The sequence below is a fragment of the Haliotis cracherodii genome, unplaced genomic scaffold (genome assembly GCF_022045235.1).
Source record: "Haliotis cracherodii isolate W230 unplaced genomic scaffold, xgHalCrac1.p SCAF_4, whole genome shotgun sequence".
Lineage (NCBI taxonomy): Eukaryota > Metazoa > Mollusca > Gastropoda > Lepetellida > Haliotidae > Haliotis > Haliotis cracherodii.
Genome location: NW_027266297.1, coordinates 63,358,992 through 63,431,080, shown reverse-complemented (window position 1 = coordinate 63,431,080; position 72,089 = coordinate 63,358,992). Strand labels below are relative to the sequence as shown.

General features: G+C 40.6%; 4 protein-coding genes, 1 non-coding gene and 1 pseudogene across 5 annotated transcripts; 3 read left to right on the top strand and 3 right to left on the bottom strand.

Moving 5' to 3' along the window:
* The first annotated feature begins 4,844 nt into the window (after positions 1-4,844).
* On the top strand, positions 4,845-6,389 carry LOC139479591 (tripartite motif-containing protein 59-like). Its single transcript, XM_071262430.1, has one exon. It carries the CDS (start codon positions 4,845-4,847, stop codon positions 6,387-6,389), a length of 1,545 nt encoding a protein of 514 aa, XP_071118531.1.
* A 9,401-nt stretch (positions 6,390-15,790) lies between these two features.
* On the top strand, positions 15,791-30,324 carry LOC139479590 (sushi, nidogen and EGF-like domain-containing protein 1). Its single transcript, XM_071262429.1, has 5 exons — positions 15,791-15,805; positions 16,353-16,567; positions 28,551-28,829; positions 29,782-29,922; positions 30,277-30,324. Exons 2-5 carry the CDS (start codon positions 16,379-16,381, stop codon positions 30,322-30,324), a joined length of 657 nt encoding a protein of 218 aa, XP_071118530.1. The 5' UTR covers positions 15,791-15,805; positions 16,353-16,378.
* Positions 30,325-31,314: 990 nt separating this feature from the next.
* Positions 31,315-51,609, top strand: LOC139479589 (pneumococcal serine-rich repeat protein-like). The gene is made up of 3 exons (XM_071262428.1): positions 31,315-31,442; positions 33,189-33,320; positions 33,935-51,609. Exons 1-3 carry the CDS (start codon positions 31,331-31,333, stop codon positions 48,739-48,741), a joined length of 15,051 nt encoding a protein of 5,016 aa, XP_071118529.1. The 5' UTR covers positions 31,315-31,330; the 3' UTR covers positions 48,742-51,609.
* A 2,613-nt stretch (positions 51,610-54,222) lies between these two features.
* On the bottom strand, positions 54,223-56,217 carry LOC139480026 (uncharacterized; annotated as a pseudogene).
* A 62-nt stretch (positions 56,218-56,279) lies between these two features.
* Positions 56,280-57,491, bottom strand: LOC139480021 (uncharacterized). Its single transcript, XM_071262997.1, has one exon. It carries the CDS (start codon positions 57,459-57,461, stop codon positions 56,280-56,282), a length of 1,182 nt encoding a protein of 393 aa, XP_071119098.1. The 5' UTR covers positions 57,462-57,491.
* A 1,079-nt stretch (positions 57,492-58,570) lies between these two features.
* LOC139480633 (U6 spliceosomal RNA) lies at positions 58,571-58,675 on the bottom strand. The gene has a single exon (XR_011654466.1). It is a non-coding gene; the product is annotated as a U6 spliceosomal RNA (small nuclear RNA).
* Positions 58,676-72,089: the final 13,414 nt, after the last annotated feature.

Sequence of the window (72,089 nt, the reverse complement as noted above, 5' to 3'; positions counted from 1 at the left end):
GTAATGTGTTAGTTGATACAGGAGGTATCTGTGAAACATGTCTGCATCAAGTGGAGGTAATGTGTAAGTTGATACAGAAGGTATCTGGGAAACATGACTGTATCAAGTGGAGGTAATGTGTTAGTTGATACAGGAGGTACCGGGTTAACATGTCTGTATCAAGTGGAGGTAATGTGTTAGTTGATACAGGAGGTACCGGGGTAACATGACTGTATCAAGTGGAGGTAATGTGTGAGTTGATAAAGGAGGTACCGGGTTAACATGTCTATATCAAGTGGAGGTAATGTGTTAGTGGATACAGGAGGTATCTGGGAAACATGACTGTATCAAGAGGAGGTAATGTGTTAGTTGATACAGGGTGTATAATGGGTAACATGTCAATATCAAAGGAAGGTAATGTGTTAGTTGATACAGAGAGGTACTGGGGTAACATGTCTATATCAAAGGAAGGTAATGTGTTAGTTGTTACAGGAAATATCAGGGTAACATGTCTACATCAAAGGAAGGTAAAGTGTTAGTTGATATAGAAGGTTCCGGGGTAACATGTCTATATTAAAAGAAGGTAATGTGTTAGTTGATACAGCATGTATCGGGGTAACATGTCTATATTAAAGGAAGGTAATGTGTTAGTTGATACAGGAGGTATCGGGGTAACATGTCTGTATTAAAGAAAGGTAATGTGTTAGTTGATACAGGAGGTATCGGGGGAACATGTCTATATTAAAGGAAGGTAATGTGTTAGTTGATACAGAATGTATCGGGGTAACACGTCTATATTAAAGGAAGGTAATGTGTTAGTTGATACAGGAGGTACCGGGGTTACATGTCTATATCAAAGGAAGGTAATGTTTTAGTTGATACAGGAGGTACCGGGGGAACATGTCTATATTAAAGGAAGGTAATGTGTTAGTTGATACAGGATGTATCGTGGTAACATATATATATATGAAAGGAAGGTAATGTGTTAGTTGATATAGGATGTATCGGGGTAACATGTCTATATTAAAGGAAGGTAATGTGTTAGTTGATACAGGATGTATCGGGGTAACATGTCTATATTAAAGGAAGGTAATGTGTTAGTTGATACAGGAGGTACCGGGGTAACATGTCTATATCAAAGGAAGGTAATGTTTTAGTTGATACAGGAGGTATCGGGGTAACATGTCTGTATCAAAGGAAGGTAATGTGTTAGTTGATACAGGGTGTATAATGGGTAACATGTCTGTATTAAAGGAAGGTAATGTGTTAGTTGATACAGGAGGTATCGGGGTAACATGTCTATATTAAAGGAAGGTAATGTGTTAGTTGATACAGAAGGTATCGGGGTAATATGTCTGTATCAAAGGAAGGTAATGTGTTAGTTGATACAGGAGGTATCGGGGTAACATGTCTATATTAAAGGAAGGTAATGTGTTAGTTGATACAGGATGTATCGTGGTGACATATATATATATGAAAGGAAGGTAATGTGTTAGTTGATATAGGATGTATCGGGGTAACATGTCTATATTAAAGGAAGGTAATGTGTTAGTTGATACAGGAGGTACCGGGGTAACATGTCTATATCAAAGGAAGGTAATGTTTTAGTTGATACAGGAGGTACAGAGGTAACATGTCTGTATCAAAGGAAGGTAATGTGTTAGTTGATACAGGGTGTATAATGGGTAACATGTCAATATCAAAGGGAGGTAATGTGTTAGTTGATACAGGATGTATCGGGGTAACATGTCTATATCAAAGGAAGTTAATGTGTTAGTTGATACAGGAGGTACCGGGGTAACATGTCTATATCAAAGGAAGGTAATGTGTTAGTTGATACAGGAGGTATCGGGATAACATATCTATATCAAAGGAAGGTAATGTGTTGATTTCTCCAAAATTTGTGACAAAAATAATTATACCTCAGACTGCTAAAAAGCAAATAGCCTGCCACAAAGGAATACATTGTTGCAAGGTGTTATTCTTTTTACAAAATGCAAAATAAATTTATACTTAAAGGAAGAACACTTCATACCCTTTTTTGTAATATATTGTAAAATTGCGTAAGATGCCGTGTCCACGAAATACGAGAACACTTCTTTTCTCCTTTTGTATTTGCAACAAGATACTTTAGAAATAAATTATAATTAGAAGGTTGTCTCCAAATGTGATTGCAAATATATGCTAATAATTTAAATTATCAGTGAATAATACTACATATGAACAGCATGTAACTTGCACAAATCAATTACGTGTGGAGTCAAAATGTCCCATTTACTCTAAAAATTCCACACGCTTTTTGTGCAAATTTCACGAATAGATGAATGCATATCTAAGCTTGGCCAAACCAGCTATTGTCAGACTTTCTGTACACTTTTATTTGGGGATGCCTTCGCCACACGTAGTTTTAAAATAGTGCCAAGTTGAAATTGGCCGAATTATGTCAGACCTGTTACCACATTTCATTTTTGTCATAGACTAGAGTAGCTTACCTTTCATAAAGGGCAATTACTCTGGCGGGCGGGCCGTTGGATTGCCACGAAAGGTGATATTGTGACGTATTGTATTAATGAGCATATTCCAGGAAAACATAGAACTATAGAAGGACATTATCTGGATGCTAAATTTATGAGGGGTTTATGATTGATAATTGATAATTGAGCGGTTGTCACGCCACGCGGTGTTAAATATCCTACGAGGGGTGTCTAAAAAGTTCTGATCCTAACTACGAAACGATATTACACCCTCAACTGTTGCATGTTGCAATCGTCCTTTCCATGCGTAGAGGCTGCATATAAACCGAATACACAACTAGACAGTATAATTCTGTACGTATCAAAGTCAATTGGTATCATCATTTGACACAATGGACAAAATTGGCTTCAGGCAACTGAAAGGGCTAAGTCAAACAGCTACCCGTACTGGCATGAAGCTATGGGGGATGATGCTCCTTCCTTCGCCACTGGCAAGAGGTGGGCAGCTGAGTTCAAGAGGGGACCATGTTGTCAATACAGCAGGCATCTCTCAGGAGAGAGTTGAGAACCTTCTGGGGAATGTACTGGGAAGAACAAAGGGTTACGCGTGCTCGGTTAAAAAACCCCGTCTGTCTTCTGATCAGAAACGTTCCCGGTTCTTCATATCTCGTGTTAATGTGATTTTTGAAGCAGATCCAGATGATTTTGTTAAATGATTTATAATCATGGAAGAGTCTGGGGTTCATCACTACCAGCCAGAGATTTAACGTCAAAGCAGTGAAAACATTTAACGTTTCAATATGGACAATATTATGGGAACCTGTTTTGGCAGGCTAAGCGTCGTGGAAAACTTACTAAAGGTTAATTGATCAGCACAATGAACCTGTGCACAGGTCTGTTGTCGTCGACATTGCTGCAATACATGACTGTGGCTTTGTCATTATTGAATATCTTTCGTATTCACCAGTTTTGACGCCTTTTGATTTCCACTTCTTCCCACATTTGAAGGTAAACCTGTCCGTTAAGCATCATGAAATTGATGATGACGCCATTCCGACCGTGGAGGACGTTGTATAGCGCCTACGCCAGTGGGTTCACGTACTCCAGCATCCTTAGTAGAAGTGTCGTGGATGACGTTGTATAGCGCCTTTACCAGTGGGTTCATGTTCTCCAGCATCCTAAGTAGAAGTGTCGTGGATGACGTTGTATAGCGCCTTCACCAGTGGGTTCACGTACTCCAGCATCCTAAGAGGAAGTGTCGTGGATGACGTTGTATAGCGCCTACACCAGTGGGTTCATGTACTCCTGCATCCTTGGTAGAATTGTCGTGGATGACGTTGTATACCGCCTACACCAGTGGGTTCATGTTCTCCAGCATCCTTAGTAGAAGTGTCGTGGATGACGTTGTATACCGCCTACGCCAGTGGGTTCATGTACTCCAGCATCGTAAGTAGAAATGTTGTGGATGACGTTGTATAGCGCCTTCACCAGTGGGTTCATGTACTCCTGCATCCTAACTAGAAGTGTCGTGGATGGCGTTGTATATCGCCTACGCAAGTGGGTTCATGTTCTCCAGCATCCTTGGTAGAAGTGTCGTGGACCTCGGATGAGATAATTTAGCAAATATGAAACGTCAGCGCAACAGAATAAGCAATCTTGACTATCCCCCGAAATAATTTCCATTTGACGTATATGGCAAATAAGTGGTGAAAATGATGTGAATGGACCACTGAAATTCATCCCCATCAGCGCCCTTATACATAGGATAAGGTTTTCAGCTAACCTTTCGTATATTAGGATAGATATTCAAAAGCATCACCATGCAGGCGCATTGTATATTAAATTGACAATTAGGCGTTTCTTTTATAGTCAATCTGCATGAAAGAAATAACATTATTTATTGAATAATATTCACTAAAATATTTTACACTGAACGTGTTCGTAAAGTCAGTGTAGAAATAACATACGTACATGTCAATAGCAAAACGAACTCTTCAAGCTTGCATTACATACAACATCTTTCATTATATATGATAGTTTCATATGTGCCCGTCTCAGCAGCAAGCTTGATTGCACCATTTAAATCATGATTAGGATGTTATCAAATGAGGAGGAAAGGTTCTCCAAATGCAATCTATATTCCTAATACAGGAAATGTATAATCCTATCACTTAATAGTATACATGTACTTTACAGTGAAGGGTGTGCCTCATTAATTCAATATAACATTACACAGTAATGTCATTGTCGTTATATTCTGCTTTCAGGCTGCGCACCATCCCATGTCGCCCGTCGAGACCACCAACACACGCGGCCCGCGCATGAGCCTTGTTGTTGAGTATTTTTGCAACATCTCCGTGATCTGACGTAGCCATGGCGACGGCGTCTCAGATGCTGGATAAGTTAGAGTGTTGTATTTGTTACGAGAAGTATAAAGTTACCAAGACTCTTCCTTGTCTTCATTCCTTCTGCAGCCAATGTCTTAGTCATTATATCATCAGTAACGGCGACCACAGAACCCTAAGAGGTTTCCTATGCCCCTACTGCCGGGAGCACACACCTGTCTCTGATCCCACCAAACCGCTCCACGTATGGGTAAAGGATTTCCGAACAAACTTCCACCTGAGCGACCTGGTCGAGACCCATGCCAGGGCCGTGGCTGGCCACGTCTTCTGTGAACTGCATCCGGGAAAAGCTCTGGAACTTTACTGTACATTATGTGCATGCGCAGTGTGTAGCGTCTTTGCTGTGAAGAACCATAGGGAGTGTGGGAAGCTAGAGTCTATTGATGACGTCCTCCATGGGAAAAGGTCAAAACTGGTGGTCCTTGCAAGTCGCCTGCAGAGAGAGTCGGATAGTTCAAACACTATCCTTGCAAACACTGATGTATATGTGAAACTCCTTGACCAGAATAAACTAAAAGTGATCACAGAAATTAAAAAATGGGAAAGAAGTGTAATATGTTCAGTTCAGAGAGAAACCAAAAATGTATTGGGTGAAGTTGACAAAAAATATGAAGAAGAGGCGAACAGAATGACCGAGTTAAGATCTCGTGAGGATGAGAAGATTAAGGAGAAAGCTATACTAGTTGACAATATAAAGTCAGCGCTGCGTCCCTCAGATGTTCCAGTTCATGAAATTTTGGCAAAAATGCAGACACTGCAAACAAAGTCACACGAGTTGATAGAAAATAGTACTTCAACTCCAGCATTCCAAGACGAACTGAGAATAATGTTTGTGAAATCTGAGTGGAGTGAAGAAAAATGTAGGATTGGCGACATTCTGGAGTCGAGAGCGAGTGTTCATGCAAATGACTCTCTACAGGCCGATGATATGGTAAGGCCAAGGTCTATGACGGGAGACGCAATTAATTTCATCAAAACGATACAATGTCGGTTTGAACAAGACAAATATGAGCCTTGTCTTATCGATGTGGCCGTGGCGACTTCCGGACAGACCCTCGTCTTCACAGACGGCGGTAACAACTGTCTTAAGAGTTTCTGCTTTGTGGAGGCGGGTGCAGTCACATGTCGGCTTCCGATGCTCAAGCCCTGCTGTCTGGCGTGTGTGAAGGATGACACCGTGGCTCTCACCACAGAGACCAGGAATGTATACTTCATCAAAATCAAGAACAGAGTCATGACAATGGAATCCCGGATTCAGATCGGATCGTGGTACGACAATAAGGCCAGCTTCGGTATCGCCGCTCTTCCTAATAACTGTTTAGCTCTCAGTTACACCAACTGCCCAGGGATAGACATTGTAACGTTCACAGGTCATCGCTTACGATCTCTACCGCTTCCTGAAACCCATCTGTCCAGCCGTCTGGCTGCTGAAGGCGAATGCCTCCTCGTCACATGTTCCACCATGGCGACGTTAGTCATGTTAGATGAGGATGGGAAGTGGTGCATCAGCACACCAGAAACCCGTACCTAAACGGTCCGGCCGGAGCTGTGTATGATGGGAGAATGGGGATATATGCTGACCCCCACGACAACACGGTGAACGAGGTGGCCGGGGATAAGGTCAACGTTCTCCTCACGGAGAAGGATGGTCTGAGGAGGCCTACAGCCGTGCATCTGGATGGGGACAAGAAGCTGTATGTTGCAGATGGGTCTACGGTTAAGGTGTTTCATTATGTGTCTCCGTCTGCCGTCAGTGACAGATCGTAAACGTCAGAGAAGGGTGTTCATCAATATGAGTTATGTTGCAAGCAACTGAATCAGAACAAATAGTCTTGTGCGATATCTATGATAATTAGAAAGTGTTATTCTCCAAAGAAAGAACTTCAGTATTATGAAATAGTATTTAATAGAAGCACACAGGAAAAAACAAGAAGGATATGCAGTAAATGACACTTGCGAATAACCTTTTCGGAATAACATATCACAGTTACAAATTAAATCTGTATTTACATTGGTTGAGAAAGGGTCACATGAATGGTCAATAATTTATACGTATATAAAACATCAATCACACAGTGGGAGCACGGGTGGCCTGGTCGTTAATGCGCCGCGATTCGCTGTGCGGAGTTGCGTCCCTTGGGCACGCCAGAAACCCATGATTGTGGGTTCGAATCTCGATACGCCCCGATTATGTTTCTAGGTTTGTCAGCACCATACCCGTCTTCGTGGGTTTCTGTACCACTTCGGGCTTTCTCCAACATTAAGCCGACACGCCGTGATATAACTGGAATAGTGTTGAAAGCGGCGTTAAACCAAACTCACTCAATCACACAGTATTCTTACTTCTAGATAGTAGGATCAGGTTAATAGAGTTAATATTACTGGGAAAATGAGGTTTTGCTTTGCTTTCTATCTGACGATACCCCTTGTGGCTATAAGCCCATAGCTATCTCTGCTTGCCGTACGAGGTGACTTAATGGAATGGCGGTCAGATTCTGTGACGTGGTTGACTGGATGTCATTTTAAACCGATGACGTGAGACTTTGCTCATAATATTGTCTACACCAGACTTATTTACAGCACGCCGTCACACAGATGGAATATATTTATTGCTTATGGAGGCGTTAAGCAACAAACAAACAGGTTTGTTCTCAAGTACGGACCGCCTCCTTGGTCTAGTGGTAGAGCGTCCGCCCGGAGAGCGGAAGGTTCGGGGTTCGATCCCCGGCCGCGTCATACCAAAACACGTTAAAAGATGTTACTTGTTGTTACCCTGTCTGGCGCTCGGCATTAAGGTGCTAAAGCAAGGGCTGGTCGTCTCGGAGTAAGTATACTGTGTCTGAGTTTGGTATTCATGTTAAACTGCGGCATGGTATCTCAGTGAGCTAGCACTATAAATCGGCATCAGTCCGGACTAGTACAAGCAGCCACACAAACACACTTACGTACACGTCGCTATATAAGAGCAATTATCTTGGACGCGACGTTAAACCCCAATTCACCTCACCTCACCTCTCAGGTCCGGGGAAAATAAACCTTTTGGAGGATATAAGTTTGGTAGTCTACAATATATGTTTATAATGTGGCGTAAACCCATACTCACTCACCCTCTGAAACATATTAACAAAGAATGACAAAAATAGCGCAGTTGTTTATCATGTCCATGTATAGCTACGTGTGATATGAACAAAATATACCATGTCATTCTTATGTCATATAAATGTAATTATCTTACTTTGCAAACTCGTAATTTTTAAATATAGATATTTTAAAAAGGTACAGAACTTCCAGTTTCTTAAAAAAGAGATTTACAAATATTACATGCTTACAAAATACACAGCTCTCATAAGTAATAGTATCGATAAATTCTACGAATTTTGGTCATCTTGTCATCTTTTGTTTCCCACACAATAATTCTGTTCTCAACTTTTGTTTACTGCCTATGTATTACATTGTATAGCCCATGTGTAAAAATGCAACAGAAATAAAGTTTTAAAAAAATTGAAAAAAAAATTAAAAAATTCTTATGTCATTACATTATTGACACAAAGACTAAAAGACATATATTTACAAAAAAAAATGGTCTCAATCTGTATCTTAATCAAACAAATGATTTTATTAAAAAATGAGGAAAATATGTTATCTCAATCGCAGGTACTATGAAATACATTAAAGGTAGGTCGGCTTTTACAAGAAAAGCTTGTGACCACATCCCCGTAGATTGTGAAATAAAACTGAAACAAAACGTAGAGAGGAAAAGTGTCAGCAACATCGGCTTGACATTCGATTGCTCTATATTTCTAACTTATGGACACAATCTGCTTAGTAGGGCATGTAATGAATAACATTACAAATAAAATATAACTATGAATTTATCAGTTTAATTAGATAGATAGTTGATCAAAGACGAGAAAAACGTTTCCCAATCTCTACTGAAATCAGGTGGACCTTCTCTTTATGTTCAACACAGAAGATGAGTATGAAAAGATACGCAAAAGTACGAACAAATCACACTATTATTAATGATGAAGATTCCCAAGCCTAAAGGTCGAGATGTCAAAACATTAAGAAACAATTGAAAAAATTGATTTCCTTATTTTCATGGACTTGTTTGATCACCAGGACATGGGGCGATTCTATATATATATACACACATATACTATATATATCGTTATAATTAAATAAGTGGAGTAAAATTGGACACAGTTTTAATTGTCTAGCGCTTTCAAACTCGTACGAGTCTCATCAGGCCATATCTGAATAACGGACATGAAGTAGTAACTAATTATAGTTACGTGACGTCATAACATTTAGGAAAACTATGATGTCACAATACCAAGGTGACAATGGACAAATAACTTAGGCCTTTACATATAACTTAGGCGCGTATTTATGAATGAAATGTTGACTCTTTTTGAAACAATGTAGGTTCATGAAAATTTTGGGGGATAGAACAGTTAACTAATGAACAATAATATATATAGTGTTTGTGTGTATGTGTGTGTGTTTGTGTGTCTACCTGGCATTAAAATAATGCCCCAACCCCATGGGCCGTAGTGTAATGGTAATATACTTGCTTGTATTGTCGATATATGTTAACACAGGCATACATGTGAATGATAGTTTAATTTCATGCCTCGCTTGCTAAGGTGTCACGCACGACTGGCTGAGTGACTCAAATAGAAGTCTATTCGTTAGCGTATGAACACAACGCTGACGCGAACCTTGCCATTCTGGCAGATTAAGCTAACGTGCTTGTGTGTAAAGCGAGAGACAGACTTCTTCTTCTTGCATGCCAGACTGTCCGTGGAGTTAGCTAGGAGAGTGAGGAATGTGTATCCTCTGTGACATTAACAGTGAAACGTATACAGAAACCAACGTGTCATCTTCTTTTGTTATGAAAATGTGATACACAATGTATGTATTTGTTTATTAAATGCATTTTGTAAAGTAAACTTTATATCCTAAATAAAAACGGCATGTATCATAATGTGGGCGATATGTCAACAGATTTTTTTTTCAAATGTAATTGAAATTTTGAAATGAAAGTAAAGAGTTTAATTTGTGCAAAAAGTGTGGATTAGTATTCTTTTGCCATCCTATTCGTCCTGGGATCCATCTGACAACCCAGCCATGAACCTTCAAAATGTCGTAATCCTTTCATTATTTGAAAGGAAAGTAGGCCCTGGGCGGTCCAATTAGTGTTATCCGGGTGATGAGTATTTTTTATATATACGTGCTTGTACATGTGTGTGCTCTTATTAGCCAGAAATATTACCAGTTTTATAGTTCTACCGTGCCTCAGTCTCAACATGGATACCCCAGTACTTATTTATCACCTTAGTGTAGGGTAACAACAAGCACCATCTTTTAGCGACTTTATGTATGACGCAGACGGGGATCGAACAACTGACCTTCCGGTTTCCCGAAAGACGTTCTATCCTGCTGGACGACGGATGTGGTCTATATCTAGGCCCAACTGTAAGATAATCTAAGGTACATGGTATTAGTTATGTCTTTCATTCACTATCAAATAGTGATGATACCAGGTCTTGGCGAAAAAGTGAGTGTATCCTGTCCCACCGTGGCACCCGTCACAAACACATGCAAAGGCAAATCAATTATTCACCTCACAAAACATTTATCATATCTTCATTGTACGTTTTGTGGTGTTTAACACGTTGTTACCCGTGGGGTGAACTGCAGGGGTTCCCGCTAATGCCACGAATAACTATTAAAAGAATCACACAACAATCTCTAAAGTTTAAAGACAGATTTGATAATTAAAACAAAGATAAGTACATAACAATTCTCAGTTACTGGGCAAGGCACTCATATACAATGTTAATCTGTTTAGGCTAAGCAATATGACAAATGTACATTATAGATAATAGTGAGTGAGTTAGTGGGGTCTTACGCCGCTTTTAGCGATATTCCAGCAATATCACGGCGGGGGACACCAGAAATGGGCTTCACACATTGTACCCATGTCAAGGATCAAACCCGGGTCTTCGGCGTGACGAGCGAACGCTTGAACCACTAGGCTACCCGACCGCCCCCTTGTAGATAATAGACACTTCAAATTCCTTGACATCACACTCACAACGTATTCAACGTATTCAATCCTTGTTCACAGGTTCCCAGCGTAAATAGCACAGTTCACGGGATAACAGGATAACATCAGTTCCCTCCTTCGAAGCGTCGACAGGACCTTCTAGTCAATATTCACGACCAAAGAGACAATATGTCCTTTGTCTAACTCTCTCTCCAGACATAACGCTGGGCTGAACTGCTCTCGTTCAGTAGGGCCATATTTCTCCCTCTCCCATTCTTTTTCCTTTCGTTTTCTATAAGATAACTTGCCCTACAAATTTCCAAGCAGGCTACATAAGCACTCAACAATAGAAGGTTGATCGGCCCACACCAATCAATTACCAAGCCAACTAAAACTCCAATCACCCCACAAGCACGTGGGACAGCTTGTCTAACTCAATCAAGCATGACACCGTCCACCCCAACTGAACCCCTTGTGAACCATACAGATATACAACGTCACTCATAGTCATCATTAGTACTTTACAATGAACTGTGATCATGGGTGTTTTTACGAATTTGTCTCTTGTATCATATGGAGATACGAATATAAATGGTTTGAACTTGATGCTGCTTGTTTAGTTCATTACACGACAGTTCTACTAACATCGTCTGTGTCGGATACTTACAGGTTATGAAAACACAACAAACGACAGCGTAAAAGACAGTCACAAGAAAACATAGGGTGTCCTTGTTTATTATATTTAAAACATATGACCTATTAGGTGCAATAATGTTATTTGAATTATTGTTTAATACTACCCAGCACCTTATAGCATGAGTTATCTATATTGTGAAATTAGCTAAATCTCAGATTCTCAAAAAGAAATTCGTCGTACGTATTCAAGAGTTGTCGACATCATGGCGTAGTATCTCTGGGATTAAAATAATTACAATAGATGTATAAACAAAGTTTAAAATTCCTTATAATTTCTTAATAAACATATTTATGGGACATACTTTATTGGTGAATTAGATTAATATCAACGATTCAGTAAAGGTAATTAGACAGTAAAGTTGTTAACCTCTGTTTAGATTGTACTCAACACCCAGGGGTCGATAGACTTGAGGTTTATATGACCAATTTTCTTTACGACATTAGATTAATATCAGTTTAACACCTTAAAAGTACCGACCTGTTCAGATAAATAGAATGTGACAGAGTGCAAGACCAAACCTGCTGGATAATAGTATGTATCCACTCATGTTTGATGGTAGCTAACATGAAACAAAAAAGAAATAGTTATTCGATGGTGATGTATTTAATATTAAGACGCAGTCACATGCATTACATCACTGAGCATCCCATACTAGTATTAAAGAGACAGTCAACGTTGTTTTGAGACAGTGTTGACTGATTGTCCGTCAACTAGGCTACAAACAATTTCATATGTCGTTTCACGAACCTTTTCTTTTTAATAAACTCTTCAAGAATGATATATTGATACTTGACAGAATAATTCTTTCAACAACCATGAATGAAACAGCTTCAAGGAATATGTCTAAAAGACGTGTTGTTAACTCAGGGAATATGTTCTACACCTGAACAGCATCTGCCCGCTCGTTGTTCACAGAAGTAGAATAGAGGTAAATACTAGTATCCGAGTTACATAACACATTATTGATATTTTACCTCATGACCATTATAATAAGACTAGAATTAATGTTTACCTTTAACACAACGCTAATTGTGTTCAAACTGTATTGTAAAGTTTCAAGATATCGTGGAAAGTGTATCTAATAACGCGTACAAGTCTAAAGATGATCTTAGAGTGGCATTCAGAAGTTTGATGTCCATCTAAATACAAGATGGTGTGAATGCTATCTTTATTGTAATTGTTGCAACGTTGTAGATTTCAATCACTTAATACCGGGGTTACATTTACATTAAGACGTCACTACAGTGGTAACACAGAGGCTGGTCATCGATACTGTCATTAGTTTCTGGCGCTGGTCATATGAACCATTGAAGGTCTAAATATACGTCTCTTGCATTGTGTAAGAATGTTGTCGATTTGTCTGGCATGCCATTGTTGTAGTCATGTTGTGAGAACTGATATCATCCAGGCTTTTTCAGGTGTCTTGTGACTGAGATGTTTGATATACACTTGGTCTCTGACATTATATGACATTAACTTAAGTCACCTTCACCATCTAATGTCATAGTTTAACTTATGTCGTTAAGAAGTTAAACTTTCACAGTCAATGCGAATCTTATTTTCTGAAAACAAGTGGAATGGGCTCAGACGCACGTGTTTCGTACTCGCATTACTACCGCTGAACATTCTCAATCTGGTGTTTATGTTACGCTACTTAAACTTGAGAAATGATCATTAAAATAGGCTATCAGGTGTTTGTTTTGTACAAGACAAACCGATAAGGTAAGCGAGTGTCTTTGTGGTGAGTTACAAGCATGTAGATTATAGGTTGAAATATAAACTATTTTCAGTGAAATGTAATAGCTGATATCACGTAATCGAGTCACGTTGTCATCCCCTTTTTGATCATCAAATACCCATATACACGTGGCAAAAACCAGGTGGCCTTTGATGTATGGTGAAATACATACTCACATCACACAGTCCAGTGTTTCCTCGGACGAATCCGTCTCATTATAGCTTTGAATATACCCACATTGCTTAATGTTGATTGAGGTCACACACATATGCCACTGTTTGTACTATTACTGGTATTTCGTGATCTGGGTGTGGTAGGGTGCGTTACTGTTCTACATCCGTGCAGATACCTCGAGGGAAGGATAGAAACACAAATATTCTATACATGTATCTGCGCCACCAGTTTAAGAATGTAGTGAAATGTTGGTTTGTGGAATGCCAAATTGAATAAGTTTTAATCTAATAAGCCATGTAGGCATGCTGCAATTGATTTTGACTTTACAGGTTACCAGAAATGGATCATTCGAGGCTGTGCGTGCCTGAAACACATACCTGGGATAATGACTTCATATGTTTCCTGAGACACACCTGGACATTGTAAATGAATTTACGTGTTGCCTGAGACATACCTCAATATTGCACATGACTTTACATTTTGCCTGAGACATTCCTGAACATAGTACATCACTTGACATGTTGCCTGAGACACATACCTGAATATTGTACATCACTTGACATGTTGCCTGAGACATACCTGAATATTGCACATGACTTTACATTTTGCCTGAGACATTCCTGAACATAGTACATCACTTGACATGTTGCCTGAGACACATACATGAATATTGTACATCACTTGACATGTTGCCTGAGACAAATGCCTGAATATTGTACATGAATTTACATGTTGCCTGAGACATACCTGAATATTGCACATCATTTGACATGTTGCCTGAGATACATGCCTGAACATAGTAACATCACTTTACATTTTGCCTGAGACACATACCTGAATATTGTACATCACTTGACATGTTGCCTGAGACACATACCTGAATATTGTACATCACTTGACATGTTGCCTGAGACATGCCTGAATATTGCACATGACTTTACATGTTGCCTTAGACATACCTGAATATTGTACATCACTTGACATGTTGCCTGAGACATACCTGAATATTGCACATCATTTGACATGTTGCCTGAGATACATGCCTGAATATTGTACATCACTTGACATGTTGCCTGAGACACAAACCTGAACATAGTAACATCACTTTACATTTTGCCTGAGACACATGCCTGAATATTGTACATCACTTGACATGTTGCCTGAGACATACCTGAATATTGCACATGACTTTACATGTTGCCTTAGACATACCTGAATATTGTACATCACTTGACATGTTGCCTGAGACACATACATGAATATTGTACATCACTTGACATTTTGCCTGAGACAAATGCCTGAATATTGTACATGAATTTACATGTTGCCTGAGACATACCTGAATATTGCACATCATTTGACATGTTGCCTGAGATACATGCCTGAATATTGTACATCACTTGACATGTTGCCTGAGACACATGCCTGAATATTGTACATCAATTGACATGTTGCCTTAGACATACCTGAACATTGTACATCACTTGACATGTTGCCTGAGACACATGCCTGAATATTGTACATCACTTGACATGTTGCCTGAAGCACATACCTGAATGTTATATATGACAACGTGTAAATAACGGTAGTGATAACAATATGGAGCTTAAAGTTCCTGCAAGTTGCTGTGACAGTAACACAATATTTCACCGGGTACATATTTTCCTGTCAATAACGTTCTCTTCAGGGGTCTAAATAATAAACATAAAATCCTATTGCTCATAAGTAAATTATAGCCACTGTTCGCTTTGTGCATTGTAAGCCAAGTTTCCCATTTAAATAGACGGCGTGTGGATCTTTATTCGCTACTTTAACCAGATTAAAAGATGCTTAAGATAAACATTTACTGAAAATGGAATGTGTCCTTTACGATAGTACTAAAAAGCAAATATATCTTTGCAAAAACATGACACATAACTCATCTTGAAAATGTATTATTTCTCAGACAAACACGTTACACGCCTGTGTGGCTCCAATGACACCTTTGTATGAAAGATGAGCTTCTCGGGTCTGTACAGTGTAATCACCGGGTACGATCTGGAGGGTTTAAGATAAGCATGTGGGTCGTGCAATAATCTCATCTCACTGGCCCATCAATCACCAAACACCCTGCTTGTGCCACCCGCTCCATGACGGGTGCGATGTTCTGGGGAGGAGACCGCCATCATTGTCAGCCATAGAGAGTATGAGTCACTGCAGTGGGTTGACCCACGAACAAGAGGTACAACCCACTCTGTCGATACCGTCACAGCAGTCATGTGGGTATATTCAGGGTATCTGCAGGTATTCTGTCTCTCTGCGTGTTAGGCTTACTTGTGATATGTTCCCGAATCACTTTGGATTTACTGAATGGAACTACCTGTAGTTTGTGAATGAGATAAAAATGACAAGTGGAACTTACATCTGTTGTATTTCTCTTGGGAATATTTCGTATCACTGTTGTCTAAAGGGATAGAGTTAAATCATATTTTGTCACGGGAATCATCACTGTAAGGGCGTCGCCAGGTTGTCATTTTTTATCCAATTGGACCATTTAGCAACTAAATATTTCAAGGTAAGATGTAACTGAAGTCCCAGTCTTAGATCAATGCGATAGTTTAAAAAAAAAATTGGATTTGCTTTCATGTGTAACTGGGTAACACGTGTATTTGGCAGATAGGTATGCACTGTTCGGGTATACACGAACGCTTGGTTTCCTAAAACGTATGGATATTATCAGAATATAACGGATCATGTTTCTGGAGTCTGGTGTGTCTGGAGTAAGGAGGATATATTTGCTGCTGATGTACGTGTAGGATGTGGAAGTGATACCAGTGATGGTATGTTGCAGAGAGTCCACACTGCACTGCCCTGGAAATGAGTCGTCAAGTCCTCTGGCCCATATGGCTGCTGGCCATTTGTGTGTTTTCGGTCCAGTGCTCGCTGCTTCCGTACGGTGATACCGAGGGTCACATTGCCACCCCCGGGGAGGACGATGGTTCTGGCCCCTCCCTCAGTCTACAACCGCCTTTCCAATTTTATGGAACAAACTACAACACTGCTTTTGTAAGTATTTAAAAACGGTTCCTTTGTTTTGGCAATGGTCATATTGTGATAAACATTAGTTTGTTCTCTTAAATATTGACAGTATATTTCAGATTTTATGGAAAAAGCTACAGCACTGCTTTTGTTTTGGCAATGGTCATATTGTGAGAAACATTAGTTTGTTCTCTTAAAGTGCTTTCAAAACCACAGTGTTCATGTTGTTTGTGTTTGTTTTCACCTGTGTCTGTTACTCGGTTACATATGATTAGCGCACAATTTCTCCAGCAAAATGAACATGGATGGAAATCAAATGTTTACATAATGGAGTTCAATGGCTTATCCCAACTCGGAATATAAGTTGGGCGATTGAGAAGTCAGTTTTGTCACTAGAGTGTAATAACTACATGCATATCTTGTTTACACAATAACTAAATACCAAAGGTCAAAACAATTAAACCTGGTTATTTAATTGTCATTAACTAACACTATTTGCTCACATATTTAACTTAAATCAGTATACAGTTCTTTTCGCTTGAGAGTTATTCACATTATACATGTACATTGTGTTGTTTTTGCCACATTGAACTGAACATTCTAAAACATACTGCGCTGTTTCATATCCAAGTGAAAATCGCAAAAATTATCTGACCCTTGTATACAACTTTATAGACAATAGGTGAAATATGTCATAGATATGAGCGACTGAGTATAATCACCTGACCCTGGCATCATACCACACAGGGCAAAATTTGGAAAATCTTGAAAGATGTATTTGTATATTCAAAACATATCATGATACAGTCAGCTAAGTTATCAATCATATTGTTTGTTGGGATAAGTGACAAAACATCCAGTAGAAAGGGTATGTCAAGTTGTAGAAAACAGCTTGGATGCACTGACGACAATTGATGTACATAACACATTAATTACGAACTAATACAAGACAATTAGCTGTCTTAATGACGTCTATCTGATTGTCATAACCTTGTAATGTACAATGTCTACTGTTATGTCCCAGTGACACCTGGCACTTACACACAGAAAGATCCATATTAAATAGTTAGGTTTTAATTTAAATAACATGGGAATTGAAGTGTGTGCGTCTAATTCAAATGCGTATATAATTATCAGTTTTGTAGGAGTACATGCAATGCACTTCATATTGTTATCAACGTTAACTGTATGGCCACACTAATCAGGACGTCCCTCCATACATGTACATTGTTTGTGTATTTTAACCAAGTACACGTACATGTACATACATCAACTGTAATGTAACAATTGTCATTGTGGTATTTATCAAACTACTATATGATAGTATATGCTAGTAGATTAATGTATACATGTAGACTTGTACAAGGCAAGAGACAGAATGCAAATTGATCATACATCAAATATTCATGTCAAACCAAAAATTTCATGACAACATTATTATAGAAGGAATATTCTACAAAATGTTCTTCACATGTAGTTATCAAACATTACATGTACCTGCACATTCAATCACAGTGTAACATCATAGAATACATTGTACATGTATGGAGTGTATTGTCATGGTCGGCCACGCGTTGACAGCGTGATAGTCCCATAAAACTCCGAATTAGTGTCATTAAACATTATTCGCAAATTATTCGAAAATTATTAGCACATTATTCGCCAATATTTGCAACTTATTCGCGAATATCCGCGGAATATTCCCAATTTTACTGCAGAACACGATAACAGGCTTTTGCGTTTCAATAAAGGTTCTGGTGTAACGAAATTGGTATTCGTTCTCACTTCAAAGTATATAGCATGCAAAAATAAATTACTGTATATGCAATAATATTATTTCCTTCTTTAGTCAGTGGTAAATTGTCACATATGTAAAACTGATTTATATATGTGATGGAACTTGGGTATATAGGCATTAGATATTTAATTAAATCTATCAGACAGCTTTTGTTCTTATTGCATAATTTGTAATGTTATTGAACATATATATAACTCCTAAAAGTTTGACTAACGATTTCAAAGTTCAAATTAACATTGTTTTATTCAGATTAGTGTCACCATAGATCTTTGCGTACCTCATCATATGTTTATAACATTCATGAAGTATTTCGTTTGGAAAATACCTGTCCCTCATCTTTGTAATGCCAGTGGGTGACCATACTTAACGTTAAGAGCCTTTAGATGCTATCACAGACACACGTAGAGAAACACATTGCAACTGTCAAGGCAACACCTTGTATACGGTCATATCAGCCTGACTGATATATGCGCGACTCAAGAACTTCCACTCCCCTATTTGTGTCACACAAGAAGACATCATTTCCATTATCGCCCATCTTTTCTACACACGAAATTCAATTAAATATTTACCAACGCCCGAACTATATGTTAGACGAACTTCTGTTACAAATAAACCAGATTCTACCACATATGAATCAGCTCCTACAACACATAAACCAGCTTCTGCCACACATAAACCAGCTTCTGTCACACATAAACAAACTTCTACCACACTTAAACAAGCTTCTGTCACACATAAACCAGCTTCAACCACACACAGAGAAGCTTCTACCACACATAAACAAGCTTCTACCGCACACACACAAGCTTCTACGAGACACAAACAAGCTTCTACCACAAATAAACCAGCTTCTACCACACATAAACAAGCTTCTACCACACATAAACCAGCTTCTACCACAAATAAACCAGCTTCTACAACAAATAAACCATCTTCTACCGCACATAAGCAAGCTTCTGTCACACATAACAAGCTTCTACCGCACATAGACAATCTTCTACCACACATAAACAAGCTTCTACCACAAATAACCAGCTTCTACCACACATAAACAAGCTTCGTTCACACCTAAACAAGCTTCTTCAACACATAAACAATCTTCTACCGCACATAGACATGCCTCTACCACACATAAACAAGCTTCTACCACACATAAACCAGCTTCTACCACAAATAAACAAGCTTCTGCAACATATAAACCAGCTTCTACCACACATAAACAAGCTTCTGTCACACATAACAAGCTTCTACCGCACATAGACAATCTTCTACCACACATAAACAAGCTTCTGCCACAAATAAACCAGCTTCTACCAAACATAAACAGGGTTCGTCCACACATAAATCAGGTTCAACCACACATAAACAAGCTTGTACCACACATAAACCAGTTTCTATCACACATAAACCACTACTTTATCAGACTGTATTACATAAATTTGTCACAGCTTCTATCATACACCAGAATGTATTACATGTACACACACTGACATATAAACGCACCAATGTGTATATAATATTTACCACCGCCTGAATTATATGTTATGCGAACTTCCATTACAAATCAACCAGCTTCTACGACATATAATCAGCTTCTATCACACATAACTAGCTTCTGTCATACATAAACAAGCTTCTGTATCACATAAACAAGCTTCTACAACACATAAAGAAGCCTCGTCCACAAATAAATCAGGCTCTACCAAACATAAACAAGCTTCTGCCACACATAAACAAGCTTCTGTCACACATAAACAAGCTTCTTACACACAGAAAATCAGATTCTACCACACATAAACAAGCTTCTTTCACACATAAAAAAAATTCTTTCACACATAAAGAAGCTTATTTTACACATAAACCAGTTTCAACCACAAATAAACAAGCTTCTGACACACATAATTCAGGTTCTACCACACATAAACAAGCTCAAACACACATAAACAAGTTTCTGTCACACACAAACAAGCTTCTATCACACTAAAACAAGCTTCTATCACACATACACCAGCTCCTATCACACTTAAACAAACTTCTATCACACATACACCAGTTTCTACTACACATAAACAAGTTTCTATCACACACAAACAAGCTTCTCTCATATATAAACCAGCTCCCACCACAAATAAACGATGCTTTACCAGACTGTTTTACATAAACTTGTAACAGCTTCTACCATACATATTAAACAAGCTTCTACCATACATAAACATAACTTTACCATAAACTTGTAACAGCTTCTACCATGCAGCAGAATGTTTTACGTTTGCACACATTGATCATATAAACGCACCAATGTGTATCACACTTTATATACATATACACACGAGCATTATCACATATCAATCTCAAAGATTGCGCCGATAAACCATTCTGTATAATATATGGACTTCCGTGAAGATCTGGTACACATGTCCCATTAATTCGAATACACCGTTTGATGTAGATGCTGTGATACCATCTCCTCCTAGGGCGCTCGTGCTGCGATACATATAGGCGGTTTGGTCTGAACAGTATCAAGCTGTGGTATACTTTATATAAGGTATTCAGATGAAAGTGCGGAACTTATTTGAGAAGGTACATCTGCATAGTTGCTTTTAATAACCCCAACGGATAATATATCCCATCAGGGCTTTAAGAAACGGAATATATAATGTAAATCGAATAATATGACAAGATATGAGGACGTTATTGCTTCTGGGTCATGACTGTAGGACGTTTTAATGTAAACTATCTCACCTTTATCAAAGTCAAGACTATATCTAAAACAAAGTCGAACTCGGGTCTTCGGCGTGACAAGCGAACGCTTTACCACTAGGCTACCCGACCGCTCCATCATAGAAATGACATCAGGAGTGCAGAAGAGTGCATATATTGATTCAGGTGTGTCAGTCCTATGTTGCGCAAAATTTGTCAAAGCTCTTTCTTGTGTCTTTTACATTTTCTTTGTCATGAGGACATGGGGTGTATAATTGGTATGCAGCCATAGATTGTTGATACTTTACATCGCATCCCTAGATTCAGCATAATACTAATTATATGTTATGTGGGCGTTCGAAAACATGTCACAAGGTGTATGCACAATGAATGAATATCTCAACCCCCCCAAAACAGGCTCTCTCAATACAATTTGCTAACAGAATCACTCCTAAAGAAACTTTAAAACCAGGTCAAGAGAAACGACTTCCATTTTTGAATACATGTTGATATGAGCTATTTCTTTCAGGGCTTAATGTGATTCAATGTCAAAACAAAGTCAGGTGGGAACCTCACGCCTTGCACAATTCTACCATGAATTTGGAATTTACTCGATTCTGATAGGTCAATCAGAGGCTATTAAATCACATTCAACCCCCTCTCGTTGAAACAGCTGGTTTGACGGCCGCATCACTGCGGAAGCTAATATTCATAGAATAGCAGTACTATGTAATATTTCCACCGTGGTGATAATATTTACACCACGGTGGAAATAGTTTTCTGTATTTTCATTTTAGTTTTTGACATTTTCGTTTTTGTTTTTGACATTTTCATTTTAGTTTTTGACCTTTTCGTTTGTGTTTTTGACTTTTCCATTTTAGTTTTTGACATTTGCGCTTCACATTTCAGCGATTCTATGGCTACTTGAAAGTACATTTAACATGTTATCGGTTGTTTTTATACATGATTTATCCCATATTTGTATGACAAATAGTGTTGATTTGCAAAAGGTTACCATAAAAGTAATTGAAATATCAAAATATTGAAAAACAGACTCCATGTCCCTTATGGGCCACCGTAACAAAGGGAATGTATTTACGTTTTGGAGACAACAAAGAGCTTGGAATTTTGGCGCTTTTCTATATACGACTGTGACGTCATATCTTTTGCGTCACAATGAGCGATATGACGTTATAATGGTGATCTGCGTTGTAGAGCGAAAGCCTTGCAAAGCTTGCTTTGTTTTCTTTAGGGATGCCCACCTCATGTTAGCTTATCACGTTGCCGTGCTCATATGCTTTCAATGCCTGTTATATGTTCGAGTGAAGTATTACGGTGTAAATAAAATGCTTGAGTATATACAGCGCTATATTTTGTTCTGTGATAACCCACTCAAAACACTTGACTCAACCCATGCCGCTTCACTCAGTATATTTGCTAACTCCAAAGAGTTCGCGTTATATATATTTAGTCATGGAGATAAATATACTGTGTTTTCAATGTAGAGCTAGGTTACCAGTAGATTTAACCGCGCTAAATTTAACATTTGAAACCTCATGCTGCACGTTCGGTTCCAAATTCAATTTAGCCGGGTTAAATCTACAGGTAACCTAGCTCTATATTGAAAACACAGTATGTTTATCTCCCAATTAACCAAGCACAACAAAACATATATGAATACACTGCATGTAAGACAAGTAATCTGTTTATCTCCTCATTTAAGCTGCTTACCCACCGCCCTGCCATAAGTACATTCTTTATGATAACATCGTCAAGGAATATTACACACTGAGAACATATGAACACACAATGCCTTTTAGAAAGTGGTCAAATGTAACAAATGTTATAATTGGGATAACACCTTTTTAGTGAAGTACAGATTCTCGTACTTTTTTGTGTTGAGTGCCGTACGGGATTCGATCCCACACTTGCCAGAGTGAGGCACCTAATCGCCAGCACACAAAGTCAGCGATCTAATCCACTCAGCCACCGAGGTTTCCACAAACTGGCAAGTCCGACATCTGGTAGTCTACATCACGTACATTTCCCAACATGCTTCACTATAAGGGTAACGCTATTATATTAGTCAGAGCATTATCATTTGCAGAAGCCCGAGGTCTTCCATTAACTGCCCGTCGAAGAATAATTCTATCCATTTTATCTACAATGCCAGATAACCAGAATTAATTTCGCTTCGCTGAAATGCAGGAACAAATATCGGATATTATCGATAGATATTGGCCTTAATTTCATCCTTTGTGTACTCATAAGGCTTTGATTATAACGTTTTCTTGTAGACAATACTAAGTAGGTTGAGCATAAAGGCTCAAGAAGTAGGATATGTTTTGGCATCTAATCCCTTAATAGTACTGAACTAGTTGCCGTGGTGGCACTTAAGGATCGATTTCAAGGTCGTCATGTGCTGTTGTTTTTAAAGAGAAGTACAATACTTGTCTTTAAATCCCAGCGACCCATTGTTTTCGCTTTAGTCAAAGAAAGAAAATCCCCGAGTGCCATTCTGTCTTCAGTTTGCGTGTACGAGTGACGTAAAACGACTCACAAATCAATGTTTTTAGACCTAGTGCACAAGACATGGTGAGTGGCCCTGTGTTCCCCGGAGACCTCGCGTCTTCTCCTTCACTCCACATGGCTGAACATATCATCATGGAGTCTCCTGATAGGAAGCCACAAAGCTTATAAACTCGTCATTGGTAGATTTACGAGTATGTGTGTGAGACAGCGATTAGAGAATCTACAAACCCGAGGACGTGGTTCAATGTGCAAGTGGGTGTGACATAACAGCGATAGGGGCGTATTACTTGCATTGAGGTATCCGAACACCTCACATAGCTACGTGCTGTCCTTGTCCCTTTACATCGAGCGGGGAGGATGTTTTCGAGACAAACCAGCACACCGCATATCCTTTTGTCTTTATTTTTGAGTAATTTCCATCACATGAGCTCCGCCAGGAGTTTTGTTGTTACAAAGAATGCACTTTGCCATGTGTCAGTTTTTGAAGCTTTTGTAGTTGGATTAACATGACAATCTGCTACGAACGCTGTGATATAACTGGAAAACTGTTAAAAGCGGCGTTAAACCAAACTAACTCACTCGATCTGCTACGAACTTCCACGTGTCGGGAATTGAACTGTATTGTTTTTAGTTCTAAACTCCCGTTACTGTGATATCCTCAATATCGTCTTCGGGTGGAAACATCTTCCACAGACAAGGACTATAAAAGGCCAGCTGCACCCTTGCCGAACTAGGCTGGAATTCCGGAGTTACATTTTGGCTGGACAAACGAGTCAATGCATAGCCCAGTCAAACTCGTATAACGAACCAGACATTTTGGTCGTAAACAACATGATGGATTTCAACATGCAAATTTCGGTTGACTGCAGTATTTGCAAAGCATTTGTCCCGTCAACTGAGCGTCGACTGTTATTTTCCAAATTAATTTATGTTTTTAATGAAGGTGCTCGTGTGAGTTGATAAACGTCGCGGTGTAAGACGCGTTTTATTACAGTATAGATCTTGATTATCGATCATCAGGTGATATGAGAGGTGGAATCTGATTGGTCAATAGAGGGGCATAAAAGGGATATAACTCGTTATAGCCACTGGTAGCGCTACGTTCTAGTTAGGCTAGGGTGGAAAGTGGATTTTATAGTCAGTTATCGCCCTTGCCCAAAGGATGTGTGTAAAAGAATATGGAAAACAGATAAACATTCTGCTACTGGAAGTGTAGCATCTTTTATTATTTTATCTTTCTTTGATTTAACCATATTTATTCACAAGGAGTGAACTTAGCATGCCCTCTCCCTGGTATTTACAAAAAAAATCACAATTTCAAATTCAATATATATGCATACAACACTATAGATATTTAGGTAGACCAGTTACAATGCGTGCAGCTTCTAATTGTAATTGTTCTAATTTCTCACTTTGTCCTTCGGTGCAACCATCCCAAACTTCACATGCATATTTAAAGTGTTGTCTTATGAACATTTTATATATATTGTGAATAGTATTTCTGTGAAGTAGATGTTTGAGTTTTCTAATTGAGTAAATCATCTTGGAAGTTGTTTTAATTATGGTATCTATATGACAAGACCATTTGCCACTGGCTTCAAGCATAAAACCCATGTGCTTATGACTGTTTACAGAGCTGATTTCTTTTCCGTTGAAATATAGTTTTATACCTCCATTGTTGTCTTTGCGAGGGAATAGAACCGATTTAGTCTTTTCGGGATTGTAAGTTATGAGCCAAAGTTTCGCCCATTTACTTAAGATTGCTAAATTTGTGCGTAAGGAACGTTCCAGTACACTGTTATCATTGGATGACATGCCAATCGATGTATCGTCGGCAAACAGTCTTGCCATACAGTCTAATTTATCAGCAATGTCATTTACATAAACAATAAAGAGTAAAGGACCAAGCACGGACCCCTGTGGAACGCCAGCTTTCATGTATCTTGGTTTGGATATTTCCCCATTCTCAAATACGCTTTGGCTAGGATTACGTATGTAACTGGTAATCCATTTTAACAACTGGCCTTTTATACCATACCTCTCTAATTTGTACACAAGCCCTCTGTGCCATACACGATCAAAGGCTTTTGATACATCACAGAATACAATAAAATAGTTTTCTTTGTTATCTAGCGCTGTACAAATTTGGTGGTAAAGTTCTATTAGTTGATGGACAGTTGAGTGACCAGCCTGAAACCCAGATTGGTACTTTTACAAAAATTTGTTTTCATGAAAGTAATTATATAAATGTTTGAACACTACTCGCTCAAACAATTTTCCGAAACAGCTAATGAGTGATATCGGTCTATAATCAGAAACGATAGTCTGATCACCTTTCTTAAATAATGGCATACCGTTTGCTTTTTTCCACACTGATGGAAATATACTTGATTTTAGTGACATATTGAACAGTAAACACACACAATGCTTCGCTTATATAATATACAGTTTTCTTTAATAATTTATGACAAATTTTGTCCGGTCCAGAGGCTTTGTTCAGAGGCAAACATTGTATTATGTCTTCAATTTCCTTTTTAGATATGACTATGTTGTTCATCTCTGTCTTTGTAGGAAATGTAAAGTCGGGCATAGTTGTTCATAGACATCAGATATAGATTGAAAATATTTATTCAGTTTCTCTGCCTTTTCAATATCAGTAAAAATGTCTGGTGTTCGTCCGTATCATACTTTTTAAGAGCGGCTATGTTGTTAGCTGAGCCAGAGTTCTTCATAACATAACGTAAAACTTTCCAGTAAGAGGGTTTGTTTTCTGCATGCAATTCTGTTAGCAATTCATCTTTTTTTTCAAACCTTTATCTCTCTGTATATTTATGCATTTCTTATTTTATGCATGTGATTTGTTTGTTTGTTGTTTAACGCTGCATTCAGCAATATTCAAACTTTATGACGGCGGTCTGTTTATAATCGAGTCTGGACCAGGCAATCATGTGATTGATATCATGAGCATCGATCCACGCAATAGATAGATGACATGTGTCAACCAAGTCAGCGAGCCTGACCACCCGATCCCGTTAGTCGCCTCTTACGACAAGCGCAGTCGCCTTTTACGGAAAGCATTGGTTGCTGAAGACCTATTCTACCTCGGATTTCCACGGGTCTTATGCATATGACAACATACACAACATATGCTACATTATTTCTATTTGTCGTTAGGAATTTTACTTCAGCTGCCGGTGATTTTCTCCTAAATTGCAAAGATTATCGGTGTCATTCTTCCCAATGGTCTTGTGAAATAGTTTGGCAAATGGCATGACAACATCTAGGTCACGATAATATGTTTGTGGTTGCAGCTTCTCAACACGTATTTATGTATTTGCTTTTAAACTGTCTATTCAGCTTCTGTGGGAGAAAACAATTGGTCACGATTCGTCAAGGTCGGTTAGATTAGGTCAATTATATTATTGCAACCTGTCTCAGGCTTGGTCATATCTACATGCATGGAACTTCAAGTGTGCATGTATCTTAAAAATTCGACCACATCAAAAGTCATTTATGTCAAAGCTACGGTTAGGTCACACGTTCAGGGCAATCTTGAGGTAATGTCTTGAATACGTTATTGATACCAGACGATACTATAAAATGAATTTATCCCTCGTGGACCAAGAGAATTACTCGAGAAGGTCAAAGGTCACGGTCACGACAAAATCGCTCAAAACTGTTTGTTGTTTCGCTTTCTCAAACATATTTAAAGCTTTTATCATTTCACTTACTATATACCTGCAATGGAACCAGCACAGGAGTTATTCCTTGGACTTGCTAAGAAAGGTAAACTCTCCAGTGGGATTCCATAGATCGTTAGGTTTAACTAAATCAACGTCTTGGTGTGGACAAATAGTTCGTGTTTGCCTGAGGATAAGTTAAAGTAATGTAAAGGTTTGAAAATTTCTACGAAGATATCAATATGTACAACATGAGATATTACCACATATGACTATGACAACGAGTCGGTTCTTCTAGCCGTAGAAAAGGTCTAGCTTGTGTTCACATAAGACAGACAGACGTAGAGACAGACTAGCTTTGTTTTTTTAGATAAACATTTGACTTGCCTTTGCATGTATTTGTGACGGATGCCCAAGTGGGGCAGGATTCGCTCACATTTCGCGACCACCTGGTATCATTACTATTTGATAGTGATTCATAAACACATGCTCATGATAAATTTGGAATCGTACAATCGACTCTGGCTTATGCAGAGATTTCTATTGGATATGTATAGGGTTTTGTCGCTTTCTCTTCATTTATTCGTATTGCATCTATCTGTCGAAGAGAAAGTCTAGTCTTGTGTTCATATATTCGTGTTGCATCCACCTGTGGTAGTGAAAGTCTAGCCTTATATTCATATATCCGTGTTGAGTCCTCCTTTTGTAGTGAAAGTCTGGCCTAGTGTTCATATATCCGTGTTGCGTCCTTCTGTTGTTGTGAAAGTCTGGCCTTGTGTTCATATATCCATGTTGCGTCCTTCTGTCGTAGAGAAAGTCTAGCTTCTGTAAATTGCAGGTTTATCCAGATTGTATTCAAGTATCTTGTAATCTGTAAAGAGAATCTAGACATAGAGTTTACGATCATTGGTCCGCCATAATATAGTGTGCCGGTATTCTCTCTCCTGTCAAACTGAACAAAACAAGAGTCAGCCTTATCTTTTTATGTGTCCCTGTCAATAGGTTTATGGGTGTTCCTGAATAAAGATACAGCGCCGTAGCTGAAAACCCATTTCTCAAAGGTTATCGCTGCCACACGGGATGAAAAAAACAAACAATTATTTCCCAGTGTTTGTTGTGTAATATGCACAAATTCATGGTATTAAATATTAGCTTTTGTCAAGTTTGATTATTAAAATGTCGGTTTATAGATTGCAGCGTCATTGAAACAGGCAAGAGAAATTCCCTTCTGCAGGAATATAATGGACTAATGTTATAGTTTCAATGTGTCCATTTACAAGACAATGTTCCATTCTAGGTGAACAATGATGGTTCTGTGACATTCACTGAGGCTGGAAGATTTCAAGAAACAACCTCTGATCCCGGAAATACTCCAGCAGTGTGTGGTCTGTGCACTGACATTGATGTAACCATAAGTGGAACCGTCTGGTACGTCCTCAGTACGGCTTCAGCATTACGTCAAACTGTCGCCGAAGACGTCAGGCGATACCAGGAGTTCCCGGCAGACTATACGCCGTCCTGGGTACTGTTGGCGACGTGGGCCGATGTTGCTACATTTAACTCAGAAGACAACAAGGCAAGTTATCCAGGAGTGTGAGTGTGTTTGGTTTGACGCCGATGTGAACACTATGACAGTTATAGCGGCGTGTGAGTTTGATGTTATAGGATGGTGCGAAGTCATGCGGTTCGTAGACGCAGGTACCTCGTGAAATCCACGGTGTGGTACCGACAAACGTTTAAACATAATCAGGGCGAACCGGCATTGGTACCCACGGTCATAGGTTTTTGTCATACCTAAGGGATGCAACTCTGCACTGTGTCTGGACCTTCCCGATGTTTTAATGATCAGGATGTAGATTTTTCACTTATCACCATAGCCCCTCCCGGGTCTTGCAATATTGCGCACTGGCTGCCTGGATACAGAACACTTAAAAGGGTGACGACTGTAGTCAAGGTTTGTGCGCGGCCTATTAAAGAAGTTCAACGAGTAACTCAAAATATAGACGACCGATGTAACTGATTAACATCAAATACAAAAACGGACCGGTGTTAATGTAAGGGTAACGTTATTTTTCAGGGCATTATCATTTGCAGAAGCTTTAGGTTTTGCATTGAAAAGCCCTCGGGCTTCTGCAAATGATAATACCCTGAAAAAGAGCGTTACCGTTAATTTCAGCTAGATGTATGTAATTTGTTATCAAATAAAAACAAACAACAATATCGGTTTTAAATTATTTACTGCAATCAACACGAATGTCACTGACCCACTTTTATAAATATGAAAACATCATAGAACAAACCAGATGACGTCACTATAGATCGTGACGTCACCTATCCTTACCCTATGACGTCACCTAACAACGGGCGTGATAATGGCCCGTCGTAAAGCAATATGAGGGCATTATCAAGTTACAGTGGCCCGCTGATTTCTGGTAACATGCGGGCGGTTTAATGATAAGTCTATCCATTTTAGCTATAATAGTTGATAAGTCAATTGTAATTACGCATTTCTTTTTATGTTCCTTTAGGTCGACACATTCCAGATCACCATGGCAACTGATGGCACGGCGTCAGTCGTGATACTGTTCTATGAAAAAATAGAATGGGTGTATGATAATTCTGACTTTGTGGCTGCATATGCAGGCACAGAACCCTCCGTTCGATCACAGGTAAGTTGGCACTGTTTGCAAGAGTATGAGATATATAGTTGATACAATAGTAATGCATAATAAGCACGTCGAGGTTCAGTTAGTGAGTGAGTTCGGTTCGACACCGCTGTGAACAGAATTTGAGCTATATCACGGTCTGTCAGGTTAAAATGGGAGGAAAACGCGAATCTAGTTATGGAACAGTTTACACATTTGCTGAAGCCCCTAAGCATGGGTATAGTGATGACAATGTTCACTATCAGGGTGAATCTGGGGTTTGAATCCAAGACTAGAGGATCCTCGCTCGACGAACTGACGCTCCTCTGCACAGCAAGTTGCAGTGTCCAGAGACGATTGGTTCACTCTTGTCACCAGACGCTGTTCTGGGGAACAAACAGCACAGTCAAAACGTCACGTCGATGACCCGGGCCAGATATGTGAGACTATTAGTACTGTCTCCCTGCATGGGGCTTGGGGCTTGGGGCTTGGGGCTTCAGGGGTGTGGGATGTGGGGGTGTTGGGGTGTGGGTAGGTTTTGTTTCTGTTGCTGAATTACACAGTCAGCAATAGTGAAGCTATATCATGGCGGGATGTAAAGTACTATGAAGAACAATTGGGGGCTGGAGGCTTGGGGCTTTGAGCTTTGGGCTAAATGCTCTGTGTAAATTGGACGACGTTACTTTTGAGAGGGAAGTGTCTCGTGAGTTGTTCTCCATAGATGTAGCTGGGCAACGTAGATAACGCAATTATGCAATTAACGCAATGGTGTATTTGGAGAAATGTGCAGCATTTAGTGCATTATTTGTGCAGCAAATCGACGTGAAAATTACACCAGACTTAACCCCACTGTACATAAAATGGAGTTATCCGACACTGCCGAGGTCGGATTGTATTCAGGGTGTCATAATAATTTAAATACAACTAAATGCTTTGCGTATCTGAGCTGGCTGTATATTTATCTGACTTGTGACGTTCACGTTGTGTGTCTAAGCTGGCTGTATATCTATTTGACTTGTGACGTTCACATTGTGCATCTAAGCTGGCTGTATGTTTATCTGACTTATGACGTTCACATTGTGTATCTACGCTGGCTGTATATTTATCGGACTTGTGACGTTCACATTGTGTATCTAAGCTGGCTGTATATTTATCTGACTTGTGACGTTCACATTGTGCATCTAAGCTGGCTGTATGTTTATCTGACTCGTGACGTTCACATTTTGTATCTACGCTGGCTGTACACGTCGCTGACTGTGTGACGTTCACATTGTGTATCTAAGCTGGCTGTACACGTCCCTGACTGTGCGACGTTAACAATGTGTATCTGAGCTGGCTGTATACATATCTGACTACATATCCGCTAATTTGTGTGTTCCAGAGCGGCTTCCAAGCTGGTGATGGGGCGATGTCGTACCTCCTGCCGGGATCCATGTCTCATGAACTCATCAACATTACTAAACTGTCTAACGTTGGTGTTGCTGGCAAGTTCATCTTCCGAGTTGACTCCGACATCCTTCCCGTACACCTCCCTGACACCACAAGTCAGTATCTTTTACACTAATCTAAAGCTTATTTATTGTTTTTTTACGTGTGAATAATGCCACACAATAGAAATGTGTTTGAAAATTTCTGGTATTAACCAGTAATATTGAATTGACACTGGATATTAACTTATCATAAATACACATTGAATGGATGATAATGTATTTTCAGTTCATCGGTTAAAAAAAATGCCCAGATAATACAACAGATTACCAATGAAACAATGAACTTCCATACAGTCATCCTGGAGATATGGATGAGAGTTAAATTTAAGCGCAAGCCTAAAAGTGCAAAGGAAAATAGATCTGCATTGTTATATCTATTCATATTTGATACAGAAACTAAATATAAACAATTTATGAACATGCTATTTAACCCACAAAACCCAACTGTCTCCTTCAAAAAGAATACATTTAAAAAATAGCTTTCTGCTTCTAATTGACAAATATAAGAAAAATAATTTACTTTGAAGGTGTTTGACAGTAAATATGACCCAACAATATATTTTTAATTTTAAGTTTCACAACATTTATTTCTTTCATAATTTAAGAGTCCATGAATATAATTTAATAAACTAAATTTCACGTTTACAATAAAATACATGTCTAAAGGACAGTACTGCACTGATTGTCAGTTGTCAGGAACCGATAAACTTTGCAGGAATGACAAATCACAGATATTATCATTCTGAAATTAGCAGACAATGATGGCTGTCAACAGCGGTGACAACCATGTGTGGTCTTGTCCCGTCTAGCAAAGTAAGCTTTGGCGGTCACTCATTTCGAAGGCAAAACTAGTTCATGAGTATAGGTTTGTCACCGGAAATGCTGGTACCGGAAGTAGTCTTTCGCGAGTCTTACGGTCCCTACACTGCTCGAACGGGTAATTTCCGGCACAGACAGTCAATAGTCTGCGCTGGGCAGATCTTTGTAACATCAAACACATCCATGTTGACTGAGGCGTGTGAAAAGATAGCCTCAACCATCATTTGACCTCACACAAATGGAACAGGTCCTCATGCATGACTGGAACATCCCACCTGTTAGTGTTGCCTAGTCAGTGACGTAGGATACATGTCATACAGTAGGTTAAGTGGCTGTATGTATTTACCTCTCGTGGGCACGTATTCTCTTCTGCATGATTTGTGAAACCGGGTGATCGTGAACCCGGATGGGATGGAAGCATAGTGTCCTTGACCTGTGTGTTCCAGATTCTACATCCGACCCACTGGTACAAAGCACGTGCTTCAGTTGTATGGAACAATACATAATAACACTTTAATTTGGTGCACACCTGCTTTTTTGGTTGCGTATATATATCAAACATATTTTTTTAATTTTTGTCATCACATGACTGAAAAAGGAATATCTTTCCTTCCCACAGAGTCTCCATACAGACCCAGCTACCGCTCTACTTCACCGAGCCATACTTGCCGTAAAAGGTGACTATGCTTGTCGTAAGAGGCGAGAAACGGGACCGGGTGGTCAGGCTCGCTGACTTGGTTGATGCATACCATCGTATCCCAATTGCGTGGAACGATGCTCATGATGTCAATCACTGGATTGTCTGGTCCAGACTCGATTATGTACAGACCGCCGTCATATAGCTTGAATATTGCTGAGAGTGGCGTTCAACAACAAACAAACAAACAAACTTCACCCATCGCCAAGTCCACCCATGCGACATCCTCTGCCAAGCATCCTGTTACGACTTATTGATTTCAATAACAATATCGCTGATTTCAGCTTCTGCACAGAGAACTACTGACACAACAACCCCAACAACAATCGCTGACAACATTACTCCAAGGTCAATTTCATCGACATCACTGACGTCTACATCAACGTCCCCGATCTCCGATACAACGCCTCATTCAGGTGCTACACCAGTATACACATTGCTGACAACATTTCCCTCCCTTTCTATAGTGATAAAAACATGCGTGTATTTATCATGTGTGATTATCTCGCAAAATTTGTAAAATTGGAGTAGCCTTCATTTGTTGTGATAATGATTATGATAATTATCATTATTATGAATAGGTATATGATGGGTGATTCTTATACTTATTATATTGAGTAATCCCATCTAAATAAAGTCGTTAGTGTCTTGTACATACATTGAAAGCTTGCCTTGTCGAACTTCATGATCCCGACAAAACCCTTTTTAATTTATCACTATTTGACCCGGTTGAAGTCGATGTCGGATGAGTCGATATATTTACCGGTTCCCTGCAACACATTTATATAATCTTTGAACACATTTAAATATTATCAAGGTCCACCATCTAGTTTAAGACGATATATATTTCATTGTCCACACGTTTGCGACGTTTGATGACTTGTGTGATATATGCTGTGCCTTTGATAATTAATAACTTTTCAGAATTGATTTTACCAATATGTCTTATTCCAAGTATTTGTGATTCATTTGTTTTCTCAATCGCCGACCGAGTTATCACTTTTCTTTTCTATGCCATTTCCACTGTCAGACACATCTACGACGATACGCGCGTCAGAAGTAGCTGGAACGACGACCATAACTGTTTCACCGTCTGATTCATCGGCTACGACAGTGGCCTCTCCGTCAGATGCAACGTCATCGTTAACAGTGACCTCTCCCGCAGATACAAAATCGTCTGCATCTTCTACACTGCAAGATCTAACATCTGTAACAGAGACCTCTCCGTCAAATACTATAACATCCCTAACAGAGACTTCCCCGCCAAATACAATAATATCCGTAACAGAGACCTCCCCGTCAAATACAATAACATCCGTAACAGAGACCTTCCCGTCAAGTACAATAACATCTGTAACAGAGACTTCCCCGTCAAATACAATAACATCTGTAACAGAGACCTCCCCATCAAATACAATAACATCCCTAACAGAGACTTCCCCGTCAAATACAATAACATCCGTAACAGAGACCTCCCCGTCAAATACAATAACATCTGTAACAGAGACTTCCCCGTCAAATACAATAACATCCGTAACAGAGACCTTCCCGTCAAATACAATAACATCTGTAACAGAGACCTCCCCGTTAGATAAGATATCATCTTCACCTGCTTCGCTGTCAGAGCTACTAACTGTAACCTACACGTCAAATACCGCCACTGCTTCATCATCGGAAATAACACCAACTACACCTGCTTTACCATCGAATCCAACATCTACTACACCTGGTTCATCATTGGATCCAACATCTGCTACACCTAGTTCATCATCGGATCCAACATCAACCACACCTCTTTCATCATCGGATCCAACAATAAATACACTTATTTCATCACCGGATCTTACATCTACTACAGCTGCTTCGTCATCAGATCCAACATCAACCACACCTGCTTTATTAAGGGATCCAACATCAACCACACCTGATTTATCATCGGATACAACATCTACTACACCTGCGTCGTCATCTGATCCAACATCCACCACATCTGCTTTATTTTCGGATGAAACATCAACTACAACTGCTTCAGCTGAGCCAACATCTACAACAACTGCTTCATCGGACCTAACATCAGCTCGATATGGTTCATCCTCGGATTCAACACCAATGACACCTTTTTCATCATCCGATCTAACATCAACTGAACCTGCTTCATCATCGGATCTAACATCAGCTACACCTGATTCACCCTCGGATCCAACATCTACTACACCTTCTTCATCATCAGATCCAACATCAATTACACCTGATCTGTTATCGGAACCAACATCTACAACAACTGCTTCATCGGACCTAACATCAGCTGTACATGCTTCATCCTCGGATCCAACAATAATTACACAGTCTTCATCATCTGATCTAACATCAACTGCACCTGCTTCATCATCGGATCCAACATCAGCTACACCTGATTCTTCATCGAATCCATCATCAACTACAACTGCTTCATTGAACCCAACATCAACTATACCTGCTCTATCATCGGATCCAACACTATCTACACCTGCTTCATCATCGGATCCAACATCAACCACACCTGCTACATCATCGGATCCAACATCTACTACACCTGATTTGTCATCAGATCTAACATCATCCACACCTGCTTTATTATCGGATCCAACTTCAACTAAAACAGCTTCATCGGAGCCAACATCAACAACAACTGCTACATCGGACCTAACATCAGCTGCACATGCTTCATCATCGGATCTAACATCAGCTACACCTGATTCATCATCGGATTCATCATCAACTACAAATGCTTCATCATCGGACCCAATATCAACTATACCTGCTTTTTCATCGGATCCAACACTAACTACACCTGCTTCATCATCGGATGTAACATCAACCGCACCTGCTTCATCATCAGATCAAACATCAACTGCAACTGCTGCATCATCGGATCTAACATCTACTACACCTGCTTCGTCATCAGATCCAACATCATCCACACCTGCTTCATCATCGGATCCAACATCAACCACACCTACATCATCGGATCCAACATCAACTACATCTGCTTCATCATCGGAACAAATATCTACTACAGTTTATTCATCATCGGATCCAACATCCACTGCACAAGTTTCATCATCAAATCCAACATCAACAACACTTGCTTCATTATCGGATCCAACATCAACCACACCTTCTACATCCTCGGATCCAACATCAAGCGCACCTGCTTCATCTTTGGATCCAACATCAACCACACCTGCTTTATTATCGAATCCAACATCAACTACACCTTCTTCATCATCCGATCCAACATCAACTACAACTGCTTCATCATCGGATCCAACATCAACCACACCCTCTACATCATCCGATCCAACATCAACTACATCTGCTTCATCATCAGAACAAACATTTACCAAACCTGCTACTTCATCAAATCCAACATCAACCACGCCTGCTTTATTATCGAATCCAACATCAACTACACCTTCTTCATCATCAGATCCATCATCAACTACAACTGCTTTATCATCGGATTCAACATCAACCACACCCTCTATATCATCCGATCCAACATCAACTACATCTGCTTCATCATCAGAACAAACATTTACCAAACCTGCTACTTCATCAAATCCAACATCAACCACGCCTGCTTTATTATCGAATCCAACATCAACTACACCTTCTTCATCATCAGATTCATCATCAACTACAACTGCTTCGTCATCAGATCCAACATCAACCATATCTGCTTCATCATCAAAACAAACCTCTACTAAACCTGCTTCGTCATCAAATCCAACATCAACCGCGCTTGCTTCATTATCGGATCAAACATCAACAACACCTAATTCATCATCGGATCGAACACTACCTATACCTGCTTCATCATTAGATCCAACATCAACTACAACTGCTTCATCGTCGGATCTAACATCAACTGAACCTGATTTATCATCGGATCAAACACCATCTACATCTGCTTCAACATCAAATCCAACATCTACAACATTAGCTACACATCCTTTATCATCGGATTCAATACTAACTGAAACTTCTTCATCAACGGGTCTAACATCAACTGCACCTGCTTCGTCATCAGATCCAACATCAACCACGACTGCTTTTTTATCGGATCCAACATCAACTACACCAGATTCATCATCGGATCCATCATCAACTACAACTGCTTCATCATCGGATGAAACATCAACCGCACCTGCTTCATCATCGGATCTAACATCAACTGCACCTGCTGCATCATCGGATCTAACATCTACTACACCTACATCATCGGATAAAACATCAACTACATCTGCTTCACCATCGGAACAAACATCTACTACAGTTTCTTCATCATCGGATCCAACATCCACTGCACAAGTTTCATCATCAGATCCAACATCAACCACACTTAACACATTATCGGATCCAACATCAAGAACACCTTCTACATACTGGGATCCAACATCAAGCGCAACTGCTTCATCATTGGATCCAGCATCAACCACACCTGCTTTATTATCGAATCCAACATCAACAACACCTTCATCATCATCAGACCCATCATCAACCACATCTGCTTCATTATCAAATCCAATATCAACTACACTTGTTTCATCATCGGATCCAACACAAACTACACCTGATCCATCACAGGGCCCAACATCAACAACACCTGCTTCATCATCGGATCAAACATCTACTACACCTGCTTCGTCATCAGATCCAACATCAACCACATCTGCTTCATTATCAAATCCAATATCAACTACACCTGTTTCATCATCGGATCAAACATCAACTACACCTGTTTCATCATCGGATCAAACGTCAACTACACCTGATTCACCATCGGATCTAACATCAACTGCACCTGTTTCATCATCGTACCAAACATCAGCCACACCTTCTACACTTTTAGATCCAACATCAACTGCACCTGCTTTATTATCCGATCCAACATCAAGCGCACCTATTTCATCATCGGATCCAATATCTACTACACCTGCTGTGTCATCAGATCCAACATCAAACTCACCTGCTTTATTATCGGATCCAACACAAACTACATCTGATTCATCCTCGGATCCAACATCAACTACAACTGCTTCATCATCGGATATAACACAAACTACACCTGATTCATCAACCGACCCAACATCAACTTCACCTGCTCCATCCTCGGAACAAACATTTACTACACCTGCTTCATCATCAGATCCAACATCAACTACAACTGCTTCATCATCTGATCCAACAGAAACTACGCCTGTTTCATCACTGGGCCCAACATCAACAACACCTGCTTCATCCTCGGATCAAGCATTTACTACACCTGCTTCATCATCGGATCTAACATCAACCGCACCAGCTTCATCATCGGATCAAACATCTACTACACCTTCTTCGCCATCGGATCAAACATTTCCTACACCTGCTTCATCATCGAATCTAACATCAACCGCAACTGCTTCATCATCGGATCCAACATCTACTACATCTGCTTCATCATCGGATCAAACATCTACTACACCTGCTTCATCATCGGATCCAACATCAACTACACCTGATTCATCATCGTATCTCACATCAACTACATCTGCTTCCTCATCAAATCCAATATCAACTACACCTTTTTCATCATCGGATTCAACGTCAACCGCGCTTGCTTCATTATCGGATCAAACATCAACAACACCTAATTCATCATCGGATCGAACACTACCTATACCTGCTTCATCATTAGATCCAACATCAACTACAACTGCTTCATCGTCGGATCTAACATCAACTGAACCTGATTTATCATCGGATCAAACACCATCTACATCTGCTTCAACATCAAATCCAACATCTACAACATTAGCTACACATCCTTTATCATCGGATTCAATACTAACTGAAACTTCTTCATCAACGGGTCTAACATCAACTGCACCTGCTTCGTCATCAGATCCAACATCAACCACGACTGCTTTTTTATCGGATCCAACATCAACTACACCAGATTCATCATCGGATCCATCATCAACTACAACTGCTTCATCATCGGATGAAACATCAACCGCACCTGCTTCATCATCGGATCTAACATCAACTGCACCTGCTGCATCATCGGATCTAACATCTACTACACCTACATCATCGGATAAAACATCAACTACATCTGCTTCACCATCGGAACAAACATCTACTACAGTTTCTTCATCATCGGATCCAACATCCACTGCACAAGTTTCATCATCAGATCCAACATCAACCACACTTAACACATTATCGGATCCAACATCAAGAACACCTTCTACATACTGGGATCCAACATCAAGCGCAACTGCTTCATCATTGGATCCAGCATCAACCACACCTGCTTTATTATCGAATCCAACATCAACAACACCTTCTTCATCATCAGACCCATCATCAACCACATCTGCTTCATTATCAAATCCAATATCAACTACACTTGTTTCATCATCGGATCCAACACAAACTACACCTGATCCATCACAGGGCCCAACATCAACAACACCTGCTTCATCATCGGATCAAACATCTACTACACCTGCTTCGTCATCAGATCCAACATCAACCACATCTGCTTCATTATCAAATCCAATATCAACTACACCTGTTTCATCATCGGATCAAACATCAACTACACCTGTTTCATCATCGGATCAAACGTCAACTACACCTGATTCACCATCGGATCTAACATCAACTGCACCTGTTTCATCATCGTACCAAACATCAGCCACACCTTCTACACTTTTAGATCCAACATCAACTGCACTTGCTTTATTATCCGATCCAACATCAAGCGCACCTATTTCATCATCGGATCCAATATCTACTACACCTGCTGTGTCATCAGATCCAACATCAAACTCACCTGCTTTATTATCGGATCCAACACAAACTACATCTGATTCATCCTCGGATCCAACATCAACTACAACTGCTTCATCATCGGATATAACACAAACTACACCTGATTCATCAACCGACCCAACATCAACTTCACCTGCTCCATCCTCGGAACAAACATTTACTACACCTGCTTCATCATCAGATCCAACATCAACTACAACTGCTTCATCATCTGATCCAACAGAAACTACGCCTGTTTCATCACTGGGCCCAACATCAACAACACCTGCTTCATCCTCGGATCAAGCATTTACTACACCTGCTTCATCATCGGATCTAACATCAACCGCACCAGCTTCATCATCGGATCAAACATCTACTACACCTTCTTCGCCATCGGATCAAACATTTCCTACACCTGCTTCATCATCGAATCTAACATCAACCGCAACTGCTTCATCATCGGATCCAACATCTACTACATCTGCTTCATCATCGGATCAAACATCTACTACACCTGCTTCATCATCGGATCCAACATCAACTACACCTGATTCATCATCGTATCTCACATCAACTACATCTGCTTCCTCATCAAATCCAATATCAACTACACCTTTTTCATCATCGGATTCAACGTCAACTACACCTGCTTCATCATCGGATCCAACACAAACTACACCTTTTTCATCACTGGGCCCAACATTAACAACACCTGCTTCACCCTCGGATCAAACATTTCCTACACCTGCTTCATCATCGGATCTAACATCAACCGCACCTGCTTCATCATCGTATCAAACATCAGCCACACCTTCTACACTTTTAGATCCAACATCAACTGCACTTGCTTTATTATCCGATCCAACATCAAGCACACCTATTTCATCATCGGATCCAATATCTACTGCTTCTGTTTCGTCATCAGATCCAACATCAAACACACCTGCTTTATTATCGGATCCAACACAAACTACATCTGATTCATCCTCGGAATCAACATCAACTACACCTGATTCATCATCGGATCCAACACAAACTACACCTGATTCATCAACAGACCCAACATCAGCTTCACCTGCTCCATCCTCGGATCAAACATTTACTACATTTGATTCATCATCGGATCTAACATCAACCGCACCTTTTTCATCACTGGGCCCAACATTAACAACACCTGCTTCATCCTCGGATCAAACATTTCCTACACCTGCTTCATCATCGGATCTAACATCAACCGCACCAGCTTCATCATCGGATCCAACACAAACTACACCTGATCCATCACCGGGCCCAACATCAACAACACCTGCTTCATCCTCGGATCAAACATTTACTACATTTGATTCATCATCGGATCTAACATCAACCGCACCTTTTTCATCACTGGGCCCAACATTAACAACACCTGCTTCATCCTCGGATCAAGCATTTACTACACCTGCTTCATCATCGGATCTAACATCAACTGCACCAGCTTCATCATCGGATCAAACATCTACTACACCTGCTTTGCCATCGGATCAAACATTTCCTACACCTGCTTCATCATCGAATCTAACATCAACCGCAACTGCTTCATCATCGGATCCAACATCTACTACATCTGCTTCATCATCGGATCAAACATCTACTACACCTGTTTCATCATCGGATCCAACATCAACTACAACTGCTTCATCATCGGATCCAACACAAACTACACCTGATCCCTCACCGGGCCCAACATCAACAACACCTGCTTCATTTTCGGATCAAACATTTACTACATCTGCTTCATCATCGGATCTAACATCAACCGCACCAGCTTCACCATCGGATCAAACATCTACTACACCTGCTTCATTATCAAATCCAATATCAACTAAACCTGTTTCATCATCGGATCCAACATCAACTACACCTGTTTCATCATCGGATCAAACGTCAACTACACCTGATTCACCATCGGATCTAACATCAACTGCACCTATTTCATCATCGTATCAAACATCAGCCACACCTTCTACACTTTTTGATCCAACATCAACTGCACCTGCTTTATTATCCGATCGAACATCTACTACACCTGCTTCGTTATCGGATCCAACATCTACTACACCTGCTTCATCATCGGATCAAACATATACTACACCTGCTTTATCATCGTATCTCACATCAACTACATCTGCTTCCTCATCAAATCCAATATCAACCACACCTTTTTCATCATCGGATTCAACGTCAACTACACCTGCTTCATCATCGAATCCAACACAAACTACACCTGTTTCATCACTGGGCCCAACATCAACAACACCTGCTTCATCCTCGGATCAAACATTTCCTACACCTGTTTCATCATCGGATCCAACATCAACTACACCTGTTTCATCATCGGATCAAACGTCAACTACACCTGATTCACCATCGGATCTAACATCAACTGCACCTGCTTCATCATCGTATCAAACATCAGCCACACCTTCTACACTTTTAGATCCAACATCAACTGCACCTGCTTTATTATCCGATCCAACATCAAGCACACCTATTTCATCATCGGATCCAATATCAACTACACCTGCTTCGTCATCAGATCCAACATCAAACACACCAGCTTTATTATCGGAAATACTATCAACTACACCGGATTCATCCTCGGATCCAACATCAACTACAACTGCTTCATCATCAGATCCAAAACAAACTACACCTGATTCATCAACGGACCCAACATCAACTTCAACTGCTTCATCCTCGGATCAAACATTTACTACACCTGCTTTATCATCGGAACCAACATCAACTACAACTGCTTCATCATCTGATCCAACACAAACTACACCTGTTTCATCACCGGGCCAAACATCAACAACACCAGTTTCATCCTCGGATCCAACATCAACTACAACTGCTTCATCATCGGATCCAACACAAACTACACCTGATCCATCACCGGGCCCAACATCAACAACACCTGCTTCATCCTCGGATCAAACATTTACTACATCTGATTCATCATCGGATCTAACATCAACCGCACCTGCTTCATCATCGGATCAAACATCTACTACATCTGCTTCATCATCGGATCAAACATCTACTACACCTCTTTCATCCTCGGATCCAACATCAACTACAACTGCTTCATCATCGGATCCAACACAAACTACACCTGATCAATCACCGGGCACAACATCAACTACACCTGCTTCATCCTCGGATCAAACATTTACTACATCTGATTCATCATCGGATCTAACATCAACAAAACCTGCTTCATCATCGGATGCAACATCTACTACACCTGCTTCATCATGGGATCAAACATCTACTACACCTGCTTCGTCATCAGATCCAACATCAATTACACTTGCTTCATCATCGTATCTCACATCAACTACATCTGCTTCCTCATCAAATACAATATCAACTACACCTTTTTCATCATCGGATTCAACGTCAACTACACCTGCTTCATCATCGTATCCAACACAAACTACACCTGTTTCATCACTGGGCCAAACATCAACAACACCTTCTTCATCCTCGGATCAAACATTTCCTACACCTGCTTCATCATCGGATCTAACATCAATCGCACCTGTTTCATCATCAGATCCAACATCAACCACATCTGCATCATTATCAAATCCAATATCTACTACACCTGCTTCATCATCGGATCAAACTTCTACTACACCTGCTTCATCATCAGATCCAACATCAACTACATCTGCTTCTTCATCAAATCCAATATCAACTACACCTGCTTCATCATCGGATCGAACACAAACTACACCTGTTTCATCACCAGGCCCAACATCAATAACAACTGCTTCATCCTCGGATCCAACATCTACTACACCTGCTTCATCATCAGATCCAACATCAACCACATCTGCTTCATTATCAAATCCAATATCAACTACACCTGTTTCATCATCGGATCAAACGTCAACTACACCTGATTCTCCATCGGATCTAACATCAACTGCACCTGTTTCATCATCGTATCAAACATCAGCCACACCTTCTACACTTTTAGATCCAACATCAACTGCACCTGCTTTATCATCGGATCCAACATCAAGCACACCTATTTCATCATGGGATCCAATATCTACTACACCTGCTTCGTCATCAGATCCAACATCAAACACACCTGCTTTATTATCGGATCCAACACAAACTACATCTGATTCATCCTCGGATCCAACATCAACTACAACTGCTTCATCATCGGATCCAACACAAACTACACCTGATTCATCAACAGACCCAACATCAACTTCACCTGCTCCATCCTCGGATCAAACATTTACTACACCTGCTTCATCATCGGATCCAACATCAACTACAACTGCTTCATCATCTGATCCAACACAAACTACGCCTGTTTCATCACTGGGCCAAACATCAACAACACCTGCTTCATCCTCGGATCAAGCATTTACTACACCTGCTTCATCATCGGATCTAACATCAACCGCACCAGCTTCATCATCGGATCAAACATTTACTACACCTGCTTCATCATCAAATCTAACATCAACCACAACTGCTTCATCATCGGATCCAACATCTACTACATCTGCTTCATCATCGGATCAAATATCTACTACACCTGTTTCATCATCGGATCGAACATCAACTACAACTGATTCATCATCGGATCCAACACAAACTCCACCTGATCCATCACCGGGCCCAACATCAACAACACCTGCTTTATCCTCGGATCAAACATTTACTACATCTGATTCATCATCGGATCTAACATCAACCGCACCTGCTTCATCATCGGATCCAACATCTACTACACCTACTTCATCATGGGATCAAACATCTACTACACCTGCTTCGTCATCAGATCCAACATCAACTACACCTGATTCATCATCGTATCTCACATTAACTACATCTGCTTCCTCATCAAATCCAATATCAACTACACCTTTTTCATCATCGGATTCATCGTCAACTACACCTGCTTCATCATCGGATCCAACACAAACAACACCTTTTTCATCACTGGGCCCAACATTAACAACACCTGCTTCATCCTTGGATCAAACATTTACTACACCTGCTTCATCATCGGATCTAACATCAATCGCACCTGCTTCATCATCGTATCAAACATCAGCCACACCTACTTCACTTTTAGATCCAACATCAACTGCACCTGCTTTATTATCCGATCCAACATCAAGCACACCTATTTCATCATCGGATCCAATATGTACTGCACCTGTTTCGTCATCAGATCCAACATCAAACACACCTGCTTTATTATCGGATCCAACACAAACTACATCTGATTCATCCTCGGATCCAACATCAACTACAACTGCTTCATCATCGGATCCAACACAAATTACACCTGATTCATCAACAGACCCAACATCAACTTCACCTGCTCCATCCTCGGATCAAACATTTACTACACCTGCTTCATCATCGGATCCAACATCAACTACAAGTGCTTCATCATCTGATCCAACACAAACTACGCCTGTTTCATCACCGGGCCAAACATCAACAACACCTGTTTCATCCTCGGATCAAACATTTACTACACCTGCTTCATCAACGGATCTAACATCAACCGCACCAGCTTCATCATCGGATCAAACATCTACTACACCTGCTTCGTCATCGGATCAAACATCTGCTACACCTGCTTCATCATCGGATCTAACATCAACCGCACCTGCTTCATCATCGGATCCAACATCTACTACATCTGCTTCATCATCGGATCAAACATCTACTACACCTGTTTCATCATGGGATCCAACACAAACTACACGTGATCCATCACCGGGCCCAACATCAACAACACCTGCTTCATCCTCGGATCAAACATTTACTACATCTGATTCATCATCGGATCTAACATCAACAACACCTGCTTCATCCTTGTATCAAACATCTACTGCACCTGCTTCATCATCGAATCTAACATCAACCGCACCTGCTTCATCATCGGATCAAACATCTGCTACATCTGCTTCATCATCGGATCAAACATCTACTACACCTCTTTCATCGTCGGATCGAACATCAACTACAACTGCTTCATCATCGGATCCAACACAAACTACACCTGATCCATTACCGGGCACAACATCAACAACACCTGCTTCATCCTCGGATCAAACATTTACTACATCTGATTCATCATCGGATCTAACATCAACAACACCTGCTTCATCATCAGATCCAACACAAACTACACCTGATCCATCACCGGGCCCAACATCAACAACACCTGCTTCATCCTCGGATCAAACATTTACTACACCTGCTTTACCATCGGATCCAACATCAACTACAACTGCTTCATCATCTGATCAAACAGAAACTACACCTGTTTCATCACCGGGCCCAACATCAACAACATCTTTTTCAACCTCGGATCAAACATTTACTACACCTGCTTCATCATCGGATCTAACATCAACCGCACCAGCTTTACCATCGGATCAAACATCTACTACACCTGCTTCGTCATCGGATCAAACATCAGCTACACCTGCTTCATCATCTGATCTAACATCAACCGCACCTGCTTCATCATCGGATCCAAAATGTACTACATCTGCTTCATCATCGGATCAAACATCTACTACACCTGTTTCATCATCGGATCCAACACAAACTACACGTGATCCATCACCGGGCCCAACATCAACAACACCTGCTTCATCCTCGGATCAAACATTTACTACATCTGATTCATCAACGGATCTAACATCAACTGCACCTGCTTCATCATCAGATCTAACATCTACTACTCCTGCTTCATCATCGGATCAAACATCTACTACACCTGCTTCGTCATCAAATCCAATATCAACTACACCTTTTTCATCATCGGATCCAACGTCAACTACACCTGCTTCATCATCGGATCCAACACAAACTATACCTGTTTCTTCTCTGGGCCCAACATCAACAACACCTGCTTCATCATCGGATCAAACATTTACGACACCTGCTTCATCATCGGATCTAACATCAATCGCACCTGCTTCATCATCGGATCCAACATCTACTACACCTGCTTCATCATCGGATCAAACATCTACTACTCCTGGTTCATCATCGGATCCAACATCTACTAGACCTGCTTCATCATCGGATCTAACATCAACCGCACCAGCTTCATCATCGGATCCAATATCTACTACACCTGTTTCTTCATCGGATCAAACATCTACTGCACCTGCTTCATCATCGGATCTAACATCAACCGCACCTGCTTCATCATCGGATCCAACATTTACTACACCTGCTTCATCATCGGATCAAACATCTACTAAACTTGTTTTATCATCGGATCAAACATCTACTACTCCTGCTTCATCATCGGATCAAATATCTACTAGACCTGCTTCATCATCGGATCTAACTTCAACCGCACCTGCTTCATCATCGGATCCAACATCTACTACACCTGCTTCATCATCGGATCTAACATCAACCGCACCTGCTTCATCATCGGATCCAACATTTACTACACCTGCTTCATCATCGGATCAAACATCTACTAAACTTGTTTCATCATCGGATCCAACATCAACTACAACTGCTTCATCATCGGATCCAACACAAACTACACCTGATCCATCACCTGGCTTAACATCAACAACACCAGCTTCATCCTCGGATCAAACATTTACTACATCTGATTCATCATCGGATTTAACATCAACCGCACCTGCTTCATCATCGGATGCAACATCTACTACACCTGCTACATCATCGGATCAAACATCAACTACAACTGCTTCATTAACAGACCCAACATCAACTACAACTTCTTCATCATCGTATCTCACATCAACTACATCTGCTTCCTCATCAAATCCAATATCAACTACACCTTTTTCATCATCGGATCTAACCTCAAATACACCTGTTACATCATCGGTTCTGACGTCAACTACACCTGATCCACCATCGTATCAAACATCAGCCACACTTTCTACATCATCAGATCCAACATCAACTGCACCTGCTTTATTATCCGATCCAACATCAAGCACACCTATTTCATCATCGGATCCAATATCTACTACACCTGCTTCGTCATCAGATCCAACATCAAACACACCTGCTTTATTATCGGAAATAGTATCAACTACACCGGATTCGTCATCGGATCCAACATCAACTACAACTGCTTCATCATCGGATCCAACACAAACTACACCTGATTCATCAACAGACCCAACATCAACTTTACCTGCTTCATCATCGGATATAACATCTATTGCACCTGCTTCATCATCGGATCAAACATCTACTACACCTGCTTCGTCATCAGATCTCACATCAAATACATCTGCTTCATCATCAAATCCAATATCAACTACACCTGTTTCATCATCGGATCCAACGTCGACTACACCTGATTCACCATCGGATCTAACATCAACTTCACCTGTTTCATCATCGGATCAAACATCAACCACACCTTCTACATCATCAGATCAAACATCAACTACACCTGCTCCGTCATCAGGACCAACAACAATCACGCCTGTTTTATTATCGGATCCAACATCAATCGCATCTGCTTTATTATCAGATCCAATATCAACTGCACCTGCATCATCGGGTCCAACATCAACTACAACTGCTTTACCATCGGATGAAACATCAACTACACCTGTCTTATTATCGTATTCATCATCAACCACACCTGCTCGGGACGAGAGATCGGAGATTTCAACATCCCTTCACACCTCTGCACTGTCAGTTGTTACTCCCCATCTTGTAGGCGGCGCCTTGGCAGTGGCTATTCTGATAGCGGTGGGGGTGCTACAGATCGCCCTGTCGTTGCAGTTCATACAAAAATTCAGGGAAGGGTTTCAACAGAGAAGACAGCGGGGAGACAGGGCTGTCGGTGAGAGACAAATGAACTTGCCAGTAAAGATTGTCACATCAGGTCCTGGGTTCTACCAACACTCGCTGTACACAACTGGCAAACCAATGTGACAACATGAATAGCAGCACATATGCACATCCAGCAGGCTAACGTAATAACATGAATATAAGCCTCTACGCATGCGTACACATCTAACAGGCCTGGGTGACAAGATGAACCTCAGCCTCTATGTCAATATGCACATCCAGCAGGCTAACGTGATAACTTGAATATTAGCATCTATGCACACATACACATCCAACGGGCCTGGGTGACTACGTAGATCTGAGCCTTTACGTCAATATGCACATCCAGGAGGCTAACGTCATATCTTGAATATTAGCCTCTACACCCGCGTACGCCTCTAACAGGCATCGATGACAACATGAATCTCAGCCTCTACGCACATATGCTCACTCATTAGGTTGCGGTGTTAACATGACTTTTAGATGTAATCTTTACATGTATGACCTCAACTCACATCTGTCGGGCCTTGGTCATCATCGCAGGCTGCATGTAACTCTTGCGTTTTTTTTGCACATCTGGGTGACCATGGAGACCAAATGATAATCTTGACGCTATATGTTCTATGCATAAAATAGCAGACAGTGGACATTTACAATAACATCCTACTTGGGAGCCGTGGGGAAAACTAGACACTGGACGCTAGACATCACTAGCACACCTTCACACCCTCTTTAAATCCTCTGAGCAGTGAGCTTTTCTTTTACTTTTCTCTATTGCTGTAGCACTAACTTTAAGACACATCTTTGCAAAATAACGTTTCTGAGTATATTTCTGTCTGACATGATCTCACAGCATGTTGGGGATATAATGAACGCCGGGTATAGAGGTGTGACCAACACATATATTATATGTTTTTAAGTTGTTATACTATAGACACTTCTACACTTTTATTTATTTTCCTTTTAGTTCGTACTTTTTGTTATAATCATATTTATTGAAACATGGGTACCCTGAATGAGATGAAGCGGCCTGAAAATCATCTAGTTAGGGCACGAATAAAGCAGTAGCTGTTAGAGAGATAATATGATTTTATACTTTCCTCAACATTCAGAGACCAGTTGTATGTATTAAGTTCTTTTTCCTATGGCATTTAATGTGGCACTGGACAAAATAAATTTGTTTTGTTTCTAAAATAGTTGGTCGATACATTTCATGATCAAATTGGTAAGGTTTACCAGAAAGAAAAAGGCTAAATTTCAATTCATTAAGCAACGCTAAATCCGCGAATCAGCTTTAGTGTATTCGACGTCTACATTTCACCATGAACATGACTGTGAAAGTTTCGCGTGTCCTTGTAGTTCACACACAGCATGAAATAGAAGGCCACCCTTGTAGTTGATATACAGCATGGGATAGAAGCTTAAGGTCGCCCTTGTAGTTTATACACAACATGAAACAGAAGGCCACCCTTGTAGTTTACATACAACATGAAATAGAAGGCCACTCTTGTGGTTTATATACAACATGGGATAGAAGCCTAAGGCCGTATATATATAATATATCAAATATTTGACAAGTGAACATATGCATCTTAATGCTTGGGTTTTCACTTGATGTGGGAAAGTATGCATATATATTCAGCTGATCTGGAAATATATGCTGGAATATCTATGCACTATGGGAAGATATGCATGGATATTCAGGAGAAATGGTAAAATATGAAATGATATTCAGTTGATGTGGGAAGATCTGTACTGACATTCAGGCGATATGGGAAGATATGCATGAACATCAAGGAGTTGTGAGAAGATATGCATGAATATTCAGGCGGCGAGACAAGATATGCATGGATATTTCGGTGGTATTGGAGCAGAGTTGTACATCCATCATATATCATGTATCTATAATTGACAGAGTTCAGTTACACTGCAAGTAAATGAAGTAGTATATGTATGAATCTTCTTTTTGGTGATGAAAAGGCGGTCAAGCTTCTGGACTGGATCTAGTAGACGTTCAAATCGTAAAAACATTTCCCACATTTTTTAAAACAAATAAGAATATTTATTTTAAAATTTGTCATTTCCAGTGGGCAAAATTGGTCCCTCGTCTGACTTCCTACTTTTTATAAATAAGGCATATTCTCAAAGTTGCTACATTCACATTATCCATTAACATAATTAGGCTGAGCAGAGAGAAATAATCTCCAATCATACCCATTAAGTCTTAATTGGGGCTTTTGCGTTGTAGTTGTACGCCTTGGCTATGTCAAACTGTAGATTATCTGAGACTAAACTTACTTAGATCAATTGGCGATCTGGTAAAGTTTAGTTTCTGAAAATACCTGAACTGGGCTGTGATCGTTTACATACAATGTTTGTTTATTATGATGACTATGCTTAGTTATCTATTGTTGTAAACACAAATGTCTCACAAACGAGAATGTTATAATGGGACTTTATATAATATCCCAGCGATTATCTATTTAAAACTTCTGGTGATTTTGTAACATGTGAATGTCCCTCACTAGAGATTTACTTTACATTAGAACACAGTGTAGACAAGGAAATGTGCAGAATGGCTTAACACCAAATGATAACTGCATTCGGGGATTGAACTTGAAACCTTCGCATACTGATAAACCACAATGCTTTTAAGAATCTCATCTTCTCAGTTCTTGAAAGTTGTTTGTTACATAAAATTGTTGATAAATGTTGTTTCAGATTATGTTTTTTGGTTCAGAGGTTAGATAAAATACTTCCTCCATTGGATTTAGAACCATAATCCTCATTTAAATCACATACATTTATTCACACGTATATATGTGTACTTGTGATTCTATTTAAACTATCGCCCTGTGAACATGTTTTCGGTTCAACTGGTTTTGTTTGTTACGTTATTAGTTTTTGCTTGTTATATCTATTAACTCTTACTTGTTATTCTGTCCGTGTACATACATTTACAAGATGCTCAACTCGTTGCACAAAGTCATGAATAAAGATTCAATTTATACAACTTTGTGTTTCTGTATTTTAGTGAGGTGAGGTGAGGTGAAATTGGGTTTAACAACGCGTCAAAGATTATTGCACTTATATAGCGACGTGTATGTACGTGTGTGTGTTTGTGTGGCTACGTGTACTAGTCAGGACTGATGCCGATTTATAGTGCTAGCTCAGTAGTAGTAGTAGTAGTAGTAGTAGCAGTAGTAGCAGTAGTAGTAACAGTAGTAGTAATAATAGTAGAAGTAGAATTTAGGGCGATATGGTTCCATTTAAAGCGATGTTTGCACCCAACTCGTAACAAAACGTTAATTCAATCTTTAGAAAAACTGCATACGTACAGACACAGTTACTTCCCTTATCTTGCTCTGCCCACATATGCCCACGAATTTGAGTGTAGACCTCCACAAATTCTGTATCTAATTCTTGTGCTGTGTTGCATGCATCCAACAGTCACCGGTTTACAGGCCTATATGATTGTATAGCTTGTCATTTAAATTCTAAATCCGCGTCCTTCGAATACGCTCAACATTTGTATTGAAAGTCGGTTTTAGTAAGCGGATATAAAGTCTAAATTCTGCAGAAACCGTAATAGTATACATTCACCCTCATTGATGAAGATAAACAACACACTCAATGACTTAACTCTCTGACTATTCTGTAAGAAAGCCACATCCCCTCGGTGAAATCCTCCAAGCGCTCTGCCCTGAGAAGGTCGGTGGTTGGATCCCCGGTCGCGACATACCAAAATACATGGGATGGGGTATCCATTCTACCCTCATTGGGCGAATACTAAAAAACCGGTGTAATGAAGTATTTGGAACCCCATACTATTTGGACCTGAACCCATAGTACTATGACCCCCCGATCCTTCTTTCATAAAAAAATACATAGCAATTGGACCTCCCATCCCAAAGTACTATGGCTCTTCCGTGGCTATTGGACCCCCTGACCTAAAATAATTGGACTCCTATAGTAATTATGTCCCCATAGCATTTGGGCCCCAATAGTAATTTGACCCCACTGTATGTATTTTGACCCAAGCGATTTATACCAGCATAGCGGTTAAAACGCTGGGCAATGATCAAAGTTAATCCCAAGTTCGAATTATGCCAAGGCGACGGAACTGTCAGTTGTAGACATTCGTATTATATTATGCAGTGGTAGGGTGCAATGTTACACTGTGATTTACAGCAGTGTCCTACTTCCTTCTCCTGATATAAGGACTTGAATGCAGGTGAATCTATTTGTGGTGATGCGATTTCCCCTTAGTTTCTGACCCGTCATTGAATATCCGAGGCAGCACATCACAGGCACCTGGTGTTTATCAACAAGTGATTTTTTTATTTTTAAAACAAATAATTATAAAAATTATAAAAAAGCCTCGACAATCTTAGCATTGTATTCTCCACTATATATAATGTAAACACCAGGTGCTTGTACAGGGCATATACTACATGTATATAAATTATCTGTGCAAAGTTACCCATTCGCATGGTATTCATGTACAACAAGACCAACAGACGCACTGTTTCTTGATGACATCATCAACGATCATGTTATATCATCGTATCCGGCAGAATGTCAAAACACTTCATAATGAAAGCTCTCCAACTTTATTCCCTGCAAAAGCATCACCAAAGGATGTTTTTCGGATGCGAGGTGACGGAGACTGCCTTTTTTCGTTCATTAACTTTTGCAATTTTTGGAAGCCAGAGTCTTCATGGTATTGTCCGAACTTCTGAACTTCAGTTTATGGAGTCCCACGCACATCATGTGGATGATATATCTATCACTCCTATGGAAGAGTATATAAGCAGAATTTAAATGGATCTTGATGGTACTTGGGTAACTGTTATAAAGTTGTAAGCTTCTTAACAACCGTGTAACTATGAATTGACTTTATTGGGTAATCCAAAAGAGATAGTGACCTAAAATAGCCAAATATCATACGACTTCGAGTGTCCACCATCTTGGATGCAAGGCGAAAATATTTCAGCGCGTTTGACGCTACTGAGAATGCCCCCTGCAGAGTTGGAGGAACATTCTGCGGTAGAGCGACGGAGTTGACCAGAGGCTATCAGCAGTATATCCTGTCCAGGTTATTCAGGTCCGTTGTGTTTGTGTGTCTGTGTGTGCGCCGTGCGTGCGTGCGTGTATGGTTGTCTGTGTCTGTCTGTGTGTGTGTACGGGGGCGGGGGTGAGAGAGGGGATTTAACAACAAGTAAGGTCATCTTGAGCGGGACGGTAGATGGATTAGCATATGATCTATGATTCTCTTTAGGTAGAAAATGATGTTCGACCTGGTAGAAGTGTGTAATCAAACCGCACAGCATTGGTCTTTGACTGACTGTGGCGTCAAAACAAACTCATTCATTTATCCCGCGATATGCCAAGGAGAGGCACGGGCCACCGAGCCGTTGGTGCCCGTGCCTGTAATAAAACAGAAGATGAGATTGGGTTAAATGGCCGAGGGTGTGCAGGTACTAGTGGGCTACTTAGCTGCTAATTGTATATACCAAAAATGCTACCGTTGCCATGGCCACGCGCGTGGCCGACGGCGATTGCAGCTAGCGCTGCTGGCCTGAGACTGCTACCGCTGTCCGGCCCCCACGGTAGCATATTTAAACGCTACCATTGCTTGGCAACTCCCACGTTGCCAAAAGCAGCTCCACGCTGCTGGCCTAAGTCAGACTGCCGCTGCCCGGCCCCAGGTAGCCGGCCAAAGCAGATCACACTGCCCGGCCCCATTAGCAAAACCATTGTGCGGCTCCCGCCGCGGACCCAACTGTCAGCTACCGCTTGACAAGACGACTTCCGCCGCCGGGCCCATATACGTGGCAACTGTTTGCCCCAACGTATGTTATTCTACGATTCCCCGGCTGAAAAGTCGGGAAAGACAAGGTTCCCACTGAGAAGCAGGTAACCCCGGAAAGGTTCCCGCTGAAAAGCAGGTAGCCTTAAGCACGAGTATTAATTTGGAAGCAAGTTAATTTGTTACTAGCAGTGTAGCCCACAAGAACCCCGCCACAAAGCACCAGAGTGCTACCCCACACCCACGGCCACGCGATACGCGGAGATAGCATTGTTGCCCGGCTTGCTTATGCACTGAAAGGAAACACTAACCTGTGGAGATAATATCCTTACTGGCGCAAAACGAGCGCCAGGGCATGCAATAAATTGTCCGTAAACACACACAGTCCTTTGTCACTGAGGTGGACGCCCTCCCAGGCGTACCATGTCTTGTCAGATGCCAGGATCTGGGGATGTGGCACTGTTGTACCGCCGAGCTCTTTGACTCGGTTGGTCAGTCGGCGGTTGATATTCTTCCGCATCCCCTCGATCTTTCGTGGATCCCTGGCATCGTGCCAGTAGCGCCTGGGCAGCATTGAGGATACGATGATCTTGGTGTCAGGAAGCTGGAGTTGTATCCGAAGGATTGATGCCACCATGTCAAGGTAGAGTTGGCTGCCTTTGACCGAGCACAGGTCGTTGGAGCCCAGGTGAATGATGAGGGCTCTGGGGCTGCGCCGTGTCGCCTTGACCTGTGCATCCAGAATGGTGTCCAGCTCCTTCCACCTCATCCCCCCTCGTGCCAGCCATAGCATCCTCGGTTGGTTCGGGCTGGTGCCCTTCAGGAGCAAGTACTGCCGTGCCCTGGCCATGTAGCTGGATCCCACCATCCAAACTGTAAACAATAAGAAGTGTAGTAAGTACCATGAAAGACTATTTGATTTAATTGTGCAACATTGAATTTGTTGGTAGGCGTATGTAAGCATTGTAGCAATCTGATTTCCACCTGCCGTATTGTTGTATGAGGTGTTCAGGCACCCCGTTCATGGCTGCTGATGTGGCTGCCCCAATGCGGAAGGAGTGCGAAGAATAGCAGGCCGTGTTTATGTTGCTGTGTGCTAAGGCCTTTTTTAGGAGTGCCTGGAATTGGTACCTTGTAACGGGGGAATGGTCAAAGTGGACGAATGCATGTTGTGGGCCGGAGGGGCGCGCCTCCAGGTAGTGCTTGATGGCGACTACCGGACATAGCGGATTACCTGGTATAGGTGACATTGTAACTGTTGTCCCCATCCTGTACTGATCAGACTTTGAGTGTGGTAAATGGATTGAAAGCTGCTGGGGGTTGCCCGAGAAGCTTAAATTCTGGATGGCGCAACCTGTTTTTGAGGGTCCAGTTTGGACGAGTTCGCTAACCCTAAAGAAACCGAAGAAGGCTGTGCAGTAGACTGCCTTGAACAGCCTGGCTTCATATGCTGATGAGCATACGTGAGGCAGATTGTTGGTTACTACCTGCAGCAGATCTGCAGTGATCGGTTTTCTGGTGTCTGGTCGGCCCGCTGATTTGTGTAGGCCGGTTACAATCTTGCCTATCAGGAAATGGTTTGTACAGTCGGTGAGCCCATGGAATTTGTGGTGTGAAGACAGCGCTGCAATGTAAGTCTTGACTGTGTTAGGGGAGTGGTGAGTGACTGACAGATAAGCAATAAAGTTTACGACCTGATCCAGCGGGACTGGCCACACCTCTTGTAGCTGGTGTGCGGACCGGAACTGGTGCAAGGCATTGATGCCTGTTTGGTAAGTGGCCCATGTATTAGTAGACAGAGATTGTTGTAGGAGTCTGCCGGCTTCCTGCCTCAGATCAGCCATATGTTGCACGGGATAGGTGTGGGGTTCTGGTCCGCGGCTGGTGCTGCCTCTCGGAAGCGTTTGAGCTGAAACCTCGAGAGAGCATCGGCAATAGTGTTAGCAGTGGAACATACATACTTTGCCTTAAACATAATATTATATCGGAGACACTGCAGGATTAGGCGACGGAGTAGGCTCATCACTCTGGGGGCCTTGGTTGACTGCTTGTTGATTATTGTTACAACGGCTTGGTTGTCGCAGTAAAAGAGGACCTTTTTGTTTGCGAGTTGCTTGCCCCAGATTTGGATGGCCAGTGTGATGGGGAACAGCTCCAGGAGCGTCAAGTCCCGTGTAGTTCCATCCGTCACCCACCGGGGTGGCCATGCGCCGTTAAACCATTTGCCCTGCATGTAGGCCCCAAAGCCGGCGCCACCTGCTGCGTCTGAAAACAGCTGGAGGAAATCGCTGTCCACCCATAGTTGGTCCTGAAACACTGAAATGCCGTTATAACTCGTAAGAAATGTTAACCACATTTGTAGGTCTTCCTTGACCCAGCTGGTAATCCTAATGTGGTGAAATGGTTGCTTACCTTTGCTAAGCAGATCGATTAGCCTGCGGCTGAATGCCCTTGCCATTGGTATAGCCCTGCACATAAAGTTAAGCTTGCCTATGAGGGACTGAAGGGCCTTTTTTGTGACCTTGATGTTACCTGTTGACAGGATGTCTTGGATTTCCCTTGTTGCCTCCTTGATCTTGGGCTCTGGGATTCTGATCTGCATTGCAATGGTGTCGATTTCCAGCCCTAGGAATGTCAGTTTGGTTGTGGGGCCCACCGTCTTGTCGTGCGCAATAGGAACCCCAAGCTGTTCAAGTGTATTCACGCATCCGTTGAGGTTGTCTGAGCAGTGGCTGGTGCCTGCTGTGCCCCCCGTTAGGAAGTCATCCAGGTAATGCATGACCGGACACGTTGGAAGATGCGATTGCATGCACCATTGCAAGAAGGTACTAAACGTTTCAAATATGGCGCAAGATATGGAGCAGCCAAATGGTAAGCATTTATCGAAATAGAACTCACCTTCGAATCTGATGCCTAGCAGCTCGAAATCGGATGGGTGGACTGGTATAATTCTAAAGGCCGACTGAATGTCGAATTTTGCTAGTAATGCTCCCTTTCCCAGTTGTTGCACCATCTGGGTAGCTTCATCAAATCTGGCGTACACAACGGAGCAGTGTCGGTTGGACCCCATTCCCTCGAAAGCAGGTCCTAGAGCTATGGGAATGTTTGCCACACTTACCGCATTTGTGAGTGTACTTACAGTTGACCCTGCTACAGCCAAATTTATTGAAATCCCAGCATACCTGACTGGCGATGTCCCCCTGTACGCGTGTCATTGCGCCCCGTCCGCCTGATTCTGGTTGTAGTACCGGCTGTGTTACCATGTACTTCAGCCACAACTCCCCGTCGATGTTGTCCCAGTGTCGTGAGGGGTCCCTTGACATTCTGTGTCGGAATTGTTGGTCGTAGGTTGACCAGGCATCCCCCCCGAATCGAAGTGCCGCCGTTCTTATGGTTTCCATGTAGGACAGCAACCCCTGGGTTGTGCGGACCTCGGAGTGCCTACTAACGTAAGTACACATGAAAATGTGGAAAGCTGAAGTCCAGCTTGCCAGGGACAGGCGCTTTGCTTGCTGTTTTATTGGTTTAAAAATTACCTTACCTGAGGAGTCATACGCCATGGTAATCGTACCGTCCTCGTGACTTCCCTCGGTGTTTGGTAGTATTGTGCCGAGGTCGACATACTCGCCACGCCAGATTTTTTCCCTCACCTGTTGTTTGACGTGCGCGTCTATTCCGTCCGCACGGAAGGAAAGGGAATCCCCGTATCCAGCGATGTGATTGGCTGGGGCCGCGTCACCGTCGGCCTCGTTGTGCGCATCGGGGATTCTCCCTATGTTGGGCGAAATGGCGGGAGAACTAAACCAAGCCTTACCTGTTGGTTTGCGCTAACCGGGCCGGGCGCTGAATGTTCCAGCAACTGGAGTATTCTTCCCAGTTGCTCGTTTACCTGGGTAGCCGAGTTGGCAACCTGCGCGGCATTTACAAGCTGCGCCGATTGTACGTTAATTCTGTTGCCACCTTCGATATTTCCGTAATTGGCAGACTCACCATCAGCTGTTGTCTCCTGTACAATGTGTACTCCCGGGGTTTGTCTTCTGGTTGTCCTGGCCTGCTTGGCTCCCCTCACAAGCTTGTGGTTGACGGTTGCTCTTCTCTTGGGAGGCATCACGAAAAGTCCTAAAAAATATGGAACGCTTCACGAATTTGCGTGTCATCCTTGCGCAGGGGCCATGCTAATCTTCTCTGTATCGTTCCAATTTTAGTATATGTACAGCGATTAGATACAGTGACACACGTGTGTACTTGGGGAAGGGCTGCTCGCGAATGACGGACTAACAAAGGGCGGGATGATGCTTGCGCGGGATTATTCCCCGGGCACGGTGCCGAGTGGTGGCCCGGGGTGATTGAGTTACGAGGGGTGATTGGGTTACAGACGTAATTAGCCCATGGTTTGGATACGCGCGATAAAGTCATTTAGTAGTGAGTACTAAATGTAATTACTTGAACTGAATGTTCATCTTAATTGTTATGGATGGTCACAGAGACGTGATCCAGAGAACAGGGTGTCATTAGATAAAAATAACAATAATAGGATTACCAGAAAAACGAGGCATAACACCCAAGCCAATAAGCTTCGCTCATGATCAGGAACACAAGAATAAGTCAGTACAAGAAAACTGCCCCGTAATTATATATGACAGGCTAGTCGGGTATAACATGTATATGTGACAACAAAGTAATTAAAATGAAGAGCAGAACTGATGACAGTTACCAATAAACGTGGACGTGTTATATCGTCACTGCAAAAATAATGAGTGTTTGTCTTTAGTATTAGCGATATTGTCTATGCTCCACCGGTGCGTAAGCGTTAGGCTTACTATCTAGTGGTATAAATATTGCAAGAAATTGTATTTCTGAAGACATCACGATACAGATTTTATGATGCATCACGTCTGTACTAGCGCTTGATAACAACCTTGTGTTTGGGTGTTTCAGAAGTTGAAATTGCTGCTCTTGATATTGTTAATTCAACTTTGATACTTTGAACAATATAAGGTTATATGAGAGTATGACTTTATAACGGCAACATGCGTTAATGTATATCTGATATATATATATATATATATAGGATGACATAGCATTAGAACAAAGAGTAGTACGTCCAGATTAGTGTAAAGCAATATTTAATGATTAAATTCAACAACTCATCTTTTAAGTCTTTTTTCCTGACTTAAAAGGAAATGCAAGAACACAATCGTCCGGAATACAATGTATAATTCTGGTCCACTTCCATATGGCTATATAGCATACAATAAGCTCTCGGTCCCGATTTGAATCGGTTTGGGTGGCAGCCTAGATGGCCATAGAGTAGGTTCTTCTCTGAATCTCCCATTTCACTTGGGCTCCTCCTTAAATGGAGTTACTTGTTTCTTTCAAAACTATACAGTTTCAGAGACTAAGCATTAGTCTGAATAGACATCACCAAATTGGAATTTGAAACTCATCTGTTAACAGAAACAGGACACTGCTGAAGTGTCATGTACAAAGGGGAAAGGGGAATCCCGTCAAATAGGCGGGCGAACCTTAAAACTATTTATGAAAATTAAAATAAGCAATATCGGAAAAATGTATATGCATATAATATCTGGCAATAAACACCACGATCACCTTCTAAAAAAATAAGTTTTAAAAGCCGGTTGATATTCGTTTGCGTAATTGACGATTATTTAACTTCCGAAAGTATAAATCCTTTTCCTATACTCTGACTTTCCTGAGACTTGCGCTTTCCTAATTAATTTTAATCAAATTATTACGGTTCTTATTGTATTAGCTAATGGAAATGCGTGCCGATCAAGTATGTGCCTTAAATTTAAGCGACATTGTACGATTCCAAACTTATCACGAGACTGTGTTTATGAATAATTTTCAAAAAGTGGTGACATTAAATCTAGGAATTAATACTCGAAGTCGCGCGGGCACAGAACGGAAAATTTGGACAAGGCATTAACCAATCTGCATGCGCAGAACGATTGATTTCAGTACTTCCGCTAAGCACTTCCAGTACAGCGTCAAACTCGTGCCTGTAATCTAACGCGCACGAACTGACCAATGAAATCTGAGAAGTAGAATACAGGTAGATGCTGTTGCTGGAATGACAATGTCAGTCAAGAAAGGGAGGAACTTGATGATATCATTCTCTCCCAGTAAATTCCGATGTCAAATAACGACGTTATTTGGACGGAAAAACGACGGTTTGAAAACGTCCAAATAGCGTCGTTTTTCCGTCCAATGACCATATACGAAAAAACCCGACGTTTTCGTGTTTGCAGTTAAAGATATCGGGGTAACATGTCTGTATCAAGTGGAGGTAATATGTTAGTTGACACTGGAGGTATCGGAGTAACAAGTCTGTATGAAGTGTAGGTAATGTGATAGTTGATACAGGAGGTACCGGGGTAACATGTATGTATGAAGTGGAGGTAATGTGATAGTTGATACAGGAGGTATCAGGGTAGGATGTCTGTATCAAGTTGAGGTTATGTGTTAGTTGATACAGGAGGTCTTGTGGTAATATGTCTGTATCAAGGGAAGTTAAAGTGTTAATTGATACAGGATGTATCAGGGTAACATGTCTGGATCACATGGAGGTAATGTGTTACTTGATACAGAAAGTATCGGAGTAACACGTCTGTATCGATTGAAGGGAATGTGTTAGTTGACACAGGATGTATCGGGGTAACATGTCTGTATCACATGGAGGTAATGTGTTAGTTGACACAGGATGTATCGGAGTAATATGTCTGTATCAAGTGGAGGTAATGAGTAAGTTGACACAGGAGGTATCGGAGTAACATGTCTGTATCAAGTGGAGGTAATGTGTTAGTTGATTCAGGAGGTATAGGAGTAACATGTTTGTATCAAGTAAGGGTAATGTGTTAGTTGACACAGGAGGTATCGGGATAACATGTCTGTATCAAGGGAAGGTAATACGTTAGTTGACACAGGAGGTATCGGTGTAACATATCTGTATCAAGTGAAGGTAATGTGTTAGTTGATACAGGATGTATCAGGGTAACATGTCTGTATCAAGGGAATGTAATGTGTTAGTTGATACAGGAGGTACCGGGGTATCATGTCTATATTAAGGGAAGGCAATGTGTTAGTTGATTCAGGAGGTATAGGTGTAACATGTCTATATTAAGGGAAGGCAATGTGTTAGTTGATACAGAGGGGTACCGGGGTAAAATGTCTATATTAAAGGAAGGCAATGTGTTAGTTGATACAGGAGGTACCGGGGAAAAATGTCTATATTAAAGGAAGCTAATGTGTTAGTTGATACAGGAGGTATAGGGGTAACATGTCTCTATTAAAGGAAGGTAATGTTTTAGTTGATACAGGAGGTATAGGGGTAACATGTCTATATTCAGGGAAGGCGATGTGTTAGTTGATACAGGAGGTACCGGGGTAACATGTCTATATTCAGGGAAGGCGATGTGTTAGTTGATACAGGAGGTACCGGGTTAACATGTCTATATCAAAGGAAGGCAATGTGTAATGGTTGATACAGAAGGTACGGGGGTAACATGTCTATATGAAAGGAAGGCAATGTGTTAGTTGATACAGGAGGTACCGGGGTAACATGTCTATGTCAAGGGAAGGTAATGTGTTAGTTGATATAGGACGTATCGTAGTAACGTGTCTGTATCAAGTGAAGGTAATGTGTTAGTTGACACAGGATGTATCGGAGTAACATGTCTGTGTCAAGTGGAGGTAATGTGTTAGTTGACACAGGATGTATCGGAGTAACATGTCTGTATCAAGTGAAGGTAATGTGTTAGTTGACACAGGATGTATCGGAGTAACATGTCTGTATCAAGTGAAGGTAATGTGTTAGTTGACACAGGATGTATCGGAGTAACATGTCTGTTTCAAGTGGAGGTAATGTGTTACTTGATAGAGGAGGTATCGCGGTAACATGTCTGTATCAAGGAAAAGTAATGCGTTAATTGATACAAGAGGTACCGGGGAACATATGTGTATGAAATGAAGGTAATGTGTTAGTTGATACAGGAGGTATAAGGGTAACATGTCTGTATCAAGGGAAGGTAATGTGTTATTTGACACAGGATGTATCAGGGTAACATGTCTGTATCAAGGGAATGTAAAGTGTTAGTTGATACAGGATGTACCAGGGTAACATGTCTATATCAAGTGAAGGTAATGTATTAGTTGACACAGGATGTACCGGGGTAACATGTCTGTATCAAGGGAAGGTAAAGTGTTAGTTGATACAGGAGGTATCAGGGTAACATGTCTGTATCAAGGGAAGGTAAAGTGTTAGTTGATACAGGATATATCAGGGTAACATTTCTGTATCAAGGGAAGGTAATATGTTAGTTGACACAGGAGGTATCGGGATAACATGTCTGTATCAAGGGAAGGTAATATGTTATTTGACACAGGAGGTATCGGTGTAACATATCGGTATCAAGTAAAGGTAATCTGTTAGTTGATACAGGATGTATCAGGGTAACATGTCTGTATCAAGGGAAGGCAATGTGTTAGTTGATACAGGGGGTACCGGGGTAAAATGTCTGTATCAAGGGAAGGCAATGTGTTAGTTGATACAGGGGGTACCGGGGTAAAATGTCTATATCAAAGGAAGGCAATGTGTTAGTTGATACAGGAGGTACCGGGGTAACATGTCTATATTAAAGGAAGGTAATGTGTTAGTTAATACCGGGGGTAACATGTCTATATTAAAGGAAGGTAATGTGTTAGTTAATACAGGGGGTACCGGGGTAACATGTCTATATCAAAGGAAGGCAATGTGTTAGTTGATACAGGAAGTAACGGGGTATTATGTCCATATCAAGTGGAGGTAATGTGTTAGTTGTTACAGGAGGTACCGGGGGAACATGCCTATATTAAAGGAAGTTAATGTGTTATATGATATCTCCAAAATTTGTGACAAAAATAATTATACCTCAGACTGCTAAAAAACAAATAGCCTGCCACAAAACATACATTGTTGCAAGGTGTTATTCTTTTTACAAAACTGCTTTGAAAAACAACGTTACAGTAAAATAAACTTATACAGAAAGGAAGAACACTTCATACCCTTTTTTGTAATATATTGTAAAATTGCGTAAGATCCTGTGTCCACAAAATATGACAACCCTTCTTTTCTCCTTTGGTATTTGTAACAAAATACTTTACAAATAATTTATTATTAGAAGGTTGTCTCCAAATGTAATTGCAAATATATGCTAATAAGTTAAATTATCAGTGAATAATACTACATATGAACACCATGTAAATTGCGCAAATCAATTACGTGTGGAATACATAATGTCCCATTGTCTCTAATTCTACACGCTTTTTGTGCAAATTTCAAGGTTAGATGAATGCATATCTAAGCTTGGCCAACCAGCTACATGTATTGTCAGACTTTCTGTACACTTTTATTTTGGGATGCCTTCGCCACACGTAGTTTTAAAATAGTGCTAAGTTGGAATTGGCCGAATTATCATTACCATGTTTAATTCTTGTCATAGACTAGAGTATATTACCTTTCATAAAGGGCAATTACTCTGGCGGGCGGGCCGTTGGATTGCCGCGAGTAGAGTAGCTTACCTTTCATAACACAGGAAAACATAGAATTATAGAAGGACATTATCTGGATGCTAAATTTAGGAATGGCAATATATGATTGAGGGGTTATCACGCCATGCTGTGGTAAATATCCTACGAGAGGTGTCTGAAAAGTTCTGATCCTAACTACGAAACGATATTACACCCTCAACTGTTGCATGTTTTAAGAATCGTCCTTTCCATGCGTAGAGGCTGCATATGAACCAAATACACAACCGGACAGTATAATTCTGTACGTATCAAAGTCAGTTGGTATCATCATTTGACACAATGGACAAAATTGGCTTCCGACAACTGAAAGGGCTACAGCTACCGTCAAACAGCTACCGATACTTGCATGAAGCTATGGGGGATGATGCTCCTTCCTTCGCCCCTGGCAAGAGGTGGGCAGCTGAGTTCAAGAGGGGACCATGTTGTGAATACAGCAGGCATCCCTCTTGAGAGAGTTGAGAACCTTCTGGGGAATGTACTGGGAAGGACAAAGGGTTAAGCGTGCTCGGTTCCAAAGTGTCTGTCTCCGGATCAGAAACGCTCCCGGTTCTTCATCTCTCGTGTTAATGTCATTCTGAAGCAGACCCAGATGGTTTTGTTAAGTGATTTATAATCATGGATGAAACTTGGGTTCACCACTATCAACCAGGATTCAACAATAGTCAAAGTCGTGGAAATATCTAATGTCTCCTCCTCCGAAGGAGGCAAAGTCTGTTCAATCAGCTGGCAAGGTGATGGCTTCGGGTTTCTGAGTTCCAAAAGAAATCTTCCGGGTGGACTACCACTCAAAAGGCCAATGGACAATATCATGCGAACCTGTTTTGGCAACTTCGTGAGAATATCAAGGCTAAGCGTCGTGGAAAACTCACTTAAGGTGAATTGATCAGCACAATGCACCTGCGCACAGGTCTCACAAAATCCTCCGTATTCACCAGTTGTGACGCCTTTTGATTTCCACTTCTTCCCACATTTGAAGAAAAACCTGTCTTTTAGCTTTATGAAAATGATGATGACGCCATTCCCCCCGTGGAGGACGTTTCATACCGCCTACACTAGTGGGTTCATGTTCTCCAGCATCCTAAGTAGAAGTGTCGTGGATGACGTTGTATATCGCCTACGTATACACCAGTGGGTTCATGTACTCCTGCATCCTTGGTAGAAGTGTCGTGGACCTCGGATGAGATTATGCTGAAAAATAATTTAGCAAATATATAACGTCAGCGCAACAGAATCACTAATCTTGACTATCCCCCGAAATAAATTCCATTTGGCGTATAGGGCAAAAAAGAGGTAAAAATATTATACAATTAATATTTTTATTTCTTTCATGCAGTGTAACTACAAAAGAAACACCTAATTGTCTGGAATACAATGCGCATGCATGATGATGCTTTTGAATGTATATCTATCCTAATATACGAAATGTATCTGAAAACATATAATCCTATGTATGGGAGCGCTGATGGAGATGAATTTCAGTGGTCCATTCACATCATTTTCATAAATTATTTTACAATGAACGTGTTTGTGAAGTCAGAGTAGAAATAACATACATAGAAGATTAGCAATTTCATCTCAACAGCAAAACAACCTTTTTTTAAGCTTGCATGACATAAAATATCTGTCATTAAATATGATAGTTTCACATCTGCCGTCTCAGCAGCAAGCTTCATTTCACCATTTAATTGAATAGGTTTCTCTTAAATGTTGAAGAAAGGCTTAATCTTTATTCCTTATACAGGAAATGTATTATCCCATCATTTTATAGTGTTCGTGTACGTGTGAAGGATGTGCCTCATAAATTCAATATAACATTACATAGTAATGTCACTGTCGTTATATTGTGCTTTCAGAGCAGTGCACCATCCCATGTCGCCCGTCGAGACCACTCACACATGCAGCCCGCACATGAGTCTGGTTGTTGATTATATTTGCAACATCATCGTGATCTGACGTAGCCATGGGGACGGCGTCTCAGATGCTGGATAAGTAAGAGTGTGGTATTTGTTACGAGAAGTATGAAGTTCTCAAGACTCTCCCTTGTCTTCATTCCTTCTGCAGCCAATGGCTTAGTCATTACATCACCAGTAAGGGCGACCACAGAACCCTAAGAGGTTTCCTATGCCCCTACTGCTGGGAGCTGGCGTGTGTGAAGGATGCCAAGGCTCGCTAAATACAATGTTTATTCCTAATGCAGGATATTTACCATCCCCAAACACACTCGCGTGATAACCTCTATGTATACACTCATATTTGATGGTGGCTGAAATGAATCCAAAAAGATATAGTGTGATGTGTTTAATACAAAAATGCCATCACATGGATTACATCATGCATTTTAATAGCATTAACAGATAGCCACGCTGATACGATCGTTGTTTTGAGACAGTGTTGACTAATTGTCCATCAACCAGGCTACAAACAATTTCATATGTTGTGTCACGAACCTTTTCTTTTTATAATAAACTCTTTACCAATGTTATATTGATACTTGGCAGACTCAGACTCAGGGAATATGTACCACACCTGGAAATTTAGAGTATTATATATGGTGCCTGCGAGAATCGGACATTTCAAATATTCCCTGAAAATTTCAGGGATTATACATTTTCCCTGAGTTGACATATTCCCTGTAACATACATACTCAAAGGATGGCCTTCTATCTCATGCTGCATATAAATATAGAATAATAAATGAGCTCCCGTGTAATACCCATTTTATGAAACGAGTGAATAGTTGTGGTATCGGACGAGCGAAAGCGAGTCTGATACCAAAACTATTCACGAGTTTCATAAAATTGGTTTTACACGGGAGTGAGTTTAGTATTTTATTTATTACTTGCCATTTATAACGTTTTTTGAATTATACTTTAGAATTCACATTTATTACGTTTTTTTAATTATACTGTTGAGTATGAATAGGCTGACACCTACACGATCCACGGCATAGTCCAATTGAGTTTAACAGCATAATACTTCAAACACGTCAATAATTGAAACGTATGAATTTAATACCATACAACGGCCCACCTTTAGAATACACACAATTATCGTAGGGCTAAGACTATCGCAACTCACATACTTTAACTTAGACTAACGACTGTCGTTGCGCCACAATACGATCGCCTTGTGGAACGGGCCTTGCACCTCAAAGTTAACAATAACGTCACAATACCCGATGACGTAATTTGTGGAATTTTGTTGCAAGATCCATCGGCGAAATAATGCCATGTGACGTCAGCCTAGCAACAAGGTTGCTGGGGTCATCGCGTGTGCATAAGCTCCTCTCAGTGATCTATCAACTCCCTACGCAATGTCGTTGAATAAGACAAGGGATGTTGAGAGCTTTCAATATTTGTTCGTGAAACGTGTTCCGAGAGTACATAAGCACATTTTGGTATTACACAATGTGTAATACAGCTGTATGTTTATTAAACGGGTGATCTCTTCACGGGCAAGCAATAAAGATAATCATCCGAGAGTCTTTTCATATCAAATCTATCAACACGAGTTGATAAATGTGGAAAAACTCCTAGGCTTGCCGAGAATCTATTTCCACTTTTATCAACGAGTGTTGATATATTTGATATAAAAAGACACGAGGGTGAGATTTTATTTATCATCCAACACCATTCCCCCAAACTTTTCAGTTTGTAGACAGTAATAAGCAGTTTCTTCTGTGTAAACAGTACTGTTAACAGCTTCAGTAGCAGAGCAATTAATAATGTCATTTGATTGTGACGTCGTGGTAACCAATGACGCCACAATGGTCTGCAAAGCATTGTGATGCAATTTCATTGCAGCAATCGCTAGAGAACCCAAGCGATATCTCCTGTGGGAGCCAGTTTTGGATGATAAACAACACTTGGTGTTGTCCAAAAACATGACACAGCAAAAATGGCACGCCAGGTATTTTACATTTGTTTCAAACTTTACAAAATACACCTTACAACCTTAAAATAAACCTTTACCTTCGTAAGATGCATTTAAGCATAATTACGTTCGGAATTGTGGGTACCAGTTAGATGGAAATACCAAATCACTAAGAGTCCACAACGGAATGCTCTCAGCCCATGGATAGAATACTCTCCCTCTCACAACAAAATTTGGTATTCGACCTCAATTGTGTTTTTTAGTTGAAATCGTGAGGGGAGAACTTTCTATGTGTTACGTTCGCCGTTCCTGGAAGCCAGTTCCTGAATGGACTTTAGTTGATGTGGTCAACAGTGGTACAAGTAATATAACATATTCGTTAATGTTTAGCTCAAAATTATTCTGTCGTGGACTGGAAATATCATGAAGTGAAATACCTTATAAAGTGACTGCCTGCAACAGCATCTGCCCGCTCTTTGTTCACAGAAGCAGAACAGAGGTAAATGTCGGAGTTACATAACATCGTTATTGGTATTTTACCTCATGACCATTATAATACGACTAGAATTAATGTTTAACCCTTTAACCCAAAGCTGATTGTGTTCAAAATGTATTGCAAAGTTTTAAGATATCTTGGAAAGTGTTTCAAATAACGCGTTCAAGTCTTAAGATGATCTTCTAAAGAGTGGCATTCAGAAGTTTGATGTGCATCTGATGAAAAGATGGTGTGGATGCTATATCTATTGCAATTGATGCAACGTTTTAGATTTCAATCACTTAATACCGGTGTTACATTTACATTAGGACGTCACTGCAGTGGTAACACAGAGGCTGGTCATCGATACTGTCGTTAGTTTCTGGCGCTGGTCATATGAACCGTTGAGGGTCTAAATATACGTCTCTGGCATTGTTTAAGAATGTTGTCGATTTGTCTGGCGTGCCATTGTTGTAGTCATGTTGTGAGAACGGATATCATCCAGGCTTTTTTAGGTGTCTTGTGACTGAGATGTTTGATATACACTTGGCCTCTGACATTATATGACATTAACTTAAGTTAACAATAAAAATTCTCAATCTGGTGTTTATGTTACGCTACTTTAACTTGAGACATGATCAATATAAAAGGCTATCAGGTGTTTGTTTTGTACCAGACAACCCGATGAGGCAAACGAGTGTCTTTGTGGTGAGTAACAATTGCAAGCATGTAGGTGATAGGTTGAAATATAAACTATTTTCAGTGAAATGTAATAGCTGATATCACGTAATCGAGTCATGTGATCATCCCCTTTTTGATCATCAAGTACCCATACACACATGGCAAAAACCGGACGGCCCTTGATGTATGGTGAAATACATACTCACATCACACAGTCCAGTGTTCTCTCTGACGAATCCCACATTGCCTAATATTGATTAAAGTCACACACATACGCCACTGTTAGTACCATTACTGGTAGTTCGTGATGTGGGTGTGGTAGGGTGCGTTACTGTTCTACATCCGTGAATACCGTAGGTGCAGATACCTCGAGGAAAGGACAGAAACAGAAATATTATATACATGTATCTGCGCCACCAGTTTAAAAATGTAGTGAAATGTTGGTTTGTGGAATGCCAAATTGAATATGTTTTAATCTAATAAGCCATGTAGGCATGCTGCAATTGATTTGACTTTACAGGTTACCAGAAATGGATCATTCGAGGCTGTGTGTGCCTGAAACACAAACCTGGGATTATGACTTTAGATGTTGCCTGAAAGACATATGTTGTCTGAGACACATACCTTTATATATATTGCACATGAATTTACATGTTGCCTGAGAAACATACCTGAACATTGCCTATCACTTTACATGTTGCCTGAGACACATACCTGAACATTGTACATCACTTTACATGTTGCCTGAGACACATAATTGAACACTGTACATGAATTTACATGTTGTCTGAGACACATGCCTGAACATTGTACACCACTTTAAATGTTGCCTGAGACACATGCCTGAACATTGTATATTACTCTACATGTTGCCTGAGACACACCTGAACATTGTACATCATTTACATGTTACCTGAGACACATACCTGAACATTGTACATCCTTTAAATGTTGCAATGAGACATACCTGAATATTGCACATGACTTTACATGTTGCCTTGGGAACTTACCTGAACATTGTACATCACTTTACATATTGCCTGAAGCTCATGCCAGGATAGTGTACATGACTTTACATGTTAACTGAAACATCTACCTGAATATTGTTCATCACTTTACATGTTGCCTGAGGCATATAGTTGAACACTGTACATGAATTTACATGTTGCCTGAGACACATGCCTGAACATTGTACATAGATTTACATGTTGCCTGAGACACACCTGAATATTCTACATCCATTACATGTTGCCTTAGACTAACCTGAATATTGTACATAACTTTACATGTTGCCTGAGACACACCTGAACATTGTACATGACTTTACATATTGCCTGAGACACACCTGAATATTGTACATCCCTTACATGTTACCTGAGACATACCTGAACATTGTACATCCCTTTAAATGTTGCAATGAGACATACCTGAATATTGCACATGACTTTACATGTTGCCTTGGGAACTTACCTGAACATTGTACATCACTTTACATGTTGCCTGAAGCTCATGCCAGGATAGTGTACATGGCTTTACATGTTAACTGAAACATCTACCTTAATATTGTTCATCATTTTACATATAGATATGAAACACATACCTGAATGGTATATATGACAACGTGTAAATAACGGTAGTGATAACAATATGGAGCTTAAAGGTATTGCTGCAAGTTGCTGTGACTGTAACACAATATTTCACCGGGTACGTATTTTCCTGTCAATAACGATCTCTTTAGGGGGCTAAATAATAAACATAAAATCCTATTGCTCATGAGAAAATTATAGCCACTGTTCGCTTTGTGCATTGTAAGCCAAGTTTCCCATTTAAATAGACGGCGTGTGGATCTTTATTCGCCACTTTAACCAGATTAAAATATGCTTAAGATAAATATTTACTGTTAATGTAATGTATCCTTAACGATATCACTAAAAAGCAAATACGTCTTCGCAAAACCATAACACATAACTCATCTTGAAAATGTATTATTTCTCAGACAAACACGTTACACGCCTGTGTGGCTCCAATGACACTTTTGTATGAAAGATGAGCTTCTCGGGTCTGTACAGTGTAATCACCGGGTACGATCTGGAGGGTTTTAGATAAGCAAGTGGGTCGTGCAATAATCTCATCTCAGTGGCCCATTAATCACCAAACACCCTGCTTCTACCGACAGCTCCATGACAGGTGCGATGTTCTGGGGAGGAGACCGCCATCATTGTCAGCCATAAAGAGTAGGAGTCTCTGCAGTGGGTTGACCAACGAACAAGTGGTGCAACCCACTCTGTCGATACCGTCACAGCAGTCATGTGGGTATATATTCAAGGTATCTGCAGGTATTCTGTCTCCCTGCGTGTTCGGCTTACCTGGGACATGTTCCCGAAACAGTTTGGATTTTTGAATTGGACTACCTGTAGTTTGTGAATGAGATAAAAACAACAAGTGAAACTTACATCTATTGTATTTCTCTTGGGAATCTTTCGTATTACTGTTGTATAAAGGGATAGAGTTAAATCATATCTTGTCACGGGAATCATCAAGGTAAGGACGTCGCAAGGTTTTCATTGTTTATCCAACTGGATCATTTAGCAACTAAATATTTTAAGGTAAGATGTAACTCAGTTCTACCATCGTGTCCGAGGTCCCAGTCTTGCTTCAATGCGATAATATTTTGGAAATTAAATTGTATTTGCTTTCATGTGTGACTGGGAAACACGTGAAAATATATTTGGCAAATAGGCATGCAATGTTCGCGTATACACGAACGTTTGGTTTCCTTAAACGTATGGATATTATCAGAATATAACGGACTGTGTTTCTGGAGTCTGGTGTGTCTGGAGTAAGGAGGATATATCTGCTGCTGGTGTACGTGTAGGATGTGGAAATGATGCCACTGATGGTATGTTGCAGAGAGTCCACACTGCACTGATCTGGAAATGAGTCATCAAGTCCTCTGGCCCGTATGGCTGCTGGCCATTTGTGTGTTGTCGGTCCAGTGCTCGCTGCTTCCGTACGGTGATACCG

Coding starts and splice junctions, on each gene's coding strand:
- LOC139479591 (XM_071262430.1), top strand. CDS start 4,845: ATGCTGGATAAGTTAGAGTGTTGTATTTGTTACGAGAAGTATAAAGTT.
- LOC139479590 (XM_071262429.1), top strand. CDS start 16,379: ATGAGTCGTCAAGTCCTCTGGCCCATATGGCTGCTGGCCATTTGTGTG. Junction 16,568..28,550: donor CAAACTACAACACTGCTTTT/GTAAGTATTTAA, acceptor GTTCCATTCTAG/GTGAACAATGATGGTTCTGT. Junction 28,830..29,781: donor TTAACTCAGAAGACAACAAG/GCAAGTTATCCA, acceptor ATGTTCCTTTAG/GTCGACACATTCCAGATCAC.
- LOC139480021 (XM_071262997.1), bottom strand. CDS start 57,461: ATGGTGCAACAACTGGGAAAGGGAGCATTACTAGCAAAATTCGACATT.
- LOC139479589 (XM_071262428.1), top strand. CDS start 31,331: ATGTCTCATGAACTCATCAACATTACTAAACTGTCTAACGTTGGTGTT. Junction 31,443..33,188: donor ACACCTCCCTGACACCACAA/GTCAGTATCTTT, acceptor CGCTGATTTCAG/CTTCTGCACAGAGAACTACT. Junction 33,321..33,934: donor CGATACAACGCCTCATTCAG/GTGCTACACCAG, acceptor TTCCACTGTCAG/ACACATCTACGACGATACGC.